At 39.7% G+C, this 72,089-nt stretch overlaps 1 protein-coding gene across 1 annotated transcript; it reads right to left on the bottom strand.

Annotated features, from left to right (window-relative positions):
• Positions 1 to 43,634: 43,634 nt before the first annotated feature.
• Positions 43,635 to 48,887, bottom strand: LOC148040272 (citrate synthase 2, peroxisomal-like). The gene is made up of 14 exons (XM_087698072.1): positions 48,204 to 48,887; positions 47,486 to 47,663; positions 47,256 to 47,341; positions 46,377 to 46,481; positions 46,240 to 46,302; positions 46,006 to 46,115; positions 45,486 to 45,605; positions 45,148 to 45,223; positions 44,986 to 45,059; positions 44,753 to 44,813; positions 44,607 to 44,666; positions 44,424 to 44,521; positions 44,083 to 44,206; positions 43,635 to 43,993 (listed from the first exon to the last, which is right to left on the bottom strand). The coding sequence occupies exons 1-14, from the start codon at positions 48,432 to 48,434 to the stop codon at positions 43,856 to 43,858; spliced, it is 1,524 nt and encodes a 507-aa protein (XP_087554198.1). The 5' UTR covers positions 48,435 to 48,887; the 3' UTR covers positions 43,635 to 43,855.
• Positions 48,888 to 72,089: the final 23,202 nt, after the last annotated feature.

The following is a 72,089-nucleotide window of genomic DNA, read 5'->3' as shown; positions in this document are numbered from 1 at the left end:
GATACTGGACCCAAGCCTAGAGAGTTTGGTCCTAATTTCGGTCCAAGGAGATTTCCCTCACAAAGTTACAGAGGAAGACAGTCTGCTGGTGGTCAGAGATCAGAAGTGGAGTGTTACAGATGCGGAGAAAAGTGACACATTTCACCAAATTGTCCAAATCTCAGAAGGTCAGTGGATTATAAGCCCTTATGCAGTCGATACAAAGGAGAAGGCCACACTGCAAAAGACTGTCCAAGCCCAGCCCCAGTGAAAAACAGTGCTACTGATAGTCCGGCCAAGGCCCAAGAGCCTACCTCCAATTTAGTGGAATTGGAAGTTGCTGCCATCACGCATGCAAAGAAGAAAGAACCACCTATCCAGAAAGAAAATAATCCTCCTGCCAGAACAGTGAAGTTCAATCTTCCACCAGAAGAATGGAACATAACGGAGCCTGACAGTGCCGTACAGAGCACCACAGTGCCACTGAGAGTCACAGAGACAGTTCCAGAGACAGGACCAGAGGTCCAGGAGATAGAAGAGGAGAAAGTGCCACAAGTGGCAGAAGAAGGCCCCATGATGCCCCTCTTGAAAGAAAAAAGGAAAATGAAAATGGGTGTTGCCCCATTCCCTAACCGGTTAGAGAAGCCAGTGGATCCTATTAAGGAATACGATCTAGTTAAAGATCTAGATACCTTTAAACCAAACCTCACATTCCGACAATTATTGATGTTGTCTCCCAGTTGCCGAAAAAGGTTCAAAAGTATACTGACAAGAAGACGTGGATTAAGGATTGCTCCCTCAACAGCAATAAAATCCAACAAAGCTCCAGAGCCTGTAAAAGAAGTGGATGTGGCTAACGCCTTCCTAGATCCGGGTACCCCAGAGACTGGCGTGTGGATAGAAGGCTGCTTTATTGCAAATGCACTGATTGATGGTGGCTCATCAGTGAACATTATGACGGATGTAACAATGAAGGATCTAGGCCTACAAGGTATGCAACCAACCCAATGGCTCATCAGAGTGGCGGATCAGAGCAGAATCAACCCTTTGGGCATTCTCCCATATGTGAAGACTACAATGGCTGGAAAAGATTATTGGCTAACCTATCTGATGGTGAAGCCAAACTCTTATGGTACATCCTACCCTCTGTTACTAGGTAGACCATGGCTTTTTGAAGCCAGAGCAAGGACGGATTGGTTCAAAGGAACCTTGACCTTGGGTAGAGGATCCAACAAAGTGGTGCTGAAGCTATATGGTGCTCAAAAAGGACATGGATCCACCTCCTTGGAATTATCTTCTGACTCCCCTATGAGGCTACAGATGGAACATGAACAGACGAAGATGCTGTCAAACAGATCCTTTCCAAGAAAACAGTGGCACGTTCCTTAACAGTGGGTACGGTAAGCCAACTCCCAAAAGATGCAAAGCCATTATCAATGGGTGAATACTTCCTGCATGAACTAGGAACGATTTTCGAAATCACTTCTGACAGTGAGATAGAAGCATGGATGTACTGCTCTCCCTGTTATATGGCCATAGCAGAGCCAGAGACAGAGGTAGAAGATGAATCAGAGAACCTGTTATTCTCTTATAGAGCTCCTACAGAGACAGAGACAGAGACAGAGACAGAGACAGAAGAGGATGGAGATAATATTGAAGAAGAAGGTTATGAAAGACAGATGGAAGAGTCTATCCCACCACAAGAGGTTATATATGAAGAAGAAGTTCCAGAAGCATCAGAAGCAGACGAGCTCATGCTGTGGGACAGAATGGCGATGGTACCATTTGGTCTAGTAAATGGATCTTCTCATATGAAAAATCTTTATAAGAAAGGGATTAAGAAGACCAAGCTATCTTTTAGCAGTGGCTCATGCCACCCTCACCCACCTTTGCCAAGAAAAGATGATGATGATGCACCGTGCCAACAAGCACCAGTCTCACGATTCCAACAGGCATCAGAGGGTCCCTGTCATGTGATGTTCCTGGACGTGTCATCAGAAGATGAGTCTTCAAGCCAAGAGGTAACTAATCGTGAAACCAAACCCGAAACGGCTCTAATCCCATTTCAATATCTCAAGGAACAACCTAAGTCTCCACCAAGAGAAGAAGTTGGTTCTAGTGGGACATCAAAAGAGGACACCACTCCCTTGAAGGAGTCGGATCTGTATCCAGAAGCAGTCCGTGGGACCTTCATCCGTGAAGTAGAAGGTGAAAGGCAGTTAACTTTTGTGGATGCAGATGGCACTGAACGCCACTTGAAGGTGGGTAGCAGCCTCCCAGAAGAGGAGTTGTCAACCTTGTACAACTTATTGAAAGAGAATTTGGACGTGTTTGTGTGGTCCTATAAAGACCTAAAGGGGATTGATCCCACAATATGTCAGCATCATATTGACTTGGAGCCTGATGCCAAGCCAGTACGGCAACGATAGAGGCGAATGAACCCGAATTATTCCACATTGGTGAAAGCAGAGCTGCTGAAGCTTCTGGAAGCCGAGTTCATCTATCCAGTGGCAAATAGTGAATGGGTCTCACCCATCGTGGTTGTACCCAAGAAGAATGGCAAGCTTCGTATATGTGTTGATTTTCGCAAGTTGAATTCCAAGACGAAGAAGGATCACTTTCCGATTCCTTTCACAGACCAACTGTTGGACACAGTGGGCAGGACATGAGCTTTATTCCCTTCTGGATGGGTTCAGTGGATATAACCAAGTGCAGATAGCAGAAGAAGACCAATCCAAAACAACCTTCACCACAGAATGGGGGACCTACGCTTATCAAGTGATACCGTTTGGACTCTGCAATGCCACTGCTACTTTCCAGTGAATCATGATGGCCGCATTCCAAAATCATCTGCACGACTTTATTGAGGTATATTTGGATGACTTCTGTGTCTATAGTTTGATCCGTGAACACTAGGGACATTTGGAACAATGTTTTGACCGATGCCGGGAGTATGGGATTTCCCTCAACCCTGACAAATGCATCTTTGGGGTCTCTTCTGGAGTTCTGTTGGGCCACATTGTCTCTGCATAAGGGATATCAACAGACCCTACAAAGATTGAAAAGATTGCAGCTCTGACAGCACCCACCAACCTCAAACAGTTGAGGGGATTCCTAGGCCATGTGGGTTACTACAGAATGTTCATAGCTCATTTTGCAACAAAGGCAACCTCCTTGCACAAGCTTTTGAGGAAAGATGCAGAGTTTATTTGGATGGAAGAATGTGACAAAGCCTTCAACACTCTGAAGCAGTGTCTGATTGAGGCACCCATTCTTCAACCTCCTGATTGGACGAAAGAGTTCCATGTACACACTTATGCATCAATTGAAGGCTTAGGCACAGTTCTCTACCTCTTTTCAGAGCCCATAGAGATGGGATGCTCGACCTTAATATTCTTTCTGTTCACCGCCTGGTAACAGGAGATGCTATTCCGTTCCTGTGCAAGGATATCCAGAGTTCTATTGAACTTTCGATGACTGCCTGTATCCAGCAATTATATTCTTCATTTTATGATGAAGTTCAGGAGTCTAAGGAGGAATTGAATAAGGCCAATACTGAGTTAGCCTCTGCTCAGGAGAAATTCTCTGACCTTTGTATGTAAATTGAGTAGCAGACTAAGCTAGTGGATACTCAGAAAGCTGAAATTTCTAAGTTGAAAGCTGAGTTGGCAGAAGCTAGGTCTCAAGTGGTTGCTGTAACAGAGGAGAGAGATAAGTTACAGAAGGAGAGTCAAGTGATGAAGGAGGTGATAGCTGCCCAAGCAGAGAAGTTGAAATCCACCACAGCTATTTTAGACCAGAGCAATGCTCAAATCCAGCAACTCAAAGATCAGTTGGCTCAGTCTCAGTCTAATACACAGAGTCCTATGCAACCAGTTTTTCTTTTATCCCCTGTAGACTTGGCAGCTCTTCAAAGACAGGCTACCTTATGTCCCTTATTCCAGGCCAAGGTGGAAAGATTGCAATCTCGTATGGATTTGCTATGGTCTTCTTTTGAGCAGTATCAAGAATATGTTCCACCAGATCATTCCTTTTTTGTCCATTATCAACAACAAAAGTTGGCCTTCTATATAAAGCTTTCTACGATGGATTTACCTATTTCAGAGGATGGATGGAGTGGGGCCTAGTCATCAGATTTGCTGATAGAGGTAGTAAGGATGGTTTTTGAAGACTCTGTCACTCCAGATACCATGCTTCTATCCTACATGTATTTGAGGGGTGATTTACTGATTCCAGATGAGGAAGATCTGGCTTGGTATGTCGAAGATGTGGTATTGCAAGCTTCTTTGTATGTCCGGCATTTGGAGTTGAGGATTGATGAGATGTTCCAGGGGTATTTTTCAAAGATGGCTGAGTGTCCTGAGTTTTCATGGCACACTATGGTTGATTCTGTCATTTTGAATCACCAATAGGTCAAAGCTTCAACTCATGCCCAGAACACTAACCAACTGAGGGTGGATCTTTTAGCCTATCTTTCCAATCAACCTCCATTTGATACTTCTTTCTTTGAAGCCTATCATCGTAGATCAACTTTAGGTCCATCCTTACCATGCCTAGCTCATTATCAACAAATGGCTCATAGGTATGATGCTTATATTTCCCTTTTTCAATCTAACCCAAAAGTCATTTTACCCCTTCTTTTCCAACCTCAAGGATCTCCTCAAATTCCTATCTTTACCCCTTGTTCTTTTATTAAAGATAGAGTTTTTCTACCTCCTGATCCTTGTCCTTCCCCATCCCCTGATATTCTATCAACTTTTCCTCCTTATCTTTTAACACCTTTCTTAACAGAATCTCCTCAATTTTCAGCCAATCCATCTTTAATCCATTCCTCATTTTATGATTTTGCCTATCCATCACTTCGTCCTCTTTCATTAGTCCCTCTTCTGTCTCCTAACACTTCTATTCCTAATCCTCCTCAGTTGGTTAGTGGGTATCCAGGATTTGATCAGAAGATTCTTCGACGAAGAGGCTGGAATTCAAATGATTCTCTTATTGGACCTCAAATCAATTGGCCATTGATCACAGGAGAATGGATAAGTGCTAGTCAGGCTTATCAGAATTATCTGCATTTTGCTCAGCAGTATTCTCAGTCTGCAGATCCTTCTGTGCGCTTAACTACTCATTTTACTTGGTACCTAGCGTATATGCATAGGCATTCTTATAATGATTCGAAGCCTATTCCAAAGTTGTGCATGAATGTCAATGTGAGCATTGATTCCCAGCAACTGGATGTATTGTACTTTCATGCCCTTTGTTTGCCTAGCAGATACCTTGTCCTGTTGGAAAGGATGTACTGCCTTCAGTTTTTTCAGAATCCTCCCAAGACATTTGTAGATGAATCCTTGTCCATGGATCGTTTCCGAAATCACCAATCTTTCAAGAGGGATCATCTTCATTGATATCTTTGCCATGTATGGTGGATGATTTTTAATGATAAATCTCTCTTTTTGGAGGAGTCATTCAGATGGTTGTATTGTGTGTAGTGTTTGTGTTGTGGGTTAATTTATGTAATAAGATTGTGGTGGTTGCCTATTCGATTTACTTTCGTATGAGCTACATTTTTGGAGAATTGTGGTGATGGTGTTGCTGGTTGGATAGTTGAAGATGCAGAAGAAGAAGAAGAAGAAACCTCTTATATCCTTTACAAGTTTGTTGTGATTTTCAGTTTGATAAGAAGTGTTAATGTATAAAGGGTTTTCCTTTCGTTGTATTTTTATATCAGATACAGGTTATAAGTTGGGGTCGTGGTTGGATGGACTGTTTTTGAAGAGATATTGAAGATCAAAGTTGAGCTTTTGAATGAACTTGTATTCCCTTTTTCCTGGGTTGCGAGGACGCTTCCTTATTAAGTGTGGGGATATGTTGAGTGTTGAAATTACCTATTTTTTGGCTGATTTTTGTTGTTTTTGACAGCTGAATGGTTGATTTTATGAGATGATTGATTGGTTTGGAAGTGTTTTGAGAGTGTTTTGGATAGGTTGGAATGGTTTTATTAAGCTCATGATGTTTATTAGTAGAGATGTGAAGTTCTGTTGATGTTCTGATATGTTTTGTTTGGTCCTGATAGCTTCTGTTTTGTTTTGTTTTGTTCTGTTTTCTCTCTGTAAGGAGGGATGGAGTATTGATTGATAGGGTTTGAGATTGTTTGAAAGCTTATTGAGTGATTTTTGATGGTTTGGAATGGTTTTGGTATGAGTTATGTGGTTCTGATGCTTTCTGTTGACCTTCTGTAACTCTCTGGTGAGCTTCTGGTGAGCTTCTGTATGCTTCTGTATGTGTTCTGATGGATGAGAGTGTATCTTGGGAAATTTTTCTAACCTTGGAAAGAGGTGAATACAAGTGCAAAAGAGCTAAAAGAAGTTAAAGAAGTAGCTGTTGAAGACTCAAGTAAAGACTGGAGTGAAGTGACAGTGGTGAGCTATGAAAGGACACTGTAGTGGCTCTGGTGCCTCTTCATATCAGACACACCTCTTGGGAGGGGTATCCACGACCTAAGAAGGATTATTGTGAGTGATTATGAGAGATTGTAGTGAGGATATGATGTATTATTGATGGAGAGAGAGAGAGAGAGAGAGAGAGAGAGAGAGAGAGTCAGAGATAGTCAAATCTATCAAAATAGTGTGATTGTATGTGAGAGATTGAGAGAGAAGACTATGAAGATATTGAAGATGAATACTATGTGATGTATTTCCATTCAAAGATGGTGTATTCCTTTGCTTTCTTTGTTCTATTGATGGATTTTATGAAGATATTGAAGAAAATGGTTGATTCTATCAAATCCGTGGGAGATCTACATGATGCTGCATGAAGATTTGTTGTGCCTGGTGTTCTTTTCTTCATTGTGATCATATAAACCCTAATAAAAAAGCTTGTTGATGTTACAAGATAGATTTTCTTGCAAGATAATTCCCTTTTCCTTTGTGTTCCTCTTGGGGCTCCATAACTCAATGCCATTTTAGGGGGCCCAGTGAGACTTTACCTTATGGATATGAGGGTTGATGCATCCATCTTCTCCTCATTTCTCACTCCCAAAGAACTATGTGTAGCACTAGTTTGCTTGGGCTTGGATATTTGCACAAGAAACTACCCTTGTTTGATGCTAGAATTTCTAATAAAAGACTTAAAAATTAGTCTTCACAACCCTTAGGTTAATCCTTGTGGGAATGAGGAAAAGTTTTGCCTAGTGATACTATGTAATAAAGTCTAGTTAATCTATGGAAGTCCTCGATGGCACTACCTTGACATGTCACTTGATGACCTACTAAAACATGCCATTAAGGTTGCATTAGGGTAGGCACATCATTAATATAGAGCTGGTTTTGGTGAAGGGTATAAAGAAAATATTTAATTTGGTCTCACGATTTTTGAGGGATTAGGAATATACTAGTATATCATCAAAGAATACTAGCATTAAGCTATCTATAGGTTGTCTAGGTAGTAGAGGTGAAAGATATTTTGCACCAATTTATATATTAGTAGGGTATTTCTCACTCCAAATGAACATAGTGAGTTTTGGAATGTCTTGATCCTTAATCCCATACTTGATATAACTTGACCTTAGATCTATCTTATAAAAACATTTAGTTCATACACTCAATTTAAGAGTTTGTCAATTCTAGGTATAGGATACTTGCTCCTGATAATTACTTGGTTTAGCAATCTGAAGTTGATATAGAGTCAAAGGGATCCATCTTTCTTCTTCTAGAAAAGGACAAGTTCTCCCTAAGGTCAATTACTTGGATGGATAAAGCCTTGTTCAATTAGTTTCTTATGTATTTCTTGAGTTCAATAGCTTTACATACAAGTATATTGTAAGGCCTTTTGAATCGTTTCTACTCTAATGATTAATTAACCACATATTTAGAAATTTAGAAATTTTCATAAATTTTGGAAATTCCTGATGTGATTAATATTTGGACACATGGTCAAATTTTATCCCCTTACTTGAAGGTTAAATTTTCCCTAAATACTATATAAGCAATCCCCCCAAGTCCCACTTTTAAAATGATGGATTTAAGATTTAGCTACTTGGTCAAATCTTTACTCCTTATTTGAAAGTGGAACTTGGGAGATTCCCAAATTCTCTAATATGGTATTAATTCTATATTATAGTAGACAACTTCTTTATTTAGAGATAGTTTGCTATATCTTTAGTGAATCATCAAAGTCATTGATCCACAAAGATAATACACCTTTCATAGGTATGTCAGCTTGGTTTATCCTGCGTGATTAAGCAAACTGGTTGTCCCTTGCTTACCCCTTTTCGAGCCCTTTTCAAAGTCAATCGGCTTTGGTTGCTTGGACCCTTGTTCTTTCAAACTTCGCTTGTTTTGTCATGGTGTTTCCTTCCAAGTGTTAAAGTATATCTTCCTCTTTAACACATAGGATCTAGGCTTTATTCCACTTAAGCTAGTCCATGTCAAATATATAATCATAACATCCTAGTGGTAGAACTCATAATTTGACTTCTATTTTCTCCCTACCTACTTCAAATTGAATTTTCCATATAATTTTAGCAAAGATTTTTTTTTTCCCCCCTAGGTAGCCATGAATCTATGATTATTTTCTTTATAGCCTTGGAATCCAAATGAAACCTACTAAATGTACATGGAGCTAGAAAAGAATTACTTTCACAGTCAATCAAGATTGTTAAGGGCTTACCTATGTAATTTCTTGGGTAAGTTACTCATGAATATATATGTGCATCACGTGGGTTCAAAATAACGTATTTTTAAAATACCATTTTTTAACATACAGAAGGATGTAATATAAGGGGGTTATTTAGAGATTGAATAGAAAAGGGTTTTGTTTTACTCAAGAAAAATTCATAGATAAGGATATTTATAAATAGGCCTTGAACGCACGTGATGTAGAGGATATACATATAGTAACTTCCCTGAGTGTAATTTACTCATATCTAAATGATAGAGCATTGGTGGTAAGCTCCCTTATTCTCAAAACACACTTGAATGGTCCCTTTGTTTGACTTATTCTCCTAACATATACTCTTCTTTAGCTAGTTGTCTTATTAAGAGTTTACTCCTAGTCTTCCTCTTTCTCAATCTCTAGTATTGTTTTCATTTCCTCTAGCTCTCTTGGTCACTGGAGCTAGGTTAGGATTTTGCACAGAGTAGAGAAGACATGCATGCACGCGTGCCTTAGTTTGTGAAGAAGCTACAATTGGAGCATAATCCTTACTTCTACTAGACATGAGCATTTCCAAGGACTTGCTAATCCCCCTTAAATTGTTGAAATGTCTTCAAAAACTTAAGCTAATTAGAATATAAGTACAATGACCTTTGAAAGGGTAAGGAAAAATGTGTAAATGGAAATGGCATGAAAAACGTAAGCTAATCAAACTATATAAGTATGATGACCTCTGAAAGGATAAGGGAAAATATATAAATGGAAAAGATTACAATGAAGAATAAATGGATCTACAAGTTGTACACTAGTGTTATCCCTCTAAATACAATTTCTCTCATAAGGAGAACTAATTCCAAGAATTATCAATTCTTTCAAACCCCTGGTCTTCCAAATCTTTCCTAGAAACTAGACTAGTCCTCCTACTTTTGAAACCAAAGACTCAAAGAGATATATTGTTCAAATCTTGTACTTTACTATAATAAATAAAGATATCTTCGCATGTATAGGTGTATTATGGTCTTAAGGGATATCAAGTATGCTTACTCTCAAGGAGCCTACTTCCTTACATCATTATGATCTTTGGATGTAGGCCTAGTTGCATATCCTTTTAGTACATTGATTATAAGTCCATTTGCACAGTGATCACTTTAAATTCTTGGGTGAAGTTTAGGATTTCTGATATTGGGGTTATATTCATATATTCTTTGAGTCTGTTGAAGCCCTCTTGATATTTGATTGCCCATATGATCAGAATGTTTTTCTTCAAAAGATTATTAATGGGTGTTGCTAAAAGAGAATAGTCCTTGATAAATATTGGATATCATCCCACCACTCCCTAAGTCCTTGGATTTTCTTGGATTTTTTTGCAATTTACCAATCCAGGGCGTCTTTCACTTTTGGAGAGTCCATCAAGTTTCATTCAATAGAGACAATAAACCCAAAGTATCTGATCCTATCCATGTGAAATATACACTTGCTATGGCACATGAATATCTATTACCTAGTTTTTAAAAAGTAAGTGAGTTTTTGGTCAATTTGAATGGCATGACCAATAATTTATAGTGTCCATATTTAGTGCTAAAGGATATCTTTGGAATATCTTGCTTGATTTGATAAGATATGCTAATGGCAAGTTTATCTTTGAGATGACTTTGGCTCCATGTAGTTAGCCTAGAAGTTTTTCAATTTTGGGTATGGAATATCTATTCTTGATAGTCACTCAATTTAGTCCTTTGAAGTGAATATAGAGTTTGAGGGATCGTTCATTTTCCATATGAAAAAGAATGAGTACTCTCCCCAATGTGAGTTATGCAAGCAGATAAACCCTTGTTTAATTAGTTGTCTCAGCTATTTATTATGCTTTGGTTTAAGATAACCTATATAATATTTTGGATACATGCTCTACTCCAAGAGTCAATTCTATTTCATGACAACTTCTTGGTTTGGATATAGTTGCCTCAATTCTTTTGGAAAGTCATCATCAAAATTGTTGATCCACAAAGGTAGTGTGCCTTCCTTGGTATTTTCAACCTTATTTACCTTGATCATATAAACTAATCGTTTGTTTCTTAGCCCTCTCAAGATTGGATTGGCTTTGTGGATTGTGGTCCTTTTAACTTTAGCCTAGGATGACTTCGTTGTGTTATCTTCCAAGTCTTGAAAGATAACTTCTTTTTTAGTATGTAGGATTTGGGCCTTTTTCCTCTTGATTTAGTCCATACTCATGATATCTTCTTAATACCCTAGTGAGTGATACTATTTGGGGCATGTTTGATTTTTTGTTTCTTCAATGGAACTTTTCCCACATGTTCAGTAGAGGCGATTTCCTTCTTGCTAACTAGCTCTATGATCAATTTACTTATAGCTTTAAAGTTTAGATTTAATCTCTTAATCATATTTGGAGAAAGAAAATAATGAATACTTCCATAATTAATCTAGATTCTAAAAGAGTCACCTATATAATTCATTGGCATCTACATGATAGAGCATCGATAATTAACTCTCTTATTCTCAATGATGGCATGAATGGTTCCTCATTTGGCTTCTTATAGGGTATAGCTGGCTTATCATAGAGTTTATCTACCCTGCTATATTATTATGATTATCATGGCCTCTTCCAATTGGAAAGTTCAAATTAGGGTTTGAAGAGGACAGTTTGAGCAATCAACCCTCAAGTTTTCCGTCAATTTGTATTGGTAGCACTACTTGTTGTTTAGCTCTCTTGGGTCTTGGGTGATTGCATTGGCTTGCCCTCCTCCTTAGTCTTGTCACTCATTTTTGGGAACCATAATGGGATAATTTTTTATGTAATCATTGTTCATAGTACATTTCTCTAGCCATTTCATGCAATTTCTTTGGCTATGGTCTTAGCTTGCAATGGAATCATATTTAAGACTTGTGGTCTTATTCATTCAATATAGGAATTTAGAAGAGGATTCAAGCCTTGGCAAAACCTTGCAATCTACTAAGCTATTGTCATCAATGGTGCATACTTGTGGTGGGCCAAGAACTTTGAATAGTAACCTTCTAAGGTCAGTTCAACTAGTGAAGGCTATAGAATCCAATGCCTAGAGAGCAAACCAATGCAAACATTAGCTGCTGCTGAACTCTCTACCAATGTCAAACCTCCACCACCCCACTCGCTTTAGACCCTCATATGAATGGTGATCAATTCTCACCTTGGCTGCAGACTTAGCTGAAAATAAAGGGGACGACTTGCTTGCTTGCCTCCAACACTTGGATGCTACTTTCATGACATTGGCTAAAAGCTACGATCAACTAGACTTAGGCCTCCTGGAAGAACCTATAGCAACAGAAGTACAAACACTCCCTTGCTCTTGGGAGGAGTCAGAATTTGTATTCGTTAAGGTTTTGAAGCAGCTGCGGAGTTAATTGCAACTGCGATATCCAAGGAACAAGCAATCAAACAACGTCTCATTATGTCATATAGCAAGAACACGATCATGGCCACAAACCAGGAAATCGAGAAGTTGAAACAACTTGCTCACAACAACTCCTTTTTGCAAAAATGGTACGCTTTACAAGTGCAATGGGAGCTAGAGGGCTGCCAAATAATGACCCACGTTGAAAAATGACGTGCAATCAAGGCATCAGAATACAAGCCAACCTATGTAGATCCAACTTCTTATAGGGTGTTGACTACCATTCGTAAACTGACCCCTAGAAGAACACATTAAGGGACATCCTTATTTAGATCACATCCTCACTGAGGAGGAGTTGCATGTTGCTAGCCAAGTGGACTCCGATGACTTCTTGCTTGACGTTCTCATTTGCATTGCGCATGTAGGCATACACCCTTTAGACATGGATAGCTATGCTACTTTAGAATGCAACCCTAATTTCTATGCTTGGCTCATGCGACAATAAAACACACTAAGATTATGTGATGCAGGCCCTTCATCCACTAAACATTCAATCCTAGGAAGGATTCTTCTCAATTCAAAAAAAGGGGGGATACGGTGAATCAAACCAAACACATAAGGAGAATAGTAAAGGAAAAGCACACATGGGGAACCTCAATGGTAAACCAAACACAGGAGAACAGTAAAGGAAAAGCACACATGGGGGACTTCAATGGTAGGATGAAGCAACTTGTAATTGAGAAATCGATAATAAAATTTGAAATCAATAGACTTAAACTGCTTGGAGGAAAAAGTCTAATTCTTTACTATAAACAATTTAATCTGCCAAGTATGAAGTCTGTTCTTTCAACAAGTGACTATTTGGAAAAGCACTAATGGCAACCATGGCTTATTACAAGAGCTGAAGATGTCGTAGCAAGACTGAGCCCATTGCCTACCCTTCGCAAAAGAGGAAAGAACAAAGTATGGCCTCTCCCTTGAGAACCGGACATACAACCAGCTCAGGTCTAGGATCATCCACAACATTGAAGGGGTAATGGCCAATGAGGAAGCCATTAGGAGGATCGTGGACCAGTGCAACCTCGCCACGTATATCAAAAAGTTCCTGACCACACTAAGTGTGTGGAATTTGTGAGGATGTATGACCCTAATAAGGAGAGTGGGACAGTGTCCTTGGTAAGCAGAGAAGGAATCAAGCAGGTGTAGGTCCCACTCAACAAGACCTTAGTGGAAAAGGCGTTGGGATTGGAACCAAAGGTGGAGGAGAGGAATAAAAGAGATGTCTATGCCATGTTGGGGATGAGGAAGGAAAGTGTCTTAACGAATGACAGTATAAGCCTCCAGGACATCCCCAACGCAGAAGTCAAGCTTCAAGCCAAGGTGATCCACTCCCTCTTCTCCAACCTAAAATACAATTTTCTCATACATAGGATCAGTGTGCCCATGTTGGAGAGCGTGGTGGCTCATTCGCTGCATGAAGTGGATTGGACAGCTATGTCAGGAAAACCATAGATCAATTAGCCAAGACACTAGCCCCTGGAAGCATACTGGCGAGTGGAGAATCCCCTGCATCAAAGGAGGGAACCGACAGGAAGAAGCCCTCAGCTAAGGCCTCATTCATAGGATATGGAGGAGTCTTGACCACCCTTATCCAAGAGGTGATAAAAGAGGTGCAAGATGGAGAAGAGGGATCAAATGAAACGCCTGAGAGGTCACCTCCTCATCACGATAAAGAACAATCAAGTGAGAGGACAGTTAGTGAAGAAGAGAGAGAGCAAGAAGCTCAATCCAGCAAGAGGAAGGCAAAGACGCCTAAAAAGAAGATGATAAACAAGAAATAGGAGGAAGAGAGGAAGAGAAAGGAGGAAGAAAACCTACTAAAAGCCAAGGCTGAGCCAATAAGAGCCGAGGAAGAGAGGAGGAGAATAGCCATTGAATAGGAGGAGGAGGATTTGAGAAGAAAAGAAGAGGAGGACTTGGCACAAGTTGTGCACATGTCCATAGAGCAGCAGTGCAGGCAGGAGGAACTAGCAGTAATGAGCCTGCCAAGGTAGGACGACAGGCTGGGAACCAATAGCCAAGCATCAGAAGACTTACCTCCACCCGTCGTAGAAGGAAAGGGCAAGACTACACTCTACCTGACCCTGCCTACCCTCTTGCCAAATAACCTGACCATCGCATCAACGCTAGGCACCCCAACCACATGGATGCCAGCAACCTCATGGCATGGGTGCAGTTCCTGGTCAATAAGGCATATATCCCAATGCCCACCTCCAGTGCGGGAACCCCAATGACAAGAATAAAAAGACCAGCAACTACGGATGCCGAATCTCAGCAGGGGCCCAAGAAATTAAGAATATGTACTGCTACCACATGGAGCCGCAGCCGACTGACCAGGACAAGCATGTCAATGAGCTTTATGCTAAATTGGAAAGGGAAAAGGAGGAGAAGAGAGAAGCAGTGGCAAAGCTAGAAACAGAAAGGGAAATGTCAAATCTGTTCCAACTAGAAAAGACCCATCAAGTGGCCTTGCAACAAAAAGAAATCCATGCGATGAAAGTAGAGCTAAGGGCCAAGGAAGATGACGAACAGTGGCAAAAAAGACTGCAGGAAGAGAACCAGGAGTTGGTCACAATGCAAAGGGAGTACAAACTCCTGGTTCTACAGCAGGCAGAGCACACGTGAGAAAACTCCAAGAGAGCATGGAAGAGCTTGCCGCGTTGGAAGCAGGGAGAGCACAAGAGCAAGAAGAACAGAAAAAAGAGAGAGAAGGAGTAGAGCATGGAATGCAAAGACAAAGGGAAGAACAAGCAACACTAGAAAAGGAGATTGACTGCCTAACAAAAGAAAAACAGGACCTTGTACAAAAATGGAAAAGGCAAGAGTCGTTGATAGTGGCCATGTCATAACAGCAAGGTGAGGGCGTGGAAGAGATGAACAAGAGAGCAGAAGAATGGGCTAGCCAGAACGAGAAAAGGGTCAAACCTTGGCACGTTGTCTCGCTCAAGTCAAAAAAGAAAAAATACTTGCTGAAAGCAAAGCGACAGTCACCCAAGTGAGCTTCCAAACTCAACAACCCGCCTTCCTAGATACCCTATTGGACATCACCCAGGCAAAGGAGGGAGAGTCCATAGAAACAATAAAAAAGAAATTGGGAATGGCTTGTAGAGCACGAAAGGCATCAGTGAGGGAAAGAAGGAAACAAATGGTGGAGGAGACAAGGCAAAAATGGAATGCCAAGGGAGTGAGGGCACCCCAAGCACCTATCCCACCATGTGAGGATGATGCCCCAATGAGCTTCCACGCCGCCAAGGTTGTAATTTGGGAGAGGCAAGAAACATCTAGGAGCCCCTTCAACTTTAACTTCAAGTTTTCCACCACCTTGCGTAGGGTTTTGCCCATCAAGGTGGTGGAGGAACTGATTGACATCGGAAGCAGGCTCTGACAGAAATGGTTGGAGGAGAGAGAGCAGAATCCCACCTTATGGGCCATTGAAGATGCTGAATTTTGGAAAAATAAGGTTTTTGAAGTGCCAAGGTCACTACCGACTACGAATGTCAACCTAAATGGAGTAAAAGGGTCTGTGACTCCATCCTGGACACTTGGATGGCCTTTTGCAACACTCAACCCTTCGAGCAAAATGACCCAACCTTTATGCCTTACCCTCAAAGGGTGGGAGTGGATTTTGACTCTAGTGTCCACGGCCGCTACAAGTTCCCTATAATCTATAATCCTCATTGTACTACATATGAAGAGGCCCTTGTCTTCACATCAAAGAACTTGTATGATACGCTAATCCAATTCACTAACAAATTCTATTCATGCATTAACCCTGCCTTTATTACTACTTGTAATTACCTTAGACTACTTAAGATTCTCCTTAGGCAAGACCCCACCCTGCAGGAGCACAGCCTTCCAATACTCCATTTTGATCCTAATGTTGTAGATAGTTGTGCCATGGCCCCGACTAATGATGTGAGCTGCTCTATTACCTTGATTTTTCTTAGCCCTTCTAGAGGACATGAATGATAACTGCTTCACTCGCTGCAATCATCCATTTCTCTACACCACCACCCTTTAGGTCCACCTAAACCTCAAGGTATATCCCCAAAGCCGCCGATTTCTTAACAAATCTATTAAGTCCCCCTTCTCCACCTCACTTTGATGTTGAAGATTAACTTCTGTCATGACTATGAAGATTAACCTCAAGGTATATCTCCAAAGCCGCCGATTTCTTAACAAATCTATTAAGCCCCCTTCTCCACCTCACTTTGATGACGAAGATTAACTTCTGTCATGACTATGTAACTTCTTTTTTTAAAGACATCGCACTAGACACCGCAAGATGCACATTGATCACAGTCACTACACCTACGGGTCCTCAAGTTAGGTGCATCCAATAGCCTTGGTCAATCGGCTTTGTCCCTAATCCCCTAGCCTCATTTTGATTCTCCACTTCACGCTTAGGGCACATCAAGGGCAAGACACACCTAGGGAGGTAATACTCGCCTATGGGTAGAATGTCACCCTACGTGCCCTGCACCGCACCTCCCTTATGAACAAACTGGGTCCTCAAGTGTGGGACGCCATTGCGGGCTTGCCCAAGGTTGACCCATCTCCCAGCTCCACAAGCACAGGCACCACGCACTCCATGATAAGGTAGAAATGTCCCCTATGTAGTGCACCTTTCTTTTCTTTCCAGGTACAAACAAAGGCCTTGACCACCAACTCCAGAGACCCCATCATCCATGCAATGCACTCCCCATCTTATGCAACGTGCCACCATGCAAACACAACAAAGCAAGGGGTAGACGTGACAGCCCCAGTCAAAAAGTGAATGAAGAAGCTCATTTGGAACAACGCAAGAGACGACAAGCACGGAGGGCCAATAGAGGGATCCGTCCAACATGATATTCAATTTCAGTCCCATAAATCCCTCTAGTAGGTCCATAAATCCCTCCAACACTAGGGCTCAATCTAAACTCAAGGACCTTTCAATTTCATAAATCCCTCCAGTAGGTCCATAAATCCCTCCAGCACCAGGGCGCATTCTCAATGTAAGGGCCTTTCACTTCCATAAATCCCTCCAACACCAGGGCTCATTCCAAACTCAAGAATCTTTCAATTCCATAAATCCCTCCAGCACTAAGGCTCATTCCCAATGCAAGAGCCTTTTAGTTCCATAAATCCCTCCAGCAAGTCTATAAATCCCTCCAACACCATGGCTCGTTCCAAACTAAAGGGCCTTTCAGTTCCATAAATCCCTCCAGCATGTCCATAAATCCCTTCAACATTAGGGCTCATTCCCAACATAAGGGCCTTTCAATTCCATAAATCCCTCCAACACCAGGGCTCCTTCCAAATGCAAGGGCCTTCCAGTTCCATAAATCCCTCCAACATACTTTCCAACAGGGCTTCTATACACACTCAAAAAGCCACCGGGCTACCCCAACAACACTATTCAACTCGCCACCCAGCAATGCCATGGGACTGGCACTCAACTAGGAGGGAGTAATTTTTACTACAAAGTGAAGGAAGCCGAAAATGAGGCATCAAGTGGAAAAGTTCAAGGCGGAAAAAAGGAAAAGTATCCTACAAGAAAGTGGGCCCGAAAGAAATCTAAAAGCATGGGAACAACCAGCAAGAGTACAAGACGCAACCATGGAAGTCACAAGAAGCCAAAAGCAAGAAGGTGCACCTTTAAATATAAAGGCGCATCCAAAACCTTTGTAAAAGAGCACCGACTATGCAAATTATAAAGGTAGAAGGGCGGTAGGAAGGAAGCTAGGAAGATAGAAGAGCAATGGAAAAAAGGGCCTAGGCCATGGCCGGCCATGTAAAAAGGGGATGACCGCCCAAGGGAAAGAGGGTTTTGTATATAAAATTCAAAAAGTGAATGAGAGCTCATTCTTTGGTGTGTGGCAAAGTGGATCTTCTTCTTCTCTTCTTCTCTTCTCTTCTCTTGCTTGCTTACTTGTGAGTGCTTGAGGGAGGGAGTGAGAGTGAGTGAGGGAGAGAGTGTGTGAGGGTGAGAGATCTTGGAGGTGAACCCCTCCACCATCTCTTCTTCTTCTCTTCTTCTCTTCTCTTCTCTCATCTCGCGCGTGGCTATGGAGGATGGATCTTGAAGGAAGAGAGCGTGCATCATGAATCGTGGAGCTATCAAAGTGCTTGAGAGAGGAAGCAACTCCACCATCTCTTCTTCTTGTCTTCTCTTCTTCTCTTCTCTCATCTCGCGCGTAGCTATGGAGGATGGATCTTGAAGGAAGAGGCTTGAGGATGCTTGAGCGTGCATCATGAATCGTGGAGCTATCAAAGTGCTTGAGAGAGGAAGCAACTCAATCGGGCATTAAGGTAAGCTCACTACACTCGTAGAGAGGGATAGCACGCCAGCTATGTGAGAGGTAGCCATTAGTGCTCGCTTGAAATGCTTGACCAATAAGCGGTCCGTGGGTCTTGGCGGTTGAGCTAGAGCTCGCATCTATAGTAGGTAATCCTATAATAAATCCCATGCCAATGTTAGTCCATTTACCATGTGGAATGGATAATAGTTGAATTAGACCACTAGGTAACAAATTGGAATCTTTATTTGATTGGCACGGTAAGTATTGTATCACATATTCTTTGACATCTTTCCAAATTCCTTTCCAATAAAAGCATATATGAATCTTATCAAAGGTTTTAAACAAGCCAATATTCCCTGCCAAAGGAGAAGAATGCACCTCCTGGGTAAGATTCTTTGCTTAAAAGATGTCTAAGGAGTCAAATATACTTTGCCTTTGAGCCAAAGAAGTCCATTATCCTACTTGAAATTGGGAAAATTCAAATTCATTGCCTTGTTGTAATTTCTTCATGATGTTAGTTGTTTACTCATCTAACAAATATTCTTCATGCATGTCTTAGATCCAATCTTTGTAGAGAATAGAAATAGTAGAAATGGAATATGCCCGCATCCTAAATTTATCTACCACTATATTTCCCTTGCCTACTATATAAGAGTTCTCAAAGTCATATCCTTGTAATGCAGTTAACAATATTTTTTGCCTAGGAGATAGGTTAGGCTATGAAAGAAATTACCTCTGCACTCAGTGTTTACTTTTAACTTTGAAATAGATGCCATGAATGTACTAATTCCACTTCTTAATGGCATGAAGTAGGAATAACATTTCTTGCTCATAGATGTGGAGTTATCTTTCTTTTTCATCTAGCTTTCTACTTTTATAGGCAATAACACTATGTTCTTGGCATAGAACATCCCCAATATCACAACCACTAGTATCCAAATAGATGGTGAATTCTTTAGAAAAGTTTGAGCACACTAAAATAGGTGCTGAAATAAGGAAACTTTTCAACTCATCAAAGCTCTTCGTGGCTGTAGCATCCCAAAATAAGGTATCTTTCTTCAATCTATTAGTGAGAGGTGCTACCACATGGGTATAATTCTTGATGAATCTTTGAAAGAAAGAGGATATCCCTAGAAGTCCTCTCAATGTAGTAGAATTTTTTTATATGGGCCAATCTTTAATGCATTGTACCTTCTTTGGATCCACCCTGATCCCTTTCTCAGCCACAATATGACCCAAATATTCTACCTCACTCCCCATAAAAGTACACTTGTTTTCCTTTGCAAAAAGCTTGTATTATCTCAATGTAAGGACTGCACAGACATCTTGTAAATGATCCTCTCTATTCTTGTTGTATATGAGAATATCATCAAATAATACCAAGATAAATCTATACAAGAATGGCTATAAAACATTATTCATAAGAGAGTGGAAAGTAGGACATGCATTGGAAACCCCAAATGGCATAACGAAGAAGTGGTAGAGACCCCTTTCTATTCTAAAAGTCATCTTGTACTCATCACCCTCCTTCATCTCGATTTGGTGGTAGCCGACCTCAACTCAATCTTGGTAAATACCTTTGCATCCTTGAGCTCATCCAAAAAATCATCAATGCACGGGATTGGGTACATGTTCTTCATAGTGCTCTTATTGAGGTTCCTATAATGAATGCACACCCTATAGGATCTATCTTTCTTCTTAACAAGTAGTATGGGAGAAGAAAAAGGTGACTAACTAGACTTAATAAACCCCATTTCTAGCAAGTTTTTAACATGTTTCTCCACTTCTTCTCTTTCATATTTTGACAACATGTAAGGGGTTTTGTTGATAGGTTTAGTGTTAGGTGTCAAATCAATAGGACAATCCACTTCTCTCTTGGGTGGTAATGATGTAGAAGTTGAAATATGGCTTTAAACTCTTCCAAAATTTTACAAAGACATGGTTCATACTCTTTAGGTGTGCAAAAGATTGTTGATTTTCATCCACCTTTGAGAGGAAAAGTGTGAAAATACAAGACGTTGCATTAATTTCTCTCTTCATCTTCTTTTTGCTAATTACTTTCACTTGTTTTCTCTCTACACCATAAGTGTTACTTACGTCCCCTTCCAAGTAAACTCCACAAAAATCTGATTAAGATACAATGAAAACTTTCCAATCTTTTTAATCCAATCACAACCAATAGCAATATCTATAGGACCCATATATAAGACAATCAGGTCCATCCTGATGGTGTAAAACTGTGATAGCTCAATGGGTGTTTGTAGGTATGTCTTCTTGCTCAAATCTTGAGATCTATTTGCCACTTGTACCTTCAGTGGGATGTCCATGTTTTGAGGTAATAACTTCAACTCAAATAATGATTTGGCATTGACAAATCTATGTGTACTTCCCGTATCAATAAGAATATGAGCAACCTTAGAATTGATCTTGCCTTTGAGATGAAGTGTATTCTCTCCTTTACAACCCATCCAAAAATGGAAACCTGTTGAGACTAGCTCTAAATCCTCTTATAAAAACTAATCATCATGGTCATGCACCTCATCACAAGTAAGAACTAACTCATCTCGTATTTGACCTTCCTCATGGGCTTCATCTTCATCTGAATCTTCTATGATCACCATATTAAACTTTGCACTATTGGCTTTGTACTTTTGTTTATGAGATCAAGTGACCATTTTTCTCCATATTTGAAACATAGTCATTTCAACTTATCATTAGAGAAGGGCTAACTATCAATGGTACTGGGGGTAACTATTTAGCTCCACTTTCACCTCTCTTGAAATCCATTTTTGGATCAGCATTATACCTGAAGTTTTTCCCTTACTTAGAAGTATATGTTGTAGGGTATAGGAATCTTGTTGAAATTGTTTGAATCCATGTTTTCATCTTTATAAGCCTCTCTTTGGTGGATGAACCTTGTTGGCCAATTTGGATAATAAGTGGCTCCTACCTTGTGTTGAAAAGAGCTCACTTCTCTTCTCTATTTCTGGATGTAGTATTTGGCATATTGTATGGTTGCATGTACATTCACAAGCTTTGTTGCCCCCACCTCTACTAAAAGATTTGAACCTAATCCAAAACTATACTTGTTCAACTTGGCTGAATCAGAAATGCCCTCAATATATATGGAAAGGTTTAGGAACTGGCTGAAATACTCTCCAATCATAGAGCTTCACTATCTAAGATCATACCACTTCCTTTCCAACCTTTCTTTTTCCATTGGCGATATAAAAACATATGTCATGGTTGATTTAAAGTCCTCCCATGTATGAAAAACTTGCCCAATTTCCATCATGTATCTCCACCATGTATGTGTGTATCCCTCTAGGTGTAAAGTTGAATAGCAAATCTTTGCCTCATCATGGTGTGGAGATTAAAATACATTTGTAATTTATTAATCCACTCTTCAAGGTCTATTGGTGAGGGATTGTCCGTTTGAACTGTGGTATACTAATTTTCTATTTCTACTCTCTATCATAATGGTAATGATGACCGTTGTTGGGTAAATCACTTGATTGCTACCTTGGAGAGAGATTATTCAATATTAGATGTCGAGGATTGAATACGTGAATTATTTTCTCAAGATCATCATCATGTTAAACTCTATTCTCTCTTCTGAAATATTTATGAAAGTATTGACCTTTTCTATTCCTTGCATTAGGCATTTGTGAGTTTTGTGGATAAAATTCCTTATAGAAAGAGTCACATCTATGAATGCCTTTTGCTTTTTCAACATGCTAAAATTTTTCAAGCTATCCATGGTCCTTTGAAGATTCAAAGTTTAGTCTTCCCCTACTCCAAGAGTTAAAAGGAGGGTAAAATGTTTCCTTAACTCTTGATGGAACACCTTGTTCATAGGTTGACTGTATAAACTAATGTGCTGATCATGACTTCACATTGTCATGCAAAATTGATGCTCCATTACCATTGAAAGGTGGAGTGCTTTGCCACTTATTACCCAAGTTGTTGAGAATAGAGATCATCTTATTAAACTGAGTGTCCAACAATTGATTATGTTTCCCAAACTTCTCAAAGTGATTGACCATTTGTCCAAACTTATCATCATTTTTTGGTTCAATTGAATGATACCCTCTATCATACATTCAATCATATGAGAAAGTTGTTGCAATTCGTTTGAATCATGTGATCTATTCACTTCACATATATATACCACATCAATAGGGTCTCTTGGCCATTGTGATTCTTCATGTATGTTTTGGCACGCATTTGAGCTGGTATTCAAGGGTTTTAGCTTTGTGGTCATCTTTTTGCTGGTGTTGAGGTTTGGCGGGTGGTGATGAATCACAACCCCCCTCCTTAGACTCAATGGTGGGTTTCCCTACCCAACAGCTTTGCGGACTATGATGGAGTCGCGTAGGTAAATGCGTTGTGAGTAATAGTCAAAATTGCATTGTGCTTCTTGAATGTCAATCCTATACCAGTGGTCTTAATCTTCGGCATCACATAGAAGGTCATAGGTAGGCTTTCAGTCTCGACAGAGACTGTTATTCTACACTTTCCAAGTAGTGAGTAGGACCGCCCTCCAAATGGGTTGAGTTTGGTGCTGGTGGGTTGTAACTTTGGCTGACCAATGAGGGTCCAATGATCGTGCGTAAGGATGTTATAGTCAACTCCCTCATCAATGAGTGTGTCAAAGACGTGTGTTTTTTGGGCAGTCACACTGACAAGCTTAGGTAGGTAGTTGCCACCACTTCCTCATCTTCATCTTCAATTTCCGTGATGGTGGCCACTCGTACCTTGACAGGGTTGGGTTGTCCATGAGAGCTCCTTGCAATTATGTAGGCTAGTACTAGGACTGTGTCACTAGGCTCATCGATTGCCACAACGGCTTTCTCATACTTCTCACCATCGAAGAATGGCAGATTGATCATGGCAAGCATGTGCATATAATCTCACTCATCTTTGAGGTAGGGGAAATATTTGGTCAATAGCCTGTAAGATTTTCTAATTTGCACATCACCCTTCAATATGGTGGAGATGGCATCCAGGTTGACTGGTGTGGTCTTCCATGTATCCATCTCTACTTTTACTGCCTTTGTTCGATTGAATAAGAAGATTAGACCATTACGCCTTTCTTCTATGACCCATGCATTGCAGATCTAGGGCCAGTCTAACAGGATGTCATAGTCAACTCCCTTCATGACTATAAAGTCAACAGAGAATTAGATCCATGTGATCTTCAAGCTAGTTCTTTAATACTCCAAACGGGGCCACACCTTCATTCCATTGGCTAGGGTGACATTGAACTTAGTATTCTCAACATGCAAGTTACCCTAGTCTTGGAGAACTGCATGGCTCATCACACTAACTCCTACTCCTATATCCACAATTCCCTTCCTCAGGGTGTCTCCTAGAGCTAGGACCGATAAGCATGCATTTTGGTGCCTTCCCAAAAATCATTGACATGCAAGGACTTGGGCACCAAGTGTAGCGTCAGAGACCAGGTATCTGAGTTACTACGTCATGATCACGTAGATGAGTTGTCCCTTACTCCATTAGTCCTTCAACCCACTACTTCAATTCTTGCCATAGTGTCGGCTGCTATCTAAGCAGATCTCCTAGGCTTAAAGTCACCGCGGTGGTCACTAGTGTGGTGATGAGGAGGTCATTAGCTGCTTGTTTCTCTCCTAACTCTATTTTTCTTGGCCAATGTCCCTGACTAGTTTGCTGGCCCGTAGCATGTAGGCTCTGTTTAAGTGGCACTGCTTGTGGTATAGCTATGTCCCTTGACTTTAGTTGTGGAGGCGAGGCTGGCACGCTTTCGCTTGAGAGATCATTGATCTCATCTTCCAATATGGGCTCAGCATCCTTCAAGTGCTCCTAGGCTTCTTTTACCCACTCCTTGACCTTTTTGATGGCCTTGAGTTGGTGCTTCTAGTGGTTGGAGTACTCCCCAACCTTTGCACTCCCCTTCTCGACCATCTTTGGAGTTGACGTTTTTGCTTCTGTGTCTGCCACCCTTTTTTCTGCAGCTACTGTCATCGCACTGTCGATTTTTAGTATGACCTTAGCATCACCTTTCTTTCTCCTTTGCCTATGGCTCTTCTTTCCGATTGAGGCTGCATCTAAGTTGCTAGGTCCAAGCAATGATATGCCAGATTGATTTGTTTGCGCGTGGGTCATGACATGCAACGAGATGGGTATGTCCTCTCCATTAAATGTCTCAACTCCAAACATCCCCAATGGTACAGATGGCTCATTTGCTACACTAAAGGGTGGCCTTCATCTAGGGCATTTGACAAATAGGTGAGTGATTCCACATTCTAGGCATCTAAGATCGGCCTTTTCCTGATTAGCCTGCTCCCATTCAGGGTAGCGTGAGGAGATGTGTCTGAGGTGACAACAATTCCAATAGAAAATCGGTTCTTGGATCTACCCCCCTAAGCCCCTGTCTCTACCCCTTCCTAATGCCATCACTGGTACAAGTTGGTAATCCATAAGGATTGCATTGCTCTCTTTGTCACACGTCACGTAGGGATGCATGTAGGGCTTTTCGTCATTCGGATCCTCCACATAGTGTACTAGAGCGTCACTCAGTGGATGGGTTATGTAGGGTCTAGGTGCTTTAGGTATGCCTGTAGGATTTATCTCCATCCTAGGAATGGTCGATTTGGTGTCATTAGGTGCCGGGAGAGCCAATGGGACTCCCCTCCTGAAAAAGTTTTGCAGCAGCCTATTCGCTAGGTAAGGCTATCCATATGGTTGCGAGTATGGGATTCTCCTTGATAGCCTACAATGTAGGGCATCATGGCCAAACCTACCACAATTGATGCAAGGTCGGGACCTCGGATCGTCTTGACACTCGGGTGGCACGTGGTTTCTGCCACAATACATGCATTGGACATGATGGCATGTTGGATGTCTCATCATTTCTTGTAATTTGGCTACCTCCGTCTTCATCTCGGATAGCTCCTGACTTGCATTTGTCGTGCCCTTTCCTTTATCCTGAGTATTTGGGCATGATTTTTTGCTTGAAGTTGAAACTCTCTCAGAGTTTCTAGCGTTAGTCTCCTCTCAGTTCGAGCTCTTGGAGCTTCTCTCTTTAAGCTAGTCATCCACTCTGATTGCCTCATCAAAGACCCTAGCTAGTGCATCTCATTGCAAGCTTGAAATGCCTACCAAGGCCTTATAGAGTTCTTCACTTCGTATCCCATTGATGAAGACTATGGAGACCGCTCTTTCGGTAGGTCGCTCGCCAGTTGGGATTCTTTTGAAAAGACTCTATACGTGGGTGATAGTCTCTGATGTCCTCCTTGTCTTTCTGCTTAACATTCATCAGCCGCACTAGAAGGTTATCAAAGTACCCAAGCTCAGAGAATCGCTTAATGTAGAGACTCTTGAGGCTATTGAACTTGCTTCGCTTAGCATCCTCTAGACTCGTGTATCAAGTCCTACCCTTATCTCCTAAGCATAGACCAAAAGCTTGTGAGCGCACAGTAAGGTCGATGAGATTGTTGGCCTCATAAACTTTCTCGAACTGCTCTTTGAAGCTATATGGGTCATCGTTTGGTTGGTATTTGTCTAGTTGCTTAGCCATGATAAGGATTCTTGATTGGCTCTTAGAGTGCTGGTTAACTCCTAAACCTTCAAGCAATGAGGTTGCCATTGCAATGGCACTCTGCTCTGTTGGATGAGTTGTCCACCCAACAGACGCTTCCTAAGAAACTTGCTCAATGTGAGGTCACCTTCTAGTGCTCTTTCCCTCTCTGGGTTAGGTCTTGTCCTATTTATGCTTGCTAGGGCTAGCACTTGTCGAATCTCATGCAATTTCTATGTTTTGTCACAAGCTTTTGGCTTGTTGTTCTTGATTGTAGGCCACTATTCCCTGCAAATCTTCATGCACTAGTCTCCTCTCCTCTTCAAGGTCCGCTATGATATCCTCGCACTCACTCCCTCACACTCTCACACTCCCTCTCTCAAGCACACACAAGCAAGCAAGAAGAAGAGAAGAATATGAGTCCACTTTGCCACACACCAAAGAATGAGCTCCTCATTCACTTTTCAACTTTATATACAAAACTCTAATTCCCTTTTGGGCGATCATCCCCTTATCCCCTTTTTTACATGGCCAACTGTGGCCCATGTCATTTTTCCCATTGTTCTCCTATTTTCCTAGCTTCCTTCCTACCACCCATCTACCTTTACAGTTTGTATAGGAGGAAGCGTGGTGCTCTTTTACAAAAAGTTTTGGGGGCCCCTCGCATTTAAAAATGCACTTTTTCCTTTACCTTAGCTTTTGAGGCCGCCCTTGCGCTTTCGGCCGTTCATCTATGTAAACTTGAGACTAACATGAGAGAGGAAAGAGAAGCCCTTATTTAACAAAAGTAATCCATGTTTAAGCTTTCCCTATACTATATTAACCCGAGTTAGACCTGGAACCTTCAAAATGGGCCTTTTCTTGTCCATGAGATGCCAAATTTTCTTCTTTAGATCTTCTCCAAATGCTCCAAAAATAGTGAAGACTAACTGCAAGAAACCTTGACTAGTCACAATTTAAACTATACCAAGTCCTGTAACCAAATCTTGAGCTTTGGTTACCTTGGATGGTGCTAGTAACCAAATCTAGGCTTGAAAATGACCTTGCCAAGAATCAAATTCAAGGCTCTGATATACCATTGAAATGAACTTGGTCTAGACTGAATTAAAATAATAATAAAATCAAGAAACACTATTGAATCAAATGGCCATAAGAACCCTCAAGCTCCAAGAAATGAAGAAGTTAACAAATGTGCTAAACGATTTTTACGATGGCATACTCTTGCCTTTTATACTCCAATCCCAATTAAGCTAATTTTTCCTAAGCTAAAGGGTACAAAACTTATTTTATTATAGTACACTTCATAACCTTACAAGGATGTGAGTTAATTTGATTCTCGAGAAGGTACTATGATCCAAATGATCATAACCAAATGGATTTGATAGATATAAATGCAACAGTTTGGATCAAAGGGGCCAAAGGTCCTTATACAAGGAAATTAAACTCGCTAAAAGATCATTGAATTTTAAAACCCTAGAGCTATTTACTTTGAATACAATCAAGAAACTAATTTTCCCTTCCAAGGGTTGTAATAATCTTTTTTGCCTCAAATTCATGACACTGAATAACTTGTGGAAACTAATATTGGAAGATCACTAGCTATAATAAGTCCCAACTATTTTGATTTGCATCCAAAGGACTATTTGATGCATAGGGATGATGCATTAACAAGATTATTTGTGCTTGAACTATTCTATTTTAGAGTTTGTATCTAAAAGTGACTTAAATTCAGAGATGCATTTTGTCTCCCCCAAGGGTAGCTATGAGAGCCCTTCACCAAGGGGCTATATTTGGCACTCTGGATGCTAGGACCAACTCTAAGAGTGAGAGGTCTCTTTGTAGGGAGCATGATTAGCTGGCAAATGGCAAGGATGGTAGGGGGAATTTGGTTGTAAATCCCTTGAGCATCAAAGACTAGTTTATCATGCATCTTATGTTCTAGCTCTTTCAACTTCTCTTTGTGGAGCCCACAAGTGCAGGACAACTTCTTAGAAGGTCTAAACACTAGTTAAGGGCAGAAAATTGGTGGTAATGCATTTGGTCAGGATCCTATCTTGAGACAAATGTATTGATGTAAATAAAGTAGGAAAGAATTATTTGTGCTAAAATATTTCTTTTAATTTATCTTTGTATTTGTTTCTAAGGTTACATGAAGGAACCTCATACTAATGGAATTTATTAAAGAACTAGTTTTTATATGTTACATGAACTGTACTAGGTAACTAGATAATTCTTAAAACTCCATTTAAATGGGAAGAAAAAGGATCGATTCATCCTATAGTACGGTAGTCTCCGTAAGCTAAGAGGTCTCCCACAAACATGAAATCAACAAATTAGAAAGAGTCAACATGCGATTTTCCTAGAAGATCGATTTTCAAAACTAACCTTGTGTCATTTTAGAATATCAAAGTGAGACCTTGTCTTACGGAAAACGGATCAATGCACCAACTCCCCCTTATTTGTCACTTTATTTGAACCAAGTGTAACACAATAAATTATAGAGAAAATCTCAGCTAACCCTAAGCCCTTCAAGGTTGGAAGCTTGCTCGTATATGTCGACATCATCATAATAAAATTTGATCTAGAATGATTTGAAGACTCAGAGGTCTTAAATATAAACAAATAATCTAGATTCTAGACCACATATATTTTTTGAAATCTTGAAGTACGTTGATCAAGTTGAAGATGCATCTTTTGATGCTCCACCAATGTTAGAAGATTCTAACTTGTTAGAAGAGAGAGAGAGAGAGAGAGAGAGAGAGAAGGGTTGGAGCAATTGTGAGGAGCCGTATGCTCTCACCCATTTTCTTCATATTCAATTACCCATATAACTAAAATGATTACAACATTCTAAGGTCTGTAAGACCATTCACACATAGCCTTAATCCACCAACTTATTTAATGTCCCACACTTGCTGATACAACTGGGCATAGCTAAGACTCTCTCGACGATCACACACACAAGCTTGAAGTCTCAACACTCCCCCTCAAGCTCAAGACAACATATGCACACCAAGTAGCTGTCAAAAAACACTGAACTTATCTTTACCCAAAGACTTGGTAAAGATATCTGCTACCTGCTCATCTGTCTTCACATGCATGAGATCTACTCTCCTTACAAGAACCATCTCTCTGATAAAATGGTGGTGTACCTCAATGTGTTTAGTCCTGGCATGATACATTGGATTTTTTTCCAAGAGTACACTACTGAGATTGTCACATGACAAGGTCACTGGAGCATCCACCTATATATCCAAATCAGCCATAAGCTTGAGCAGCAATGCAATCTCACATGTTGCCAATGCAACACCCCTGTACTCTACCTCAGTGCTAGACAATGCAACCGTTGGTTGCTTCTTGCTACTTCAGCTGATCATTCCACTTAGAAATCCAAAGGCATAACCACTTGTAGATCTACGATCATATGAGCATCCTGCCCAATCTGCATCTATGTAACCAATGAGTTTCATGACCTTATCATTCTCATAGAATAGCCCATGATCTACAGTGGACTTTACATACCCGCATCCATCTAATAGCATCCAAATGTGGCTTTCTGGGCTTCTGCATGAACTGACTTATGAGCCCAACTGCATAACTCAAACCAAGCCTTGTGATGGTTAAGTAGATCAAGCTTCCAACCATCTGCCTGTACATAGTCACATCACCAATTTCAACTCCAGTGCTAATGTCCAACTTGACATTCTGATCGAGAGGTGTATCCAGTGGTTTACATTCAACCATGCTATATTTCTTCAACATTTCCATGGCATAGTGTTTTTGCATCAGCCATAAACCATTTTCAACTTTAATCACCTCAATACCCAAGAAATACTTCAATTCACCTAAGTCTTTCATGTCAAATTCAGATTTCAGGAACTACATAACATGCTGTATCCCCAAGTCATCATCACCTGTGATTATCAAGTCCTTAGCATAGATGACTAGCACTACCAAGCCTTTGTCTATCTTTTTCCTAAACAGATTGTGATCAGCCCTGCCAACAGTAAATCCCAAACTCTACAAGTAACTACTAATCCTTGCATGCCATGCTCTCAAAGCCTGCTTCAGCCCATACAATGCTTTTTTCAATTTGCATACATAATGCTGAAAATCAGGGTGTACGTACCCTTCAAGCTGATCCATATATACATCCTCGTCAAGTCATCATGAAGGAAAGCATTTTTGACGTCCATCTACTGCAATTTCTAGCCTTTAGCAATAGCCAATGCGATCAATGTTCGTATGGTAGCCATCTTGCTGAATGTTTCCTCATAGTCTAACCCATACTGTTGAGCATATCCTTTAGCAACCAACTTGGCTTTATACCTCTCTACACTGCCATCCGACTTGCATTTAATTTTGTAGACCCATTTGCAACCAATGGTCTTCTTTTCTTCTGGTACTGGCACAAGATCCCAAGTACTATTTTTAGCCAAGGCATCTATCTCCTCATCCATAGCTGTGCACCAATTTTTATCCATCATTGCTTCAACAAATGTAGCAGGCTCTTTGACCTCTGTCACCTTTGTCATATAAGCTAAAGAAAACCACTATAAGTCAGCCTATCCACACAGTACCTGACTCTCTGTGATCGTCTAAGTTGTGGTGCACTACTCGATTCCCCTCTCTCATGAGGCGGAATGTACTTGTTCTACCTACTAATGCCAAGCATATACACTGTTGGAATACCAAGTTCACTGTCTAGAGTGTTAGTTGAGGCATAACCTGAAGTCATCTTGCCAGGTGTCATCACACTAAATGTATCATCAATGACTTTTTATTTTCCTTTGCTGTACACCACATCATATCTCCTCCTCACTGACATAGTGGTGTTAGTGGACGATGAACCAGAGCTCTGCAATCTCCCTGTCCATGGAAATACCGTCATACCACTAGGGTATGTCACTGCAGTACTCTGCTGCGAATCAACTGTAGAAACATGTGTAGAAGGCATATCCAATGGCATTGCAGCTGGTGATACATACCAAGAGGCCATCTCATCAAAGATAACATCTTTCCTCACTAATGTATCCCAAGTAGAGGGATCATAGCATTTGTATGCCTTCTTTTCCTGCAAATAACCAATAAAGACACACTTATGTGCTTTTGGATCCAGCTTCTTCCTCTTCTCATCATCAGGGATATGCACATAAGCAAGACAGCCAAATACTTTCATGCAACTGACATCAAGCTTGTAGCCATACAGCTTCTCAAATGGTGTCTTATCATGAATACCTGTAGTGGGAGTCATGTTCAAGATATACATGGTTGTCATAACAGCCTCAGCCCAATAATTGAGCGGCATACTCTTCTCATTCATAATTTCCCGAGCAGCTTCCATTAGTACCATGTTCTCCCATTCAGCTACCCCATTCTATTATGGAGTGTAGCTACATGTAAGCTGCCTACGTATGCCATTTTCAACCAAAAAACTATCAAACTCATTTGACACATACTCCCCAACACTGTCAGATCTCAAGCAAGAGATGTAACAATCAAATTCATTTTCAACCTACTTTTTAAACTGCTGAAAAATAGCAACCACCTCATCCTTTATTTTCAATATATAAACCCAAGTATAGCGAGTGAAGTCATCAATGAATGTCACATAGTACTTGGAGTCTCCCATAGATGCATTATGAATTGGCCCCCACACATCAGAGTGAACTAGCTGCAACTGTTGCATATTATTTATTACATGCCTAACAAATGGCAACCTTAATTGTTTACCAAATTGAAAAGTATCACAGACATGACCAATATCTGTATACTGAAACTTGGGTAAACCTATCACAAGCTGTTTCTTCTGCATCATTTGCAGCCATTGAAGATTAATATGTCCCACTCTCTTATGCTATATTTCCAAGTCTCTAACTATGCCAGAGTCATGGGCAAATATTGTTGATTTCAGTTGTGGAAAAGTGGCATCAAGAGTAAACATCATGTCATTCCTACAACCGCGAGCAATCAAGTTGCAGCCATTACCAACTCCTCAATGAAGCATCCATTCTTGTTAAATCGAACCTGCAAATTCTGCTCAGTCATCTGACCCACAGACAATAAATTTTTAGTAATTGATGAGACATGCAATACGTCATGTAAGTTATTCTTCCTACCATCATGGATTACCAAAGGTACTTTTCCTTTATGTTCTATGCTATGCTGTGTGTCATCCCCTATGCATACATAGCCATTCTTCTCAAACACCATGTCAATAAACTAGTCACCATGAGGCATCATATGATTCAATGCCCCTGAATCAATGTACTAAACTGCATCCTCATCAGACTTCTTAGAAGCCCTGTCTTTCACATATGTCATGGCAAACAATATATCCCCAAAAGTATCATTTGTCTAACTGGACGATGCATAATGTCCATGCTGCTTGCCCTTTTAATTGCCTTGCTTCTTCCAACAGTCCTTGGCAATATGACTATACTTTCCACAATAGTGAAAATCCTTATCCTTATTAGGATTGTCAGATGGACGATGTTGCTTCCAGGAGTCTCTACCTCTAGGGCTAGATCTCCCTTTGCCTCTGAAATTTCCACCTCCTCATGCATTTGAACCTTGCTGGTTATTATGACCATAGGATACATTTGGCTGGCCTCCTTTGCTAGAACCATAACCTCTACCACGGCTGCCACAGCCGCGTTGATTCGAATAAAAGACAACATCCTTATTCTTGGAGCTGCTAGAACCTATAGCCGATCCAAGTTTAACCTCTTCATAAATAAGCAATGCAACCGGCTCATTGAAATCCAGCATTTCAGCTTGCACAGAGATGGAAGTATCAAATGATTTATATTCAAATCCCAAACCATTTAATGTCACTGCAACCATGTCTTCATCCTCGACCTGTGTGCCAATGGATGCCAATTGATCCGCAATAGTCCTAATCTCTGTGACATAATCATGTATAGATCTGCCTTTTCTTTCCATGTTGTTGAATTTCTGCTTTAACTGTATCTTCATGGCACTTGTAGTGGTGCCATAATACCTAATCAAGATGTTCCATGCATCCGCTGGTGACTTGTAGTTCATGATTTTATTACCATAGCATCCGAGGTACACAAAGATAACCAGTGTAGCACCCTGCGAGTTCTTTCCAACCAAGCTCGGTGCACTCGTCTTTGATCAGTTGTAGGATTCCTCTCTGGAATTTCAGGTTCAGCTTCAACACCTGTCACCAAGTCCCAATATCCTTTTCCTATCGGGAAGTTCTCCGTGCCAAACTTCCATATGGCATAATTATTGCTATCAAGCTTTTCCCCCACTATCTGGGTTATATTGTCGGTTCTATTTGCATTTGCCATGTTGCAAACAATGTGTGACTACCTACAAGCCAACAAGTCAAACTGACTTGCTCCAGTCTTTGACTCTTTATGACAGATTTTTTGCAACAAATTCATTGCTGAAACTAGAGTATTTCAGCCCCTTAACATCTCAAAACCATCCACAAACATGTGGCATAACTTGTAGGTACATCATCAATACATAGACCATGTAGTTGCTTTAAGTTTGTATCATGCAACCCTACTGCTAGGGTACATACATATAATCTAAAATTTGCAGGCTATAAATGACCAGCAGCTGATTTACAGCCAAAAACAAGGTGTATGCATGTCATACATGTCCCAAAAGCTCACAAACATCTGTTAGTACATGTACGGTTCCATACATGATCATTCGGGCACATATTAGTGCATAGACATCAAGTACAAGTGTCAAATATCTTGCCTGGAGGTTGCAGCTAGCAAATGTTCAGCAACGCAAGGTTTATCTAGCTCCAAAATGTCTTCAAATCACTTCATACATTTGCTTCAGTGTGTCAGGGTCAATACCTGAGCATTCATACAACCATAGACACTCTGTCTTCAAGAAACAATGTCATGGACTGCATTTACTATTGTAACCAGCCAAGACACTTTAAATGCATTTTTTTTCAGCTTCAAACTTCAATTTTCAGTAGCATTCAATGCTTATCTTAATGCTTCATACATTCCCCAGACATATCCCAAACCATACATTTGATAGGGACCAATCAATGTCATGTAATGCTTTAGGCAAAGACCATGTTTGCTATCCACAAATTTATGACAGTTTTCAGCCTCTAATTTTTAGATCTGTAAATGCATTCCAAAACTGAATTTTTAATCCTTTAAATCATGCCCAAGTGTGCATGGGTATTGCCCAGACATTCACCCAGCATTCTAGCTAGTCATAACCATCGTTCCAAGGCATATATGGATCAAACGGTGCCCTGTAGTAGTGCTAGAAATTCCATGATAGATTTTAGCTTGTTAGATACTTCCAAATCTGAGTATTTTTGTCAGTAAACTTCAGCCCATAAGCATGACAACCAATGTACATGTCTCCTTGAGCATACCTATGCTCTAATGAGGTCTTCCAGACATGTCCAAGAGCTCCAAAACCTTTCCAATGTAAATCATATGTTGTATATTCCTTGTTACCAACAGTTCGGGACTAAATTTTAGATATGTACATTCATATCTCAGCTCATAACTGGGCCCTCTCCATATTATTTGCATACAACAGTCTTCAAGCACCTTTCAAAGGGTATGCAAGCTGTAGTTCACTTGAGCAGTGACTACTTTACTGATTTGCAGTCATGGGAGCAATTAGGACAGCAAGTGCAATTCATGTGATGTAGCCTGGGGGTGTGTTCAGCAAGTCTTCAGCCCAATGATGATCAATACTCTCTCTACTGTGGCCAATGAAGCCTCCCAATGCTTCAGACAAGTCATAGACAGCCTCTTGAGCAGTGACAAACCAAATGACTCGGTGCATACCTTCAACAGGAACAACGGCACGTTGGTTCTCTTCAAAATACCCTGGCCTTCAAGTTCTTCAGGTCTTCTTCACATACCATGTTAAAAGAGAGAGAGAGAGAGAGAGAGAGAGAGAGAGAGAGAGAGAGAGAGAGAGAGAGAGAGAGAGAGAGAGAGAAGTGTTGGAGCAACTATGAGGAGCCGTATGCTCTCACCCATTTTCTTCATATTCAATTACCCATATAACTAAAAGGATTACAACATTCTAAGGTCTGTAAGACCATTCACACATAGCCTTAATCCACCAACTTATTCAATGTCCCACACTTGCTGATACAACTGGGCTTAGCTAAGACTCTGTCGATGGTTACACACATGAGCTTGAAGTCTCAACATAACTTAGAGTTGAAGAAAGTACAAAACGTGACCCTAAGGTTTCCAAATCAATGCCTACATAGAATTCCAAGCTTAATCTTCCTATCCATTTGAGAAAAAGGTGGCTCAAGGACACTCAAAAGGATGTAGACTCTAAAGTAAGCAATCAATGAAAACTAACTGCAAACCACACAATCTCCCAAATTAATAAATAAATGAGATCAAGTCATAACAATGCTTAGTGCAAAGAGACAAGGTAAATCCAATGAACCCATAGAAGGACCTACAAAGGTTAAGGAGGTGTTGGGTTGAGTTTCTTGATGCCTTCTACTTCATTCAACTTCTCAGTGATTGTGCAAAAAATCAAGCCACGATGGCATGGCCAATCACATGTCTCAAATCAAAAGTGGCAAGAAAGTAACTAAAATTGATTGTAATCTACCTTATGCCCAAATTTTTCAAGCCAAGTTGACATCTGATCATGTTGATAACATTATTCACATCCTTGAGGATGATTTATTTGAATGCCCAATAGAAAAGGTATGACTCACTCGTCTTCTTATCAATACCCAATCTTATTAGATAATTATAAATAATTGCAAGATAACTCTATAAAATGGCACAAGATAGACTTTTTCAAATATGTATATCTAACCACAAAATTGGAATGTACTACAAGAAGCATAGGGATCTATAATAGATGGACACTTTGATGCTACTACCATAGCTAGAAAGGCATTACGTTCTCAACTGTTGTGGCCAAGCTTGTTTAAGGATAGGTCACAATTTGTCAAACATTATGATGAGTGTTAATGAACAAAACTCCCTATCAAAAAGAATAAGATAGAATTCTCTCTAGTAATATCAACCCCTTGAAAACTGGAGAATTAGTTTAGTGGTACCCATTAGTCCCCTGCCCAATCTTCTCAAGCATTCTAAATCATTATGGGAACTGATTACATGATGAAGTGGAAAAAGGCTAGGGTCAATCTCAAGAATGATGCCCACACTAGGGCTAAGTTCTTATGGGAGCAAATCATCTCTCCATTTGGCAACCCTATCAAGGTGGTTAGTGATCAAGGTACTCATTTCAATCACAAGGCTATTGAACATTTCCTACTTACCTTCCTGGTCCTACACAAGAAATCTCCTCTTTACTATCCTCAAGCTAACAGCCTAAAAGAGTCCATCAGTAAAATCTTGCTCAATGTATTAACTAGTGAAGTGTGGATAAGATACAACATAAAGAAAAATGGCCTGCTATGCCAAACAAAGCACAACTAGCCATACTTATTGATTAATACTTTAGCTACACTAGCTCTGCAAGTAGATGTAACTAAGCAAATACAAAATATTATATAGAGGCTAATGAAGTGTAATTACCATCCCTTCAATGATTCTTCTATTGATGTGGATAGCTAGCAATGTTTCAGTGGAGAAGGTCAGTGTTCTTGTTTTCGTGAGTTGGTGTCGATGTTTGATTCCAACATCCATTATTTCCTATGGAAGTTGATTTTATTGGTGGTGTTATTGGCTGTAGCAGAAGCAACTTCAAGTGTTTGGTAGTGGTCCTATGTAATCGTAGGCTAGCACGAGAATGTTGGTAATCAATCATAGAAAAGAGAGGCAACAAGTCCTTTTTTGGAGGTATTGGAGGCACCCTACTGTTGTTTGAGGTAAGTGTGGTGGCAACATGCGTGTTGAGGAGGTGATTTGCTTTAGAGCTTGAGTGACTACCAAAACTGAGTTGGTGGCAATATTGTGTGGAATCATAGTTTATGAATAACGTAGAATGGTTCTTTCACAAACCATATGAAAACCTTTTGTTAATCGTTGTTCTTTTTATGAAGAGTCCTTGGTATATATCCATAAGATTAGAATTGTGATAAAGAAGACTCCTTGATATATGTCCATAAGACTAGAATTGTGATACATAGTGTTAGAAAAGAGAAGTGATACATTTTTCCCAAATATTATGTCTATTGAGCAGAATATAGAATTTTATGCATAGTTAGAGGTGTTTTTTGGCATATGCATAAATGTCTAAGAGAATTTAGGGACCTCAAATTCAATTGATTGTGTCGTTGCGCGTTGTGGTGCTTGTAAGTTTGCAGTTGAGTAATATGTTGTCATTCAACACTTGCTAGAGATTCATGGGTTTCTGCAACTTGAAGGATTGGATATTTGGAGTTGTGAACCATTGTGTTTAAGATGCTAGAGGAAGGAGAGGTGTTTAATGCTCTTATGACTGGGATACAAAGGCATTTTTGTTTTTTTCACTTTGGTTGAGGGTCTTGTTGAGATTCCCTGTGAGTTGATATGTTTGCTAAGGGCATAGTCTCCTCACACTAGAGACTCCTTTGTCTTCCGACTTCGGGTTGTGGATTGTGGTTGGCAAAGTTCACCGCTCGCTTGTTACCAGCTTGGTGATTGCAGTAACGCTAGCAATGAGCGCAAGCTGCCTTAGATGGAAGACGCTACCAGTGCTTGCAAGTTGGCACTATGGCATGCACACAAGTACATGAAAATTGCGATTGGTTAAATATGTGATCAGTGGATGGTGACTGCGAGTGTACTGGCCAGCTCGACGCTAATGCCTGCGAGTTGGCGACTCGATGGATTGCCACTGGCTGCTGGGACCATGCGATCACAATGATTGCAGTCACCCTCCGAGACCATGCGATCACAATGATTGCCACTGGCTGCTGGGACCATGCGATCACAATGATTGCAGTCACCCTCCGAGACCCTAACCGGTGCGACGATGGGACTCCTGATATGCAACAAACATTAATGCATGCGATGATGCAATAAACCCTAGTCCGATGGTTTCTAGCCTCCGGAATTCCAAGGTTCAAATGCTCACCCCCCCCCCCCCCCCCTCATTCTTCATAGTTTAACACATGCCAATGATTGTCCAGCGCCCATGAAAACAATATCCCAACATGCAAAACCTAATAGAACAAGAACAACTGAGTTTGGTATCTTTGTGTTTCACAGTCCACATTTTCTTTTAGAGGGTGATATGGTAGAGTGCCACATGTCAAGTGAATGGTGGATTGGTGATTGTTTTAGAAATCAAATTCACATAATAGTATCATTAACACCAATGCTCAAAAAATACATTTTACTATACACCAACTAAAATTCTATTTTTTTAAACGTCAAACTGAGGGTGTAAATTTTGAGTATTTTAGTTACCGAAATTTTGCATAAAGTTCCCATAAGAAATCCAACTACTTTAAAAGCTCTCTCTTATTTTGGTTGGTTGAGAATATTTTTGATACAATAAAATCAAGAAAATTAGGTGAGGAAAGACAAATCATCTGATAGCATTTGGTTCCTAGTTAAAAATTTATCAAATCAACCAAAATTAGTTAAAGTAAAGTAGAGTTTTTGTTCGTGTGAATTCCAAGACGCTAGCACAAAAAATTTGTAAGAACTTTTTAATATTATGATTGGTGTTTGAATTATAAGCTTATTTTCTCTATTAGAATTCTTGATTGAACTAATTGGGTTTTTGTGTTCAAATTATGATAGTTTTATGGCTTGTGGCATGGTAAAATATAGGTGTACCTTTTTAAGGATGAGTAGATAGGTCAGTGAGCATACATGTGTATGTGCATGTCCAAGAAACCAATAACAAATTGAATGAGTTTGGAGAAAGGGTAAAAGAATCCAATCTTCTACATAGAAAAGTTAATTTGAATTTGTAGATTACAGCCACATTGAGTCTGCATTGATCCATTGTTGCAATACAAAATTTTGTGAAAGGAAGTTATTATTCATATCTTTGCCATCACTACTTTTCTTCATATATTTTCCATCATTGGTTTTCAAAGGGGACAAGTCTTGTACCTACCACATTCAACCAAACATATTTTAGCATGGTTTGAGCTTGTTAAAACTATTGGCATCAAAATTCAAAGCATTAATAACATGTGACATATATAATTAAATTCGTAATGACCTAAATCAAGAGATTTTAAGGATGAGATATTATGTAAGCTCTAGTTATTGAAGTAATTTGAGTGCATGAAATCCAATAAAGCTATAAAAGAACTAAACATAACTATACCATGCATCAAGCAAAAACCAAATATTAGTATGTAGCATTTTACTTTAACTAGAGAATGTTGGAAACCATATTTTGTATCTACATACTCAAGTTGTCAACAAGAGAGTATGACTCCCATGCATCTATTATAAATCTTGGCTAATCTTATTTTGTAACTAAAACACTCAAGTTGTCTACAAGATGGTATAGTCATATCCTATGCATTTGTTATAAGGATTTTCCAATCTTCTTTTCATTCATAGATTTATGTTAAGAATACATTACACATTTGATCAAGTGTTGGGTTGTAGGAACTAATAATTGCATTTCTCACAAGAGAGTTTATGCATGCATGCGATTGAGAGGAGGACCACACCCACAAATATCATGGGGGTTAGGGTAAGTGTGCCAATAACCAATCACACACCCAAAAAGAGATCAATACATCCTCCAAAAGGAAATTGATGTTGCTCCACAATCCTTTCACTTTCTTAACCAAGGAGACAATGGGATTGTAGTGTGCATACTCATGATTGGTTCTATTGTCAATCTCCTTTTCACTTGCACTTGACCTATTTTCGACACACTCAATAGGAGTGGATATCATGGATGTTTCGAGCAAGTCTCTACATGAAAAAAAATGCAAAAGCAAGGCAAAGAAAATTATCATGGAATGTAGGTAAAATTCATCCAATCATGGCCAAAAATCCTCAAAATATTAGATGCATTTTTGCTAGCATGCTTACCCTAAAAGTCTTGCACAAGTGTATGTATAATCTCATGAAAAGAGTATTCTAAATTCAACTTATGAGTGACCAAAATGCGTATAGCATTCTCTCTCTCTCTCTCTCTCTCTCTCTCTCTCTCTCTCTCTCTCTCTCTCTCTCTCTCTCTCTCTCTCTCTCTCTCTCTCTCTCTCTCTCTCTCTCTCTCTCTCTCTCTCTCTCTCTCTCTCTCTCTCTCTCTCTCTCTCTCTCTCTCTCTCTCTCTCTCTCTCTCTCTCTCTCTCTCTCTCTCTCTCTCTCGTGGAATGGTTAGTGCAAATATTTCCAATTTTCAAGTTTGAATACACAAAGCATTCAAAACTTAGAATTGTGGAATATGCCATAAGGCATTCTCCATAAAAAACCAAGTAAAAGAAAATATATGTGGCATATAAATAAAAAGGAAATGGGGGAGTAGTTAGTGCAAGTGCTCCCAATTTTCAAGATTGAAACCTCAAGGTTCCAAAACTTGGAATTATGGAATATTCTTTTGATTGTTCCTCCCCATGCTCTTCTTCTCTTCTCACTTTATGTTTATTTATTTATTTAGGAGTAGGCATCAAAGGCACTACTCTATGTGAATGTTGGTGATTATTTGTTTATATAAAAGTGAGCATCACAAGCACTGCACAAATTTGTTGGTTTTTGGATATGGAGCAATTAATTATCTTTGCCTTTATTTCAGTACCCAAGGTGCATGCCAAGCGTAAAGTGGCCCAAAATCAAGATAGGTTGATGAAATTCAATGCTAAATAAAAGATTGATTATGATGATTTCTTAGTACTCAAGGGGCATGCCAAACATAAAGTGACCCCAATTCAAGATAGGCTGGTGAAATTCAATGCTAAATAAAAGATTAGTTATGATGATTTCTTAGTAAGGCCACTACCAAGGTACATTGTAGTTATTTATCTTGTATTACCCCAATTATCAATGGACATAGAGCTTGGTTTGACCATAGTCTCAATTTTTTATCTTGTATTCCAAAAGCATCAAACCAACCATAGAGCTTCAATTGAGTAGAATACATTAGGGTCTGCTCAAATTGCACAAGTTACCTAATTTTTTTGGTGTGCAAATGTGTGCACGTGCACATGTGTACATATGATACTATATGCCACTAAAATGTGGGATTCAAATTACCCCTCTATAATGTGAATTAAGGAACATATGAAGAGAGAGGACTGCTAATGATATGCTAAAGAAATAATATTAGTGTAGTGGAGAGCTTTACCCTAATGCTTACTGGTCAATTTATATCGAGGCTTTTATAAAACAGCTACTAGTATAGCAAGTCTAAAGCTCATCTTTAGAAGAAATTATTCAAAGTGCCGAAATTCCTACCTTATCAACCTTATGCTTTATCTTGGAGATCACTTATGGATAGACCTTTCTTAATCAAGGAGCTTGAATTTGTACTTTTTTATTTTGTTTGGTTTTGTGAGTCAAGTATGCATGACCAAGTTGTGCAAACACTATCACAAGGCCAAGCCCTTGAATTTGTACTCTTCAAGTTGAAGTCAAGCAAATCCTTTGGCCTAGATGGGTTGGTAGTAAATCAATAATTATTGCAAGTTCAATTGATTGCCCTTTTAGGGAGTCTAAATATGCATGAAGAAACACACAATGGCTATAAGCTATAGTCTTGGCCAAAGCATATAGATAATCTTCTTTGCCTCTAAACTTAATATATTTGCTATCTTTGATTTCAACAAATCACTCAAGTTGAAAATGGAAAAAAAAATTCAAGACTTCTTGTGGAATTTCAAAGGTTATTAGTTACGACACTCCTTTCCTTGGGATTTAATCATACTATTAAGAAGAATGATGGAGACTTTGGATTGGAGATGCTCAAAGATAAAGCCTATCAATTGTGTCTCATTCTTTGAGAGGATTAAAAGGCAATCACCAATGCAAGTCCAAGGGAAGTACCTAGAAAAAGACTAGAGAAAAACATCCCGGCCAAGAGAGAGCTACAACAAAAGCACAAGATATTGCTCCATCTACAAATACATGTACACACGCAGGTGCATGCGTACACATAAAAGCCCATACACATGCACACACAAGCACATCCACACATGTGAAGGTGGATCAACAACCTTGGGCTATCCGACTTCAAAAGCTACCTTGCCTACGAGTCTATGGCCAAGACTATAATGGTGAGATGCCCTAGTCCTCAAAGAAAAGCCATTAAAATATTATAGATTCAAACCTCAATGCTAGGTGAATTTGTGGCTCCCTTCTCTTATAGAGACCAAGAGCAAAGACGAATGGGATGATATGTAGTGTAGGAAGTCTACACTTCTCCTAAAGCTTATGGCCCTCCATTCTTTTATACCTATACTAATCCCACATTCTTAAAAGCCATCTATTCAAAAGGGATAAAAAGGCAATTACATATTTTGGATGCAAGGGAAAACGAGGTGAATGTAGCTTGTTATTATTCTAGAAAAAATGAAGGAAAAATGAAAAGAAGCACTCCTCAATCAAGATTTAAGTTTTCCAATATAACTTGGAAACTTTCAACTCGTGGGAGAAAGGTGAACTTGATCAGCTGTCGTTCGACAAAGAATTGGCTGCCTCATTTTCAGAGTCTTCAAATATCACTTAATGAAATTCTTAGTTTATCCCAAAGAGGAGTCTTCTTCGAAAATGCAAGCCAAAAAGAGTCTCTAAGTCAGAGTCTCTAAGTCATCTTTACAAGACATTGACCTCATGAAAGAAACAATTGTCTACTCGAAAGAAAAGAGTTAAGCATGTGCAAAGTTCAATTGAGCTTAAATTCATGTTGTGAAAGGTATTAATGAATACATTGACAATAAAAATCAAGATGAGGGCAATTTATCTCACCTTTATGGCATGTATGCAAACATGGCAAGAAGAATCTATGGTGCATCCATTTTAGGATTTGTTAGAATACTTTGTTTGCGATGATTGCAACTTGGAGGATGAATCTCTGAAGCCTTGGAACTAGATTCGGTCCATTCTCATTAGGCTTGCCTAAAGGTTCCCAAAAAAGGTGCCCTTACATATAGCTCTTCTTCAAATAAGACGAATTAAGCTTACAAAGATAATAGTCTTTGAAAGCTCTAGCCATTTGTCTCCACTTTACAAAACACTTCACAAGTTTCCATTTCACAAAATAGTTTGTAAGAAACTTGTAAGGGCCAATGGGTGTCCTCACATTTAATTGGCGGGATATTTATGAGCTACATCTTTTGGTAATTGCAAATTTGAATATAAATACAAATTTGTGCATTATATATTAAAAAATAAACAAACCACCCTCAACATTGAAAAAAGAGTTTCAGTCTTACCTCCATGTTGAAAGAAAAGCCACCACAAGAGAGTGCCTCGCAAAGAATTGGTTTTGCTCTTTGAGCATTTGAAGAGTTGTAATTAACATTTATGTTTGCAACTTTTTTTAGTGCCTTTAATCTTATATGCTTAATCATGTAAAGCCACTGGGCTTATTTGCTCCTCTCAACTCTCTCCATGGGAAGCACGTTACCACTCAGTTTTGAATCTTGATTGTTATTAGCCCATCTCTTCTCACTTTATTTAAATGAGTTATTTAAGTTTGCCAAAACCAGCATTCCCATCACATTACCAATCTTAATTTTCATATTCCTAGCATGTGTTTAAACGCAACGAAAGAATATAATCCTGCACCAAGTAAACCCCTCAGACAAGCCATGAAGATCAGAGTCCAAAGAAAGCCATCTAGTTTCTGACTAAGCTTTCCCATGTCAGATAATTTGTATTATTCTCATGAAAAATTGCCCGTGCATGGGGGCTTGAATACAGATATATGAACACGCCAATCAAACAGCAATCTTTGAACAGCCATATGCACTTAAGCAGCTATATCATGCCAGCCAATTTTTGACTGGCAAGCAGAAAGGCATTACTCAACACTGAATAGAGCAAATCAATTGAGTGAAATGTTTAGGCAACTACCCCTGCCCTCCTGCGCCTTGTAGCATTGGAAATATATATTTCACCAAACTTCTCATCCTCATAATTCACAAGTAATGGCCGGCTCATGACAGGAGTGTAGTGGCGTAGCCAAATGCCAGTATACCACTGCAGTGGTAAACACCAATCATGTTTCAAAAAACAAAGAAGAAACACTTGGGGGCAAAAGATGAAAAACTTGAGCAAAAGTGACCAACCTGCTGAGGACGCATTATTTTTGTGTCAGGATCATCTAAAGATTCTTTCCAGTGTGCCAAATAGCCCGCCATGCGGGGCACAGCAAACAACACTGTGAAATACTCCGGAGTAAAACCTAAAGCTCTGTACACATACAGAACATACATACAAACATGTACAAACAATGTGTCAGTGCGAAGCAAAAACAAAAAGTAGTAGTTTGACGAATTGAAAACCAGGGTAACCACCTTATCTGATTGTAACATGTTAACCGCAAACAGTATGAAAATGATCCTGCACACTACCTATCTGATTGTAACATGTTATCTTCAAACAGTATGGAAAAGATCGTGCACACTACCTGTATATTAGACCAGAGTAGAAATCAACATTTGGATAAAGTTTTCTCGATACAAAATATTCATCAGAGAGTGCAGCTGCCTCCAATGCTACAGCCACCTACAATAATAGAACCAGTAAAACCTTACTTGTAAATTTTGACCATTCAAGTTTATTTTAAGAAAAAATAATGCCAAAAACCAACCTCAATCAAAGGATCACGTCCAACTATGGAGAAGACCTCCTCTGCAAGCTTTTTAATCACCTGTCACATTGGATACAATAATGTGAGATTGAATAAGTAACTAGAATTATATAAAGGCACAAAAACACAACTTATTTCTAACTTACCTTGGCTCGAGGATCATAATTCTTATACACCCGATGCCCAAAACCTGACATCTTCCGCTTCCTGGCATGAGAATGTAAAGTTAATTGCATCTAGGACTCTATTAAGATGCCTTGTAAGGGCACTACTAGAAGGGACTAAAAGGAACATGTGCAAGTAAAGAATCAACTTCACAAACATTTCCTGCATAGAATCCATAAAACTAATCAAAGAAACAAAAAACCTTCTTTCTTACCTGTTCTTTACACCATCAAGGAACTCAGGAATCTTATCAACACTGCCAATTTCACTCAGCATTTTAAGAACTGCCTGTAATTCCAAAAGAAATTCACTGCTCAAGAGACCCTGAAGACTTTTAAAATTCAATCAGCACACAAACATAGATATCAAAACAGACCTCATTGGCGCCTCCGTGCAGAGGGCCATACAAAGCTCCAGTGGCTCCCGAAATGGCAGTGTAAACATCAACTCCACTGCAAGATAGACAAATATTGGAAGGGAAAGGAAACCAAACAAAGATTGCACAGTTTCACCCTTCTCAAGCTAATGCATTATGAATTTACATGTTCCTATTTTGTCGAAAAAGAGGTACTATCCATTAACACTATCTATAACTGTTAACCCTTGAATGTACAATCTAACAACTATGTGTGCAGAGCCAAATGTACTCTAAGCTCCTACTTAAAGTTCCAGAGAGACCAAAAACTTCGCTAAACTCTTCAGCCAAAGGGAAACCTGGAAGCAAGATGTCGTGCAGCTGCTGTTGAACAATTCATTTCATGCTCAGCATGTAGAATGAAGAGGATGTCTATTACACGAGCAATTCTCTTATTGGGGATGTAAGAGGGATTACCCCTGTCAATTGTCAAACATGTCAATATAGCACAAGTCAAATATAGCTTATCAGATACAAATAAAACATTACTAATGATACTCAAACTATATTCTACAAACAATGGTTACCAAAAACCTTGGAAGTATAATTACCTCTTGAAGCAAGCATATACAGGACATTCTCAGAGTATACTTAAAATATGTAAACATCCTAAAAATTGAAGCACGTGTTCTCAACATGTACATTAGAAATCAATGCATGCTGTCAAGAAGTCAGTTTATCGCATGAACAATCACATTACTAGAGATACTCTTGAAACTAATGATACTCAGACATGAACTGTCATCACTACAGTGATACTCTGGAAACATTTCCAATAACCTTCGAAATATACTTATCACTCTGCAAACTTACAATTACCTTGAATCAAGCATGTACAGGAAGTTCTCAGAATAAGAAAGTTGATTTGCAGAGGCCACTGCAGGCCTTCCATTCATGTGTGAGTAGATTGCAGCTGCCAAAGTTGGCACCTATGAAAGCATTCGACAATCATTACTGCACAAACAATGTCCAACTTTGGGGAAAGAAACCCAAATAGAAGAGAAGGTCATCGAATGAAGCTATATTGTGTTGAAGTTATGCCCAAAATAATACCTTCCCAAGTATACGTACAATCTGCTTGTCTCGAACAGTTTTGGACTTGTAAAGGTCTTGTCCCTGCATTACCAGGACATATAAGAGAGAAGTTGACAAAATCAAATCAAACCTCTGTGAATAGATTTGTATATGACCTTAAAGGCAGGGTTTGCATCTGGATGGAACGATGACAATGCATTGATCGACCCCACAAGAGCCCCCATAGGATGGGCATTTTGTGGCAAAGCTGCTATTACAGACTGCACCATGAAAGACCCAGAGACTGCTAATTAATCACAAAAAATAAAGCAAAGCAGCAATCAGAATGTAAATATTACATAACATTGCAATGAGTCGTAGCAAAAAGTATCTGTAAAACACAAGCACAATAAACTGGCTATAGGCCACAGAAGATCAGCTGTAGACATTTTATTGCTGCATATAGCCTCACAGCCTTGGGTGATTGTTCATTGGTTTTATTGACTTCATATTTCTATGACCCATGTAAAGTCCACGTACGTTGTAAAGTCTCCTGGGTTAACCACCATGTGTCAACATTGATACTGTCAAACTTGATTCCCCTTTTAGGAGGTGCCCCAAACCTTTTCAAACTACTATTTTTAAGGGAACGCACCAATCATTGCAGAGCAGCCAAATCTGGCATAGCTAATCCCTAGTAGATCAAAAGACCAACACCAAGCAACATTTCTACTCACATATGCCTTATGAGCCACATGCAAGGGATGTCTTTGGCATGTTGATAGGTCACATTTGAAATATATGCAAACAGGGTGTGATCAATACAGTATCAAAATTTTTTGGCCTCATCCTACATGGGATCTGAGTCTAAAGCACCAATTACACAGAATAAGTTAATAACTTTCTACATTTTAATGTCTAGCTTCTGAAATTCACACGTATGTGTCTAAATAGATTAATTGTTAAAAATACAGCACTTGCTTATGAGGGAATCTTGATACTTGCAAGACATGCTCACATTACACAGAAAATAGTAACCAAACATATAAGCATACCAGGACACCTTCTGGTAAGTCTGAATGTTGGGCTATGGCTGCTTCCCAGCTTAATAACTGTTCCTTGTTTGGCAAATTTCCATACACTGAAGAAGAACAAGTAAGGTTCAATTGCCTAACCCAGAAAGCCATGCTTTCCCACCAGCTGTGTTGAAAGAATATGCAAAGGATCGATGAAGGTCAACCAAATTTCCCCCACACAAATTTTTGAGATCCACAAAAACACTTACTCAAGAGATAAGCCACCTCTGTAAATGTGCTGTTTTCTGCTAGCTCCTCTATAGGATATCCTCTGTAACGCAATATCCCTTTGTCCCCATCAATGTACGAAATAGATGATCGTACAGGTGCTGTGTTGAGATAGCCTGGATCATAAAGCTTCAAACCAGTGCCATCTCCTGCTGTGATCTGCCAGCAACAAAACTAAATGCGTAAATTCTTTCAAGAGCAAATATTACATGTTTAGCCCACCAGATTATGTCCACCCGTAGTTTCAAAAACATTTCCACATGGTTAACTTTAGATTCACAGAAGTTGGATATTCAATGTCGACACCAGTGGGACACCGTAAAGAAAAGCAGTAATCATGGGGAAATTATGTTCAACGTTCGAGGATTTCAACATCCGGAAAGTGTAACGAAATTCAGTCCTAGGTAGTAATGATATCCTCAAGCGGAAACCGATTCGAAGCCTGCGAACTAACAAGCATCTTTCTAATGAATAGTTTTCCGGGGCCACCATAGTAACATCTCGTCTGTTACGTTGCTATGGCCACCCATCACATGACTAGAGAATCAGTCTATTAAAACATGGTATTAAGACCTTAAGAATCAGCGAGCATCCGAAAAGTATGAAAATTTCGTTAACACTTCAATTGATTAAACACAGTTTCATCCTTTTTTGCATACATAAAACAAACTCCTTTTTTCGTTTTTTTTTTATCGTTACCTTCTTGAATTCGGAGGCATTAATGGTCCCTCCTTCACTGATCGGCACCTCATACTTCTTGCCAGTTCTGTTGTCGATGACGGTAAGTGAGCGCGGGCCAGTGGCGGGTTGCGAGATGGTGTTGGATCGTTGGATGCTGGCTTCGGTCTCCGACTCAGGAGCTGCTAAGTGTGCAGCAAGGACAGCCAGTCTCCTCATGGGGGAAGCATTGGGGCCCGGGCCAGAACCCATCGGAAGAAGAAAACCAGCAAAGGGTTTGATTTGATTTGAAAAAACAGAATAAGAAAAGCCTGCTGCTTCGTTACTCGGTTCCCTCTGTTCCCTGTGTGATCAACGGACCCAATACTTGTAACGAGCCGTAGACGGAAAAGGGATCACTGCCCACGATTTGCAGCGACTCCGACAGGATAAAAGACCGGAGCCCACGAATTTTTCGCGACGCTGTCAAGGAACCCAACAAACTGCAATGACCTGTTTCTGGTTGTGGGTTCGTGCCCAATTACACAAGCGATTAGGTAATTGCTGTTGATTGCTTTGTTTGTGCGAGCAGAGCTTCGGCGCTTCTTCTTTGAGCAAGAATCCGCGCGCCCAGATTGGCAAGTCCAGCGAGAATTTCTTCAGAACACGAATCGCATCCTAATATAATAAATCTCCCACACATACACACAGTTTATAACATAGCGCCAAGCCTGGCTTTTCTTTCTTTCTTGTTTTCCCAATTAATTTACTTTTAGATTAGATATCGTCCGACTTTGTTTTTCGTTCTTCCATCATCGATGACATGAGCGCGAAAAATAGCTTACACGGTACGGTACTTCTACGCTAAGAGATACATACTACGATAAGAGAGGTTTTAGCTTTTCTTTTGTTTTAAAAATAAAGTAAAACATTATATCGCTGGGTGTGTAAAAGATGTACAAGTATCACCAAAAGTAATAGCCACAGAAGCCAGGCACATGAGGAGGTCTCTTTAGGGTTCCTCTAAGAACTTGCCTCCTCCAATGACGTAAGGGCATATGGCTCCAAGCTGACGCCCACCAGATTGAACGTAGAGCCATTGCAACTACTTGTGGCACATGTTAGGATTCTTCTTCATCAGGTTGCAGCAAGTGGAGGAGATGGGTCCATGGAGAATGTGGAGATCATCGATTTGGTATCGAAGCTTACCTTACTCTTACCTACTTATGTAGGTGGATGTGTTCCTTCAACCAAAAAAAGGCTTCCAATTGCATCTCTGATAGGAAAAACTTGGGGTTCCCACTGCCACATAAAGCCAATCCTGTTAGAGGGAAGTGGCTCGTGTGCTTTAGGTTAGAGAGAGCATTTAACGAGTTCTACATAAAAGCTTGAAGATCCAATGCTTAGATCTTAACTTCCTAGTCAAAGTATTAAGGGAATCCAAAATGTCTCTACGTCTATCCATTAGAGTTAACATGGGATCCCATCCAAATGTCACCTCATTTCTAATTTCCAAACAAATTTTAAGGCTACTCCCCTTGCCAGATATACCAAACTCAAGGTCTGGTCATCAACAGGACCCTTGTCACCAAATAAGACAATTTTCATAATAGGCTTAGTGTTTTTATTTTCCAAAACAAAGATATTAATATAGAGATATTTACACCATCAAAAAGATGCAACTAGGAAAAACCCGAATCAAGCTCTAGGTTGTCTATAGGTAAGACACATGCCACATGCAAGTCAAACATCAACAAGCAAGGCAAACCCAATCACAAGACATGCGCAAGTTCAACTAAAGTGTGAACCCCATTGAAGAAGAGAGAGAAACAAGGCCAAATAGGAACATCAATTGTGACATATATAAAGGAGCCCCCAACATCCACATAAAGATAACATTGGTGAGCTATCAAAGTGCCCTCATCTTTTAGAGCTGAGACATGCCTAAGTCCCTCGACTTGCACATTGGACTCGCCCATGTAGGCAAATCATCTCCCCACAGGTGAAAAATAGATTGTGCACTGTCATGCCCCTTAAAAGATGCACATGAAAGAGAGAAAATGCCTAAATTTGAGGAGAAAGAAATTCAAGTGGAGGAGAGAGAATGTATAAAAGAAGAGAGAAGATGATTGCAAACCAATAGATAGGCACCATACGATCATAACTTAGAGAAGTTGACAAAGCACCCACCATTTGGGAGGGTACTTTGTTCACTATAATGGGACTATAATAAGTTTCGATTTTCACAAAGGCCAGGTTAAGTCATGTTAACTTCTTTGGCTTCATGAGCTATTTTATCGACAAAGTTGACTTGTGTAGGTCAATTACCTATGTATGTCACTTGCTAAAGTCTCCATTTATTCAAGGTCAAAGTTCAAGGTTACAAAACACACACAAATTGAGGCTAATTTGGAGACGCGTGCATGTCAATTGACCTACATACTTCCCAACTTTGAGCATTTTGTTGACTATACTAAAGAAATACTTGCCTATTGTAGAAGCCTTAAGAAGTGGTCTTATGCCTTCAAGGTTGGGATCACTTTGCATATGCTACTTACCTAAGATCTCAATGCTTGACTTCCTTGAATTATATATATCCATATCGATACATTTATTAATAAAAGTATTGGGGCTACCACCTAGTGCTTTTAAGCCTTCACATGGGGCCACACTACTATTGCCTCTCTCTCTCTCTCTCTCTCTCTCTCTCTCTCTCTCTCTCTCTCTCTCTCTCTCTCTACACTGTTGAGATATCGAGCTCCACTCGTGATATGCCAGGGTGACCGTTGTGCATTTATGTCACTGACTTGTTAGCTATAGATGCGGTTGGTACACCGCCCATGAATAATAGCTAGATGACAACTATCCTTATCTACTCTAGTTCGTGGCTCAGTTAGTATGCCACCTTAGTTAGTTGAGTTTGGTTTGAGACCCATATATAGGGTTCTCCTATTTCTTTGTACTAGAGTTCTTTTGGCTTACACAACTAAGAAGAGGAAAACTGTTTTCAGCCTCCACCTTTGTGTGTATTCCCCCATTGTGCAAGTGAGAAAGCTACAAGTGAGACTCCTTCCTTCTCTCCCACAATCTTGACATGGTATCAGAGCCTGGTTCGTGGTAAGGAGCTCAAGAAAGCAAACCAAGTTCGTTGCGTTCTGGTAAGAGGACTAGTGTTGCTTTCATTTTTCGAGTTTGGGAGCAAGTCTCTGCAGGTAGCACAGTCGGAAAGTGCAAGAGTGCATTGTCTCAGATTGAGATGCCCTTCGCGGTGTAGCAAGAGGGCAGTATATGCTGCGGGAAATGCCTTTAGCCCTTGGTTGCCCTGTTTTTTTTATTCGAGGCCATTTCGGGGCCTGTTTTGGAGGCGGAAGTTTTCCGCACGCACTCAGGAAAAGGCCCTGTTTTTTGCTGTGCGACCACTGTTCTACAGGTCGATGAAAAGTTACCATAGAAATTGCATCGTATGCCTGTGCGCAGAGACATTGGGAGTTACAAAATCATCCTTGTTGCCTGTTGATGCAAAATCGTCAATAGGAAGTGACTGTGTGGTCAAATACCACTTTCGTCAGTTTTGCAGATTTGCCCTTGTGAGGCTAAAGCTGTGTTTTTTGCAGTGACAGAATTTTTTGCAGTGTTCTGTAATGGCATCTGATTCTCTTTCACAGATTGTCACTGAAAAGCTTGACAAGAACAACTTCCAAGCATGGAAGTTTAGAATGACGAATTTCCTTATGGGAAAAGGATATTGGGAATTCGTTGCAGGAAACGAGGAAGAACCAGTTCTTCCTGATGTTCCCAATCAACAACAAATGCAGGCATTTAAAGGATGGCATGAGAGAGCCAGAAAAGTTATGTACTGGTTGTCTATCAGTATTTCAGACTCTATGATTATGCACATTCAGGATGCAAGTACGCCAAAGGAGGCATGGGATACTTTGTCCAAAATGTATAGCACAAATAAGCAAGCCAAGAAAATGCAGCTCAAGCAAGAGTTGCACAATGTGCAAAGAGAAAGTATGAGCATCAATGACTACCACATGAAGGTGAAGAAGATTGCAGATGCACTTGCTTCCATTGGGTCGCAGTGGAAGATGATGATTTAGTTTCTGTGACCTTGAATGGTCTAGGAAAGGATTATGCACAGTTCCGAACATCGATTTCCATCCGTGAAAGATTTCCTGATTTTGAGGAGTTAATTGCTCTTCTAATTTCTGAGGAGCAGAGAAATGGTGGTGCATCTTCTTCAGGAGGAACTTCAAAAGAAGATGTCTTCTACTCAAATGCTAGAAGAGGTAGAGGTAGAGGTAGAGGTAGAGGAGCCCGATCTGGAGGCCGTGGTAGAAATCAAAATATGCAGCAAACTCAAGAAAACCAATCCTATGGAGGAGGACGTGGTAACTCTAGAGGCAGGGGGAGCCAAAGAGGTCGTGGTGGATGGCAAAGAGGCCAAAATGCAAACAGCAATGTTGAATGCTACTACTGTGGTAAAATGGGTCATATGGCTAAAGATTGCTATAAAAAGCAGAATGATATCATGAATGGAAAATTGCAACAAGGGAATTATGCATCTTCTAGTAGACAGGGTGATGACAGAAATGAGCATTTGTTTATGGTGCAGCACATGACCAATTCTGTGACAAGTGTAGAAGAAAGCAACGATGTGTGGTATGTTAACTCAGGTGCATCAAACCACATGACAGGTCATGTAGAATGGATGCAGGATGCAAGGAAAATGGAAAAACCAGGATTTGTGGAGACTGGTGATGATATTGCACATCCTATTATGCATATTGGAAAATTTCCTTTGTCTATGCAGGATGGGAAAACGAAATACCTGTCGGATGCATTTCATGTCCCGAATATCACCAAGAACCTAGTTTTTGTTGGTCAAATGGTTGACCAGGGCTTGCAGGTCATATTTAATTCTCATGGATGCTTTGTTGAGGATATGAAAAATAAAGGTCACTTGATAGCAAAAGGAAAGAAGAAGGGCAGAATGTTTACGTTGGATGCAGACATGCCTGAATTGAGTGCAACAATGTTCGCACATGGGACCGGTGTAGTTGCAGATATTGATATCTGGCATAAGCGCATTGGTCATATTAATGTACATCGACTTAAATCAATGCAAGCGCAAAATATTGTTGCAGGATTGCCTAAATTCAAGGTTGCAGAAATGCATAAGGTATGTGAAGCCTGTCAATTTGGAAAACAGGCAAGGAAACCATTTCCTAGACATGTTCAAGAGAGTAAGAAGCCATTGGAATTAATCCACTCTGATGTGTGGACTACTAAAGCTGCATCTATTGGAGGTTGTCATTATTTTGTCACTTTTATTGACTATAGCAGAAAAGTTTGGGTATATTTTATGAAAAAGAAAAGTGAAGTGTTTGGGCATTTCAAAACTCTTAAAGTTATGGTTGAAAAAGAAACATGCATGGAAATAAAATGCCTAAGGTCAGATGGAGGGGGAGAGTACCTCTCAAATGAATTTGCAAGGTTTCTGCAGGAGCATGGCATAAAGCAGCAATATTCATGCAGTCATATCCCACAACAAAATGGAATTGCAGAAAGGAAAAATAGGCATATTGGAGAGGTATCTCGTGCCATGCTCAACGAAAAAGACTTGCCAGATTTTTACTGGGCTGAAGCAGTTGCTACAGCAGTCTACATAATGAACAGGACTCCCACTGCAGCAATACATGGAATGACTCCAGAGGAAATGTATACTTGTAAGAAACCAGATATTTCTCATTTGAAGATTTTTTGTTGCATTGCCTATGTTCATGTGCCAGATGAGTTGAGATCCAAGTTGGATCCAAAAGCTGAGAAGTGCATCTTTATTGGTTACTCTCTGCAGAGCAGAAAGGGTATAGATGCTATAACCCTTCTACTTGTAAGTTTACAGTGAGCAGAGATGTTGTTTTTGATGAGATGAGTAGCTGGTATAAACCTGTAAATGTAATTGATGATGTAGATGCACAAAATGGTAATGCTGCACAGAATTCACAGTAGCAGCTACAAAATATTAGTGGACCTGGAGTGTCCTCTAGCAGTGGTTCACATTCTTCGCCATGGACAGGCAGATTGAGATCAGGAGAATCTCCTCAAAACAATGCAGATAGTGGTATGCAGGTTTCACAAAAAGGAAAAGAGAAGTTAGATCAGCCCATGTTTGATGTGAATGTAGGTCACTCTTATGTGGATGGTGAATCCAGTGGCTCAGAACAGAGCATTGATGATGAGTTGGGTATTCTTTCTATTGTTACATCTCGAGTAAAGAAGACCAGGGATGTTTTGAGAGCACCTGGGAGTGAACCTACTTTGCGCAGGTCTACCAGAGCTAGGTATCCTGTGGATAGGCTAAAATATGACGGATTTACAGCCATTCACTATGCCTATATGGTCAAAGTGATACAGGAACCAAAACCCACTTCTTTTGAGCAAGCCATGGGAAAAGAAAAATGGGAGAAAGCCATGGATGAAGAAACGGATGTCTTGGAAGCAAATGCTACATGGGAATTGATACATTTGCCTAAAGATAAGAATGCAATTGGTTGTAAGTGGGTTTATAAGGTGAAACACAATGCAGATGGTTCTGTGAATAGATACAAGGCAAGATTAGTAGTCAAGGGGTATGCACAAACATATGGCATTGATTATGAAGAAACATTCACTCTGGTTGCAAGGATGGCCACCATAAGAGCAGTCATTGCTATGGCTGCATCAAATGGATGGTCTTTAAATCAAATGGATGTAAAGAATGCCTTCTTGCATGGTGATTTGCAAGAAGATGTCTATATGGAGCAGCCACCAGGTTATGTGCATGCTATTCATCCTGAGTTTGTTTGTAGGTTGAAGAAAGCCTTGTATGGCTTGAAGCAAGCACCTAGAGCATGGTCTGACAAGATAGGACAATATCTTGTCACTATTGGCTTTCAGATTTCCAAGGCAGATTTCTCACTTTATGTGAAAAAAACAGAGAAAGATATTATGCTACTTGTCATTTATATTGATTTGATTATGACAGGTGATAGTGATGAAGATATCATTCATGTGAAAATGCTATTGAAGTAGAAGTTTGAGATGAAGGATTTGGGAGAGCTGCGTTATTTCTTGGGCATTGAGGTGATTAGATCACCAAGTGGGATACGGCTCTTGCAGAGGCAGTATGGATTGGACATGCTGTCCAAATATGGGATGACAGGCTGTAAGCCTATTTCAGTTCCTTTGGAGCAAAATGTGAAGCTGAGCGCAGATGCAGGTGAGCCTCTAGAAGACCCTACTATGTACAGACGCATAGTAGGTAGTTTGATTTATATGACTATTACCAGGCCAGATTTGAGCTATGTTGTTGGATTGGTAAGTCAGATTATGCAGGCTCCAAGGAAACCGCATTTGGATGCGGCTAGACGCATACTCAGGTATGTGAAGTCCACATTTCAGTATGGACTATTTTATGAGACTGGGGTTCAGATACAGTTGCATGGATACACTGATGCTGATTGGGCTGGTAGTATTTCTGATAGACGATCTACCAGTGGATATGTGTTCTCTTTTGGGAGTGTTGCAGTCACTTGGAGCAGCAAGAAACAACCTACAGTTGCCTTGTCGAGCACAGAGGCTAAGTACAGGGGTGCAACAATGGCTGCATGAGGTAGCTTGGTTGCATAAGCTACTTTATGATATGCATCAGCCTACAGATAGGCCAGTTGTCATTTATTATGACAACATGAGCAGTATACACTTGGCAAATAACCCAGTCTATCATGCTAGAACAAAGCACATTGAGGTGCATTATCACTATGTGCGGGAGAGGGTTTTACTAGGTCTTATTGATCTAGTTTATGTCAGCACAGAGGATCAGGTAGCTGACATATTCACGAAAGCATTGGGTGCAGAGAAGCTGCGCAAGTTCAGAGACCTGCTTGGTGTGCACGAATTGGGATTGAGCTCGAGGGGAAGTGCGGAGATATCGAGCTCCACTCGTGATATGCCACGGTGACCGTTGTGCATTTATGTCACCGACTTGTTAGCTGTAGATGCAGTTGGTACACCGCCCATGAATAATAGCTAGATGATAGCTATCCTTATCTACTCTAGTTCGTGGCTCAGTTAGTATGCCACCTTAGTTAGTTGAGTTTGGTTTGAGACCCATATATAGGGTTCTCCTATTTCTTTGTACTAGAGTTCTTTTGGCTTACACAACTAAGAAGAGGAAAACTGTTTTCAGCCTCCACCTGTGTGTGTATTCCCCCATTGTGTAAGTGAGGAAGCTACAAGTGAGACTCATTCCTTCTCTCCCACAATCTTGACATACACAAGGTCTAGAATGGTCATAAAATGTTTGCATATAAAGTAAAATGTTAGTGTGTGCACTTACACACACACTTATATAGATGTGTATGCTAGCATATATAGAGATTTGAGTTTAATATAAGGGGGGGGGGGGAGTGAGTGAGTGAGTGAGTGAGTGAGTGTGTGTGTGTGTGTGTGTGTGTGTGCATACACACACAAACATGTATATGTGTATGCTAGCATATATAAAGCTTTGAGTTTAAAATGTGTGTGAGAGAGAGAGAGAGAGAGAGTGTGTGTGTGTGTGTGTGTGTGTGAGCAAACAAATTGTAGCAAGAGTGATGACTTGGAGGGCATGGTGTCTTGCAAGGTTTATATAAGTGGAAGTTTCCACTAGCTACCTTTGAGAGGTTGCAATAACCTAACAAAGAGAGAAATAGATAAGGGAAAGTGATTTATATTAGGGGGAGGAGAATAATCGTATTTTTAGGTTATTTATGGAAGGATTGTGTTTAAGTTGGAGGTTGGGGTGGGATTTAATGCACTATCACCTATGCATTTATAGACATCCATATGTATATGCATGCATCCACATAAATGTATATATACTTATATACAAAATTCTAAGCATAACTTCATGTGTTTAGAGTGTTAGTGAGGGGAACAAGGGTTCTTATCATGTATTTTTAATTTTGTTAATAGATCGTAGGTTTTTTAGTTATAAGAGGATACATACATACATACGTACGTACGTACGTACATACATATATGCATACATACATGCACACACACTCGCCTGCGCACACAAAGCTATTTATGCATTCATTTGTGTGTGTGTGTGTGTGTGTGTGTGTGTGTGTGTGTGTGTGTGTGTGTGTGTTAATAGGTTCATACATCATGTAAAATGGATATGCATGATCTTAAGTTTATTCATAAAGGTTGCATCAACCATAAAGGTTTTAGCTCCATTTGTAATGATGAGGGGGGAGAACAAACATGATGCATGTGACTATTGCATACAACTGATTGGATGATTACTCAATCATGGATCACCAGCCTACAAGTAAAAGAAAATTTTGTACATGCAAGAAGAATAAACTTGATAAAGGAGAGAGCTTAAAAAAAAGCTTTCACCATACTGGCTCACAACATGGAGTAGTAACCCCAGGCTGATGGTTTATCCAAGGATGCAATAGTGGCCACCATCATGTTGAAGAGTTGAAGTCTAAATGTGGTTATTACTAGTGAGGTAGATGGCAAGGTTGTATAGTGGTGGATAGTGTGATGTAGGGTTGCAATTTTAAAAAGTTATAGGGTAGTGGTCAAGGGGTGGAAGATAATGTAGCCATGAGAGGGCAGCCTGTTGACAGTGAGGTAAATTTGGAGAATGGAGGCTAGCAAAAGCAGAGTAGAGGGGGGATGTAAGCTAAGGGGCCAACCCACTCAACATTGATTGATTGTGTTCAAGTTTCAATCGATTTTCTATGTGTTTTAATTACATGATAGAGCATTTCATCAGGGGAGCATTTGAGGCTAGCTAGTTAAGACACATTAACTTGTATTGGTCTTGGTGGAAGGGACCTAGTTGCGTTTGAGCCAACTCTTGTAGTTGATGCTATCATAGCTCAATCTATTTATTCTAGTTTGACTTATGTTGTAATTATGGTTTTGGAGAACCATGCATTATAGGGGAAGCTAAATTTGATTAATAACCCATTGGTTTAAAGCCTTTTATCTATATCCAAGATAATTGGCTCTTGCAAACCCCTGAGGGAAATTCTTGATATAGTTCTAAACCAACCCTTTGTGCTCTATATCAAGCATTTCGTAGCCAGCATATCCATACCTTTTTGAATGTTAAATTCTATTAGAAAGATGAGGAAGAGATAGGGGCAACATAGAGTAGACAACTCTCAATGTTCTTTTTCTTCATTATTCATCACACTTTTTCTAACTAACTAACATGGAATACAATGTACTACAACATAAGTCCAGTAGTGTAAAGAGACTTAGTCTAACTGTGCCAGCTAAGTCTGACTGAATTTATTACACACACATACATGTCATCCAGCTAATCTACTGCTAGATAGAGTTGACAAGTAGTAGGTAGACTGAGCTTGCATATCTCAACACTCCCCCTCAAACTCAAGTCACTTCCTATATCCCAAGCAATGATCTAAAATGAGTGAACTTATCTCTACCAAGGGATTTGGTAAAGATATTTGCCACTTGGTCTTCAATCTTCACATTTATGAGGTCTATCCTACCTCCAAGCACCATTTCTCTGGTGAAATGGTAATGTACCTCTATGTGCTTTGACCTGGCATGATAAGTTGGATTGCTTGCTAGAAGCGCATTGCTCATGTTATCACAATATAGCATGACTAGTTTATCCACACGAATCCCCAAGTCATCCATCAACTTAACCTGCCAAGCAGCCTCACACACAACCAAAGTTGCACCCTTGTATTCCACTTCTATACTTGTTGAGAGAGTGATAGTAGGTTGTTTTTACTACTCCAACTAACCATGTTGCTTCCAAGACTAAATGCATATCCACTGGTTGATCTCCTATCATACATATAGCCAACCCAATCTGCATCACAATAACTTGTAAGCTCAACCGACTTACCATGCTCATAGAATAGCCCATAAGACAATGTACCCTTCACATATCTCAAAATCCTCCTCACATCATCTAGGTGAGGTTTTCTTAGCTGTTGCATAAACTGACTTATCAAACCAACTTCATAACTCAAGTCCGGTCTAATGATAGTGAGATAGATTAGACTACCAACCATCTATCTATACATAGTCACGTTCTCTATCACATTTCCTATATCAACAATCAGCTTTACATTTTTCTTTAGTGGTGTGTCCATGGGTTTGCATTCCAGCATGCCATACTTCTCCAACATATTTTGTACATACTATTTTTGTATCATCCATACTATGTGAGGTGTAAACATAACTTCAATGCCTAAGAAAAATTTTAGCTCTCTCAAGTCTATAATCTAAAATTCTTTCGTCACATAGCTTTTATGTCATCAATGCCCTGTATGTCATCACATGTGATCACCAAATCATCTACATAGAGCACCAAAATCACATATCCTACCTCTGTTTTCTTGGTGCTATGATAAGCTTTGCCTAGCTGAAATCCAAGCGTCTACAAATAAGAGGTAATCCTAGCATTCTAGGCTCGCGGAGCTTGCTTTAAGCCATACAATGCTTTCTTCAATCTGCATACATACAACTGCTAGTCGGAATGCACATAGCCCTTTGGTTGATCAATATAAAATTCTTCTTCCAAATCACCATTTAAGAAAGCATTTTCAACATTCATCTGGTAAAGATTTCAGCCTTTAGATGCAACCAATGCTATAATAGTTTGTACAGTTTCCATCTTAGCAATCGGACTAAAGGTTTCCTCATAATCTAGCCCATATTGCTGGGCATATCCTTTCACTACCAATCTAGCTTTGTACCTGTCTAGTGAGCCATCAAACTTACATTTTACTTTATAGACCCACTTGCATCCAATAGGCACTTTGTCCTCAAACAACTCAACCAAATCCCATGTTCTATTTCTTAGTAAAGCCTCATATTCATCATGCACCAGTTCTCATCCTTAACTACTTCTGCAAAAGATGTAGGCTCTTTGTATTTCAGCACTTTTGTCATGTATGCATAGTGTCTCACTGAGTATCCACTATAGGTGATGCCAAGAGGCATATTCCACGGTGGATTCCGTGAGGTTTTGCGGTGGATTCCATAAAATTATATTTATTTGCTGGGGCTCGTATACAAGGTGGATTCCTTGTGCGAAAAGTTGATGGGGATGCTTGTCCTTTTCGGGCGTCACATTAATTTAATGTGCAAGTGGGTGATTCCGTAAAATACATATTTAAATTAATGGACATTTATGAGTTTAGAGTGTGCACTCATATAAGATTAAGGTTAGGACAGAGTTCCAACCTATTCATTTATTTTGTAGCTGAAGACTGCTAGGTATTCACTTTTGTCAGTTTAATTTTATTATTTTCTAACAATTGTGAATGCTTTAGTTGATGTGTAGAGTAGGCGGCGGTGGCATTGGGAAGCACTGGGTGATAGCGTGTATTCAAGTTATTTAGAAGAAATTATCATTTTTGATGGGTGCGCATCTTAAGCATGGCATTAATATTTATTTTGGCACACTTATTTATTGAAGTGCTTGATATATATTTATTATTTTGTATACGCATGGGTGTATGGTTAAATATTTATTATTGGATATTGTATTTGGGCACTGCTCGACTCTTGGGCTGCCCAACCGCTTTATTCTTTATTTGGACAAAAGCAAACACAAAAGCTAAAGCATGCTAATTGTAAATTTGGGCTATTTTTTAGCTTGGAGATGAATAAAATATTAAATACATGCTTTGTGGAGCGCTCACACAAGGCATGGAGGGAGATTATACCCAATTGGTATTTTTGCCTCATGTCATGCAAGTCTATTCTCTTGGATTTTGAGCTTAAAGTAGAGTTCTTTGTTATTGGGGACCTTCCGGCGCTCGCTACGTACGCATACGACATCTAATTTGGACACCAGTAGGTAGGCCTATCCACATGCTTTCTTTCTCTTTGTGATATCCGCAATGGAGTTGGACTGGATTTTTCACTCTCTCATGAGGTGGTATATATCTTTGCTTAACTCCATGTGTAACCACTGCAGGTATGCCAAACTCGCTATCAAGATTCTCACTAGAGTCATATCTTGAAGTCAAAGTACCTATAACAACATCAAAAACCTTCTCTTTTCCTGTATCTCTCCCCCTCATTTCATTGACGTATCCATGTCAGTGGGGGCGAAGACCCATGGCTGCATAGCTTGCCTATCTAAGGACTTACATAGCCACATGCATCTTGAATAGGTCTACTAATAAGTGTCTTGCTATCCATTTTCAACATATGTGCCCTGTGAAGTGTCATCATATACTACATCCTTCTTATTAGCACCATATCAAGATGCTAACTCGTCAAATACAACATCATGGTTGAGCAATATCTCTCATGTAGTCAAAACAATGCACTTATATGCCTTTCTTGCCTTTGAGTATCCAATGAAAACACACTTCACTACTTTAAGGTCAAGTTTCTTCCATTTGTCATCAAGAACATGAACATAGGTAATACTACCAAATACTTTCAAATGTTGTATGTCAGGCTTGTAGCCATATAGCTTCTCATAAGGTGTCTTTTCATGTATTCCTACAATAGGTGTTCTATTCATAACATAGATAGCTGTAAGTGCTACTTCAATCCAATAAGACAAAGGCATATCCTTCTCATTTAACATGGCCCTGGCTGCCTCCATAATCAACATGTTCTTTCTTTCAACAACTCCATTTTGCTATGGAGTATAGTTGCAAGTCAATTGCCTCACGATCCCATGCTTTGCTTGGACATACTCTCCACCATCGTCAAATCATAAGCATGAGACATAATACTTAAGGTCTTTTTCAGCATGAGCTTTAAAATCCATAAACTATCCAACACCTCATCTTTATGCGTTAAGATGTATATCCATATGTACCTGCTATAGTCATCCACAAATGTCACATAGTATTGAGAACCACCAAGTGTGATGCATTATGCGCAGGTCCCCAGACATTTGAGTGCATAAGCTGTAAAGGCCTACTACTATTCCATGTGTTCCTGGCAAATGGAAACCTAGCTTGTTTCCCAAACTGACATGCTAAGTATAGATGTCCCAAATCAACATACTTAAACCTTGGAAGCCTTGTAACAAGCTCCTTATGCTACATATTTTCCAGCTTTTGAACATTTATATGTCCAATCCGTTAATGCTATATGTCAATGTCTCGGATACTTGCCTCATCATGAGCAAACATAACAGTATTCAACTCAAGTATGTTCTGCCATGTCTCTAGCCTTTAGCAACCAATCTACATCCTATGCCATACTCCTCTATGAAGCAACCATCTCTATTAAATTGTGCTTGCAGGTTTCTGCTCAACCATCTGACCTACAGATAACATATTCTTGGTAATTGATGGCACATGCAATACATCATGCAAGTGCTTTTTCCTACCATCAGGCATAACCAAATGAATAATCCGCGTGTGTGATATGTCATGTTGAGAATCATCTCCAATACATATATAGCCGTTAGCACTTGATTTCAGCTTAGTAAACCACTCGCCATGTGGTGTCATGTGGTTTGAGGCACCAAAATCTATATACCAGACATCATCAAACTTTCCTTGCTGCTTGCCTTTGTTGTGTACATAAGTCATAGTAAACCGTCTCTCACCACTCCCAAGCTCTGCATGACTAGAAGATTCATCTTTTGCAATGTGGCCATGCTTACCACAGTAATGGCAATCTTTATCCTTATTAGTATTTTCATGAGTAGAGTGAGTATGTCAGGATCCTCTGCCCCTAGACTAAGATCTTCCCTCACACGAGAATACCCACCACCTCTACTAGCAAATCCATGTTGACCTTGTCCATGTTGAGATGCATGCTACTGAGTTCTCCTACCACGGCTAGAACCTATATCACGATAACCACTGCCTCTTTGATTAGAGTAAAAAGCAGCATCTTTGCTTTCAGAGCTACTTGAGCTTGTAACCAAACCCAAATTCACTTCTTCATGGTGGATAAGCAAGGATACAAGCTCATTAAAGTCAATCATTTCATCCCTGATTGAAATAGATGTATCAAAGGACTTGTATTCGAGCCCCCTAGACAATTCAGGGTCACAACCACCAAATCCTCACCATCTACCTCAGTCCCAATGGATACTAGCTGATCCGCACAGTCTTTATCTTAGCCACATAGTCCTGAATGGACCGCCGTCCTTTCCTATCCATCATGTTAAACTTTTGCTTCAACTGTATTTTTCTAGCACTAGTGGTAGTACCATAGCATCTCATTAGAATATCCCATGCATCCTTCAGTGAGCTGCAATTCATTATTTGCATAACCATAGCATCAGAAATACATAGGGATATCCAACGCAATATGCTACAAGCTCTCTTAGTCCATGCTTGATGTGCCCCCTAAGCTAATTAGGAGTTGCATTCCTATCGAGGAGTTTAAGCTCAGCCTCCACACCTGTAACTAAGTCCTAGTAGCCCTTGCCAATGAGAAAATTTTCCATCCTAAACTTCCAAATAGCATAGTTATTGTTGTCTAATTTGTCACCCACTATTTGAGTTATGTTATCAATCCTTTGAGCATTTGCCATCTCTGCAACTCTATGTATTCAATGCAATATGAAATAAATAGTGTCTGATATCCCTATAGACCAAGTAAAATGTTTATGACAGTTTCAACCCAAAAAAATTTGAGAGTAAATCTCTGTAATAATTAGTATATTTCATCTCATTGACATGTCAAAAATATCCCCAAATATGTGGCAAAACATGTAGACATGATGACATGTTCATGTACACTTCATCTCCTGCATATCTTGTCTGCAATCAAGCTATGTAACAGTAGACAGACAAGTTGTAATGACCAGCAGCCAATTCCTTGTGTAAACTAAGGCATTCTTAGCCCAAAACATCCTCAAGGCATCATAGACATGTCCCATTACAACAATGATGCAATACATGATCATACACAAGCATCAATGCTTGCTCAATTTTCCATAACTGTAATAGACAGTTTTCAGCCAATTCAATGCTTTAACCAGCAATACATTGTCTGTATAATATGAAGTGTCTTCAGCTCAAAACAGCCTCTAAACATCTCTAACATGTACCATAACCCTGGGGGCTTAATGTAGGTACATACAAGCAACAATAGTGGTGTATATGACCAGTAGCAATGCCATACAAGCTTCTTATAGGTTGTAAATAGCCATCCCACTGTATGACTAGTAGTGAATTCAATCTAGATTTAAAGTATTTCTAGTCCACAACATCCAAAGAACATCCACATCACATCCCCAATACATGTGGAAAAGATCCAAGCTTTTGCAGGTACCAAACAAGCATCATAGCTCTTCAACTGTCAAGTATGATCTGTCATACATTCAATGATAGATTTCAGCTTGCAATTTCAGATTTGTAAAGCATTCTAGAAATGAATTCTCAACCCCTTTTAATCATGCCAAATGCACAAAGTCTAAGGCATATACATTGCCAAACATGTCATGTACTTGTTTGTGCCCAACATAAGCATTTCAAGGCTGAATACTTCCCACAATTTCAGGCAAGTACAAGGATAGTTTTAGCATATTTACAATGGTTTCCAGGTTCAAATGGGGGCTGATCCTACTATGATTAGTGTCACCAATAATGCTTGCTTTGATCTTACTGAGCTACATAACCTTCATCATATCAACCCTTCAAGCTGTCCATTTACCCATTCTAGAGTAGCAAATCTTCCCACGTTTTTGGGTTTGCTATTGTCCTTCCATTGAATGCTCATGCAACAGAGCTCATTCAAGTGGCAAAGAATCCTCTTGAAAAGCCTCAACAAGCTATAGGCACCTCAAGCACAAGATACATACCAATGAACAAAGCTATGGCTAGGACATTTCAGGACAACTCTCTTTTCTACGTAGACCACTTCAGATCTCTTCATTCCAACTCATAACTTTAAACTCTAGCTCCTACAATGCCAATGCCGAGCTCCCAAGCTTCTTAGGCTTCACGAAGTCATGGGGGCTCATGGCTCTGATATCATGTTAGAAAGATGAGAGAGAGATAGGGGCAATGGAGAGCAGATAGCTCTCAATGTTCTTCTTCTTCATTGTTCATCACACTTTTTCTAAGTGAGTAACATAAAGTACAATGTACTACAACCTAAGTCAAGTAGTGTAAAGATACTTAGTCTAAATGTATAAGCTAAGTCTAACCAACTTTATTACATACACATGTCATCCAGCTAATCTACTTCTGAATAGAGTCAACAACTAGTAGGTAGACTGAGCTTACATATCTCAACAAATTCCTCCCAGTAACCTTTAAGGAACTCATGCTACTACACCAACTATTCACTAAGTAATTCTTTTTATTTAGTCCCCTTTTTGTTTACTGACTATATCTCAAAATTATCTCTTATTCTTTGTGTCAAAGGGTATTATTCTTGTTTCTCATCACACGTAGGGGTCCTATATATAATATATCTTCATTGTTGAGAAAATCTAGAACTGTAAGGTGCTTATATTTCCAATTTTATTCATAAATTTCCATTTTGCGTGTTCCACTATGCATAATGAGTTACAACTCATTGTTGGATTTCAAGACTTTAATTGCTTCATGGGAGATATTCCAATACTTCCATTAAATTTATTGAATTGGTATGCAACAATTTTTCTTGTCTACAATGGATTGGAAAGAAAATCTTTTAACATTAATGTATAGGGCTTTTCTAGTCCTAAACAAGGTTACTTTATTATGACAACCCTCTTACGAGATTGTAGGTAGTAACAATCTATTCCTAAAATGTCAAATAATGTTAGTGTCCTAAGAGGACTCCTAAGAGGATTTTTCTTTTCATGGGAAGGTTGTATTAGGTTTTTAGCTCCAAGACTAGGCAACATTACTTCTTATTTATTTTGAGGATTACATGCGAGGTCTTACAACCAATGCATAACTTAATTCCTCTTATGAGTCTCTAGGGTCGTATGTAGGTGGTAAAATCTTTTGGTTCCAAAAATCATTTGCTATTTGAGGAGTCAATCTATAGGAGAAGCAAATGATAATTCAAGGAAATAATTGAGATCTAGTTGTTAATTATCTTTTTATATTAATAAGTACAATTTCATGAAAAAAGAAGTAAGCTAGTCTACTCACTTATGGCTCTATCATGCCTACTTAACTTTAAACCATGAACATAAGGAGGCATTACTTATAAAGGGACAAGGATGAGGGCTCATGCCTTATGTGGGTAACCTGCACCTTGAAGAGCGTTGTGGCTCTATCAAAAGGCAAAGTAAAGGAATCCCTATGGGTTTTAGCTACTCACCTCTATGGTAGCCTTAAGGGTTATGAATGTGTTGTTTATTATACAAGTGTTGAGGCACAATAATTCATCAAGGGAAAGAGAAAGATCCTTGAATAATTTTTTATTTGTCCAACTACCATTTCCTATTAATGGGGAAAAATTTTCTTCTTACGGTGGAAGTCCCATTTGGTAATAGTCTTGATAATAGTAATGAGACCAAATTCATTGTCATGAGGAATGTTTTCATACCTCCATACAAGTTTTAAAATATAATTTCTAGATTATATATGAGGATAATTTTTCTTGGTAGCCAAACATATGTAGCTTGAGAATGTGTAGGAACTCTTCAAAACTAGCAAGCATCGCATCATGAGTCTCCTTTACATTATAATTTCTAGAGGGATATGATTCAATCCTTTAGAAATCCGAAGTCTAACATCCTCATCGATGATGATGTTAAGTTCTAGAATACCCACATCATGAATCTTTTTATAGAAGCTTACAAGAGGGAGTGGTAGGATCACAAAAAATGTCCAAAGACTTTTAGAGAAAGTGCCTAAGGGATGGTAAAATTTTCCACCCAAGGATGAGATCATAAAAAAGATTTGTTGGTAAAGGTAGATTGAGCAAGTAAAAGAAATCATTGGAACTATTTTTGGGTTTCACAAAAAAAAAAAAGAGTCCTCACATGAGATCTGATAGTGATGCCAGGAGGCATATTCCACGATGGATTCCATGAGGTTTTGCGATGGATTCCGTAAAATTTTATTTATTGCTGGGGCTCATACACAAGGTGGATTCCTTGTGCAAAAAGTCGATGGCGATGCTTGTCCTTTTCGGGCGTCTTGTTAATTTAATGTGCAAGTGGGTGATTCCATAGCGGGTGATTCTGCAAAATACATATTTAAATTAATAGAGGTTTATGAGTTTAGAGTGCGCACTCGTAATAAATTAAGGTTAGGATTGATTTCTAACCAATTTATTGTCAAAGATGTGGGATCTAGAGCATGGCAAAGGCGGAAGCTATGGAGGATGGAAGATAAAGAGAGAACTCATGTTGACATGACAATGTAGACAACTATTACACAAGTGAATTAGGTTTCAAGATTGAGACTTGAACTCATAAACACAATCTTGTGTAGGATTGACAATGACATAGACACTTGACAGAAAGAGACAAGTACTATTGCATTATCATCATATGAAAGTGATAGTCAAGTACATCATTATATAGGATTGCTTGGTAGCACACTACATCCACTGTGCCTATGGGATTTGTCTCTCTTCCTAGAATGAACTGCATCTCCCTAGCCTAGCTGTTCCATACAAAGGGGCATTCATAGGGTGTGATTGGCAGATTCTCAACACCCCTCATCAATCACAACCTGAAAGTACAAAGTGTGTAGAGGCTTTAGTGAGAGCAACACCTGCAAAGTGTGGGCATACCACAAACATGGCAAAACACCAAAGGCTGTCGCAGAAAAGGCTAAGTGTGGGTACCATAAACATGGTGGACATCCAGAGGTTGTAACAGGGGCCTCACAAAGTGTACAGAGGCTGTAGTGCAAGGATACATGAGGAGTTTTTACAAGCTTATGAAAGGAACATTAAGGCAGGTACAATGCTTTTTAAAACAAAAATGAGAGACAAGGACCAATAGGCCCTTCTGGTCTTTTTCAGCATCTGCTATTTCTTTGTCAGCATGGAAAATCTTCTTGTCTTTCTTCTCTTCTTCATGATCTTCTTGGTCTACTCCTTTATTGACTTTGCTTGCATCATTTTTGATTTTGCTCTTCCAGTTGCCCCCCTCGAGCAAAGTGGTAGACATGTCTTCAAAATCTTCAAATGGATTCATTGATTTCTCTTTGTGTAGGCAGCTCCATTTCCTTCTGCAGGTAGAGTAAGAACATCTTCTATGTCATGTAAATAAGCAACACAAGTCATGTTACTCTTCATGAAGTGTATCCACATAGAAATCTTCTTGATTGTCATTGATATGACCAAGAATCAGCTTCAAATCTGAGATAAATCAGTAAGAGTGTTGTACTTAAGTGTATCAAAGGATACAAGAAGAATAGTGTCAAATAACACTTGATAAGTGTCAATAGATACTGTTCTTGATGAGCCTGATGTTGATGCTAGATCTTCTTGATCCTTCTTCTTGTTGATTTTAATGTTTTTATTTCTTGCTAAAGACTGAGTTTTGGAGCAGATCAGAGTAGCAAAACCTTCAATAGAGTGAGAAGAGTGAGAAGGATGAGTTGGAAGAGGAGCTTGATGTGGTTGTTGCTTGAGCTGCTTGATTTTTTCAACTCTTTCAAATCTTCCAAGCACAAATCTTCCCTCCTTGATGTGATTTGACGAGTAATCCTTGTTAGAATCTTCAGTGTTTAGTCAAATCTGAGTGGCAAGAGCTTTGTTTGAGTCCTGAGGAGAGAGAAACAGATGGATTTTTTGAGCTTGAAGCTCAAAGCTATGGCTGCCTGAGTTTAGGGTTCCTGGACTCGACTGTTCTTTCCTCTGTAGTAGCAAGTAGAAGTAAATTTTTTAAGAGCCCTCTTAGCTAGAGTTGGCCCACTATATGGTCTACTAAATCCCCATAAAAGCCCCTTCAATGGCTGCCCCTATGCCGAGCTACAGTAGGTTGTTTAGGTAGCTGCAAAAAACTGCGCCTGTTTGGGGAGATCCGTAATGGTGAGCCGTACGACGCACAATGTTGATGTTTTTCATGCTGGGCAGTTGCGCCTAGGAATGTAGAGGATATTCTCAGAAGAAAGCGTGAGGAGATAATGACTGTAGAGGAAGATATGGAGGCTCCAAGTACTGCAGGTCCAGTTTGGCTATGGCAGACACAGGGCAGAGATTGAGAAAATTGTCAATGGTGAGCTCCAGGGTGTTTAATGCTTAGATCTGAGGTACCAGAGAGGAGCTCTGGAAGTAGAGGAACATTTTCCCAGAAGGAATTGTAGTGAGATATGACTTGTGGAGAGAGATCCAAGAGCTTGAAGCAGGCAGGGTGCAGGTTTGGCTATGGTTGCCAAACAAGGCAGTAAGAAATAGGAGTAGAAGATGAAGTCTTGAGCTGGACTGAGCTCAAGCTGAGCTAGATGAAAGTGAAATGGAGCTGAAGGAGTAGTGCCATGCCCGTCTGGGCTCTGATACCATGTCAAAGATGTGGAATCTAGAGCATGGCAAAGGCGAAAGCTATGGAGGATGGAAGATAAAGAGAGAAATGTTGACATGACAATGTAGACAACTATTACACAAGTGAATTAGGTTTCAAGATTGAGACTTGAACTCATAAACACAATCTTGTGTAGGACTGATAATGACACAGACACTTGACAGAAAGAGACAAGTACTATTGCATTATCATCATATAAAAGTGATAGTCAAGTACATCATTATATAGGATTGCTTGGTAGCACACTACATCCACTGTGCCTATGGGATCTGTCTCTCTTCCTAGAATGAACTGCATCTCCCTAGCCTAGCTATTCCATACAAAGGGGCATTCATAGGGTGTGATTGGCAGATTCTCAACATTTATTTATTTTGTAGCTGAAGATTGCTAGGTATTCACTTTTGTCAGTTTAATTTTATTATTTTCTAACAATTGTGAATGCTTTAGTTGATGTGTAGGGCAGGCAGTGGTGGCGTTGGGAAGCACTGGGCGATAGCGTGTATTCAAATTATTATCATTTTTGATGGGCGCACATCTTAGGCGTGGTGCCAATATTTATTTTGACGCGCTTATTTATTGAAGCGCTTGACATTTATTTATTATTTTGTATGCGCATGGGTGCACGATTTAATATTTGTATTGGACATTGTATTTGGGCACCGCTCGACTCCTTGGGCGCCCAATAGCTTTAATTCTTTAGTGGGACAAAAGCAAACACAAAAGCTAAAGCATGCTAATTGTAAATTGGGCTATTTTTTTGAGCTTGGAGATCAATAATATATCAAATACATGCTTTGTGGAGTGCTCACACAAGGCATGGGAGGAGATTGTACCCAATTAGTCTCTTGCTTCATGTCGTTCAAGCTTTCTCTCTTGTTTTTTGTGTAAAAGTAGAGTTCTTTTGTTCTTGGGGACCTGCCGACGCTCACTATGTGCGCATACAGCATCCGATATGTGCACCAGTGGTATCAGAGCGAATCTGAGATCGAGAGCTTCCAATCGCTTGCCATCTCGCATGAAGGCGGAGCTCCTAGAACGATCAAGCTCTATAGTCAGCCTCGTGGCAATCTGTCAATACCAGCGTGTTCCTGGCAGTCAAGAACCCCCTGCTATGCACTCAAATTGCGAAGAACCGGCCTCTATAGGCAGAGGACCATACAGAAAGCTTCTTCATCAACACGTTTTTTTTCTTCAAGACCAGAGCAGAAGATAAGTCAATTTAAGCTTAAAATCTTAATAAGCTTTTTAATAAAGCTTAAACTTCAAATTTTAACGACGACAGCGATAGTGTGAACTGAAGGGCGCCGATTCCGTCGTCAACATCCTCTTGTACCATATGTTTTAAAAAAATCGTTAATTTTTAAATTAAATCTTAAGGCTTTAAAAGCTACCCAAAGCTTAAAGCTTTACTAAGGCTCAAAAACCAAATTTTCAACTCTCTTCCACAGTGGCAGTTCCCATAGGCCTAAACACGCACTTGTCTTCAACCCTCTGGAAGCCCTTGTTCACACCTGTGGACTGATAGAGCCAGATTCCAGCAAACAGTTTGTAACACGCAGTTTACACACAAGATCATTTTCTTGGAAGACGACTGTGATATCAAATTCCGCATCCGCAAAGGAGAAATACTACAAAAAGCCATAAAAGAAAAAAGAGAAATAAGCCTTGTAAACCTGACTTTGAGCTACGCTCATCCCGCTAATGAGATTTCGAGTGTGTGAGGTCTTTTGGAAATTTGCAAGATGTCTGATCAAACCTTGGAAGATTTTATGGCTGAAGGTGACCTACCCGAACCAAAGATGGAGCAAAAACAGGATTTGATTATGATGCAGCTTCAAGAGGAACAAAGAGCACATCAAACCTTGCAAGCTCAATTGGCCAATCTGCAACGATCTACCGCCGACCAAGATGGACCGCAATCTGAAGATCTTATATGACCTACGATCGATGCAACACTTGAAGTGCAATCTATTCGGAAAGAAACAAAGATAAGTAAAAGAAATTTCAAATTTCATACTTTCAATGGGTCACTGATACCATTGGTGCACAGATCGGATGCTGTATGCGTGCGTAGTGAGCACCGGAAGGTCCCCAAGAACAAAAGAACTCTACTTTTGCACAAAGAAGAGAGAAAAAGCTTGCAGACATGAAGCAAGAGACTAATTGGATACAATCTCCCCCCATGCCTTATGTGAGTGCTCCACAAAGCATGTATTTGATATATTATTAATCTCCAAGTTCAAAAAAATAGCCCAATTTACAATTAGCACGCTTTAGCTTTTGTGTTTGCTTTTGTCCCACTAAAAAATTAAAGCTATTGGGCACCCAAGGAGTCGGGCGATGCCCAAATACAATGTCTAATACAAATATTTAAATCGTGCGCACATGCGCATACAAAATAATAAATAAATGTCAAGCACTTCAATAAATAAGTGCGTCAAAATAGATATTGGTGCCACGCCTAAGATGCGCACCCA

Source organism: Lygodium microphyllum, chromosome 2, assembly GCF_053477565.2.
Source record: "Lygodium microphyllum isolate KBCC chromosome 2, Lygodium_microphyllum_v1.1.10, whole genome shotgun sequence".
Classification (NCBI taxonomy): Eukaryota; Viridiplantae; Streptophyta; class Polypodiopsida; order Schizaeales; family Lygodiaceae; genus Lygodium; species Lygodium microphyllum.
This window is presented reverse-complemented; position numbering and strand designations above follow the sequence as displayed.

Bases quoted from the DNA above. Each gene is read 5' to 3' on its own strand.
- LOC148040272 (XM_087698072.1), bottom strand. From the start codon at position 48,434: ATGGGTTCTGGCCCGGGCCCCAATGCTTCCCCCATGAGGAGACTGGCT. The intron at 47,342-47,485 runs GTAAGTGTTTTT...GTTCTTCTTCAG, and splicing joins AGAGGTGGCTTATCTCTTGA to TGTATGGAAATTTGCCAAAC. The intron at 46,116-46,239 runs GTATTATTTTGG...ATGCTTTCATAG, and splicing joins TTGTACGTATACTTGGGAAG to GTGCCAACTTTGGCAGCTGC.